The 72,089-nt window shown below is 35.7% G+C and overlaps 2 protein-coding genes across 6 annotated transcripts in view; both read right to left on the bottom strand.

The window, feature by feature from the left end:
• The window catches only part of LOC131048041 (large ribosomal subunit protein bL27c), a 20,265-nt gene extending 18,738 nt beyond the window's left edge, over positions 1-1,527 (bottom strand). The window contains exon 1 of one of the 3 annotated variants that reach the window (XM_057981881.2): positions 1,370-1,527. Coding sequence is in view for 1 of the 3 variants with exons in the window: in XM_057981880.2 (XP_057837863.2) it covers positions 127-297 (171 nt within the window). In the remaining 2 variants the exon portion in view is untranslated. The other 2 variants (XM_057981882.2, XM_057981880.2) reach the window with 2 other exon arrangements.
• Positions 1,528-28,399: 26,872 nt separating this feature from the next.
• LOC131048039 (uncharacterized) lies at positions 28,400-63,695 on the bottom strand. Of its 3 annotated transcripts, XM_059207100.1 has the most exons (13): positions 63,491-63,695; positions 61,691-61,742; positions 59,940-59,991; positions 56,263-56,371; positions 54,343-54,720; positions 54,181-54,242; positions 51,153-51,215; positions 49,740-49,905; positions 48,973-49,160; positions 48,757-48,888; positions 43,310-43,539; positions 42,767-43,118; positions 28,400-29,246 (listed from the first exon to the last, which is right to left on the bottom strand). In XM_059207100.1, the coding sequence occupies exons 9-13, from the start codon at positions 49,119-49,121 to the stop codon at positions 29,108-29,110; spliced, it is 1,002 nt and encodes a 333-aa protein (XP_059063083.1). In that variant the 5' UTR covers positions 49,122-49,160; positions 49,740-49,905; positions 51,153-51,215; positions 54,181-54,242; positions 54,343-54,720; positions 56,263-56,371; positions 59,940-59,991; positions 61,691-61,742; positions 63,491-63,695; the 3' UTR covers positions 28,400-29,107. The 3 variants fall into 3 exon arrangements, with proteins under 3 accessions (XP_059063083.1, XP_057837862.2, XP_059063082.1); XM_057981879.2 differs by lacking the exon at positions 49,740-49,905; XM_059207099.1 differs by lacking the exon at positions 49,740-49,905 and having other exon boundaries at positions 56,263-56,361.
• Positions 63,696-72,089: the final 8,394 nt, after the last annotated feature.

Genomic DNA, 72,089 nt, shown 5'->3' with positions numbered 1-72,089 from the left:
TGGAGAAAAAAGATATGGATGATTGGAGACCAAAAGAGACAAATGCCAAACTATGCAATATTTTTGCATAAAAAACTTAAAAGAATTCAATCCATTCTTTTGAGAGAAGTTTAAGGATAGACCTACCGGACAATCATGTCTAGAATTGCTTGTAAAAGGATGTTGAATCATTCCAAATTGATGCAAAGGCAGAGATAGTAGCTCCATTTGTTTGTGGGAAGATGATCTCTCAAATGTAGCACCCCTGTTTTTGTTGAAGTTACATAGACACATGGCTTCAGAAAAGAATGTAGTCATATCAAAAGCATATTGGTACCTCTTTGTACCGATGAGTTCTAACCATGTAACCAACCATGTGAGAGAAAGTACCCATCTGGAAAACCAGGCTGTTTGTTACTTATTCAACACAAATCTTTTAAAAATTTAGTCGTTTCGTGTCACTCAATCCCTTGCCTTGTGATGTTTGGTCTAGGACCAGTCTAATGGCACAAAACTTGGACAAATATGCTGCACAATGTATAAGGTTTATGAAGAAGAATGCGATAAGTCTTAGCATATGATGATAGCTCGATCTCTACTATTCAATCAATGTGAAAATAGCTTTGGCAACCATTATCAGAAGTAGGTGGTATCCATTCAATAATAGATAATTCTGTGAGGAAATCTATCACAAAAATAACCTCAACACCAAGGAAAACAAAATAAAAGTATAATTCATTTAACAATTCAAAATATCTCTCTGTGAAGAAAAGAATAGGGATTTAAAAAATAGATTTTACAATAATATCATATATAGGAAATAGCCATAGATAAAACACAGAACCAATTTAACAGAAAACAACAGAACTGTTGTCGAATGAAATAGAACACAACAAAAATGATCCAGCCGAGTACGAATTCCCAAAAGAAAGTCACCGAAACCATGGCAAGTGACTTACCTCAAGATTCTGCACAAATTGTTTTGTGCTATCAACAATGCCGATGGAAAAAAAATGGGCAGAGTTTGCAGGACAAATGTCACGAAACCCTACCCAAACAGATTTTTTTTTTAAATGAGAACCAAAACTACTCTCCCTATAGTTGCTGGTTATTCACAGTAAGCGAACAGTAGATTTATAATATCCGGCTTTTAGAGCTACTAGATTCATGAGGTCGAGACAAGATTTTTGCAGCCTTTTAAACGAAAACATTGGTTGCAAGTTAAAATTTGTTTTCAGCAGGGGCGAGGAATGTTTCATCTATCGAAATTTGTTGTTCCCCGAAATGAGACAACTTTCGGGGTGAATGCTCCTTCAAAGAAAAAAAAATGTAGCCTATCGGCTAACAACTCTATCAGGCAAAACAGAGCGAACAAAAACTACCAACTCACCTGAAAGCACTTTCTGCGAATCGAACCCTTGAACGGTTAAAAATCCATGAGCTTTTGAAAAGCTACCGTATTTGGAGTAGAATTCGGAATCAAAGCAATCGTATCCTCTTGTTTGGATAAGAATAAGATTTAAAGATTCACATTTTTTTATTTTGTGAAAAAAAAAAATGATCTTTCATAAAGGGAGAAAATTAAATAAAAAATGAATCACAATCACCCTTGGCAACAAAAGCTTCGACAAGTAATTATTCAACGATTTCATATTTTAGGAGAGGGGCCGGGCTAACTTTGGGTCCAAGTCGACTGCTAGGGAAGAGCATCAATTTTCGTTTTTAAAAATCATTCATTTCTTTGTTTATCTAATTTTCTAATAATTAAAATTAAAAAATGATAATTAAATGTTCATTAATTAATTTCCCATCTATCAATAGCTGTCTATTTTACTTTCAGTAGTTAGAATTGTTAGACTTTAATTGGAGTTGTGCAACTTTATTGGTACCCATAGCGCACATGTGCATAAGTATTGGTCATTTTTTAAGTGGTTGTAGTATATGATTATTTGGGCATCTTTGGCTAGGTATCGAGTGACACTTTGAAATGACCACTTTTTTATCCTTGTGCATATAACAGATCCCACGGCATGCGTTGTTACTACCCAAAAACCAAAACAATAGTTATAAGTAATCAAGTTGCATACAAAGTCAACCAAAATCATCGAAACTTTGATATACCGTTTAGGATCTGTGGATGCACAAAGTTAGCTATAACTGCTACTAGTACGCTTCCTCTATGTGGATTGAAATTAAAAATCAAAATTCTTGTAGTTCAGCAATTTCATTCTAGATGTCTAAGGGATTGGGTTTAATTGGTTAAAATGTTAGGTTTTTATTATGGAGACCTAAGTTCAATTCCCTATAGGGACATCTAAAGTGGAAGTCTAAGTTGTGACAGTCTTGGTCTTCCATAATTGGCTTCTAATATGGAGGTTAAATAAAAAGTGGATTTCTAAGAAGCAACTCTCGGTCTTTCATAAATGATCTCTAATGTGTTCGCTTGTAAGCAGCTTGTATTGGTCACATGTTGATGCTCATATGAGCAAGATAATTGTAATCAATATTTAATTCAAAAAAATCGTTATGGATCAAAAAAATTAAGTTTGATGTATATCAACCAATCTGTTATGTGTACATTAATGACGGGTGGAGCGGATAAAAATTCTACCCGCTTGGATGGGTGATCAACTATGAGTTAGGACAACCCACAATCCATGTATGGCTTGAGTGATACATCTTTGCCATGTCGTGTGGTGAAAGGCCAATTTGCCACCACTCTCATCAACTTTCTAACATTTAACACACATCATCTCTTCTTTCCCTCCCAGCCAACCACGTTATCTATGCGTCCCTGCCCATTTACTTGCATGGGAAGGCACCAAACTTTCCAAGCATTTGAGCATTCAATGTTTCAAAACCTTACTTTTATTGTTCATCGCCCCATTACCAAGACATTTCTTCTTCATTGTTTGTTTCAATAGGCAACAAAAGATGTTATGACTAGGCTCTATATTCGCTAAGTCTTTCACAAGAGGAATGGCCACCAATGTTGAGTTCTTGCTCATTGCTACTCTTCCACACCATTATAATAGCTAAGGTAAGCATGGACCAATGTAATAGTCAACAATGCTTCCTAATATACATTGTTATTCCTCTATTTTCTAATTGACTTGGTTGAATGCTTCCTAGTTTCAATATTTCTAAGTTTCCTAGAATAATGGAATGGTCACCTATGTTGCATGATCATTACTCTTGCATGCCATCGTGGAGTGTTGTTTGACCCGAGTGAAGATTTTTATCCTCACTAAAGCAATGAACCATCACAACTCTATTTTGGGTGCTTCTTTCATTAATGGTTTTCTAATTTTTTGTTTGTTTGTGCTCTTTATTCACTAAGTTGAAAGTTCTATGGTTTTATGGATGCATCTTTCAATAATAATTTTCTAGTTTTATGGGTGCTTCTTTCAATAATGGTTTTCTAGTTTTTGTTTTCTGTACTATTTAGTTGAGCATGTGAGGTTTTTTGTTTCTTTAACTTTGTATATAAAATATTTAAAATGTTGAAAACATAAAAAGTGTTGTTTGAAGGTGTTTATGAACACGGGCCTATTTTGTGTTTTGTAACACATTTATTCTTTATAGGAATTATAATCTTTTGTTAGAGCATCATTATGGGTTAGATATTTTAAGCTATAAATAAAAATTTAAAGTTCTATGAATTTGTTATGGAAATAGGTTATCAATAGTTTTATTGTTTGCCAATAATATTGTCAAGTTGGTTCATTGTTTATTGCAATATGTCAATGTTATTATGACTAATAATGTTGAAGATGCTTCTTTGGACCCCTTGATAGGTTTAGGGCTTGCATGCATTTGTTCATGCGATTATTAATAGGGTTTAAGTGTTATTCATTTGTTTATTTTACTTTGCATTATGTCTAATATGTCAAAATACTTAAGAATGGTTTTTGTAAAGGTTTGAAATATATTGCTACATGAACTATGAATCATGAGTAGACCAACTTTCCATTTAATGATTGTTAATAACCATATGGAGTGACCACATCACAACTTGTCAAATTTGTTGAGGTTGTTTACAAAACCAAAAAGACATATTTAACTATTTTTTTCTACAACATAAATTATTGCAAATTCATGCATGTCCTAGTAAAATAAGATATTAATGTTATTTTTATAGATAATAATAAATATAAGCTAAATAAGTCATGTTAGTAATTGCTTTTAGGTTAATTGTTGTAAAATTTGTCGTAAGAAATAAATAGGTTTCTTTGTGAATCAATGGGCTTACAAGCCAATATATGTAATCATCTTAAATTTTCAAAATGGTTGAATGATTAATGTGTGTGATCCTTCAAATCTAACTTCCTCTAGTTTTTAATAGCAATAACACTTTAGCATCTAAGTGTAGGAAGTGTAAGCATTTACCACTAGGAAACTAGTAATGTAATATATGTTGGCATTATGTGAACCGGTATGAGGACATAATAACATTGTATGTTGTCATTGATGTCAATATGCTGAAGAGGTGAGAACTGGCATATGTGAGAACCGGTATAACACTATGAACCGACATTTGTGCCAAAGTGAAGTGGTATGTTTGTTCAAAGTGAACTGGCATATGGTTATGGGAACCGGCACATGGAAGCATTGTATGACTACCGGTTGGTAGTCTCAACTTCAGGGTTTCCGGTTTAAATGCTTCAAGCCTGTGTGGCTCAATTGGTGACTGTGTGCGATGAGTTAGCATGGTAACGAAGAACATATCGTGTTGCCACGTAAGCCTTGTGCGCGTGAAGGATCTTGCATGAAGGAGATTGTTCCTATCTACCTCGGGAATGTGTGAAGTCTATAAAACGGTGATAACGTGTGATGGGTTATCAGCCGCTATGAAATCGGTGGAAAATGGACGATGGAGAATGTCTTGAGATTGGATCAAGAACTGTTGCATTTAATGCAGTGTGCTCAACGGTCAGGATTGAACCATTTGAATTCCTTAACCTAACAAGTTTAGGGTTTAGGGTTTATGCTACCGACTTATTTATTTTCCTATAAGGTCGATGTTGTGTCTCTTTCTGAGGTTGTTGGCAAAAGTTGTGTGTGTGTATCCAAGAGAAGGGATACGTGATTCTTGCCAGACCAAAAGGAGAGAATAGATACCTGTAAAGTGTAAGTGTAGAAGGTGAAGAGGAGCTTAAGCGGATTTGCATTGGCATTGAGTGTTGTTACCAGATCATTGTAATACCTGTTGATCTCTAACCACTTCAACAGTTGAGAAATCTCTTAACAGGGTAGCTTTAATAGGCTTGTTGTAAATCCTTTAACATGGTGACTCAAAGCCATTGAGTTCTTGAAATCCTCTAACAAGGTAACCTTTAACAGGGTTTAACCCTTAACCGGGTATTCTAGCCATCCCTTAACCAGGTGATCCCTAACAGGATCGGTTCCTAATAGAACCTATTGTATCAGTCTTTAACCGGACAAGGCTCCTAACAGAGCAGACTTCTAAAGAGTTCAAAAACAAGCTTGTGGGTATTCATCCCCACCGTGGTTTTTCCCTATTGGATTTCCACGTGAAAAATATGTGTGTCATGTGTGATGTCTTCATCATGTGATGCTTTGTTGTTTTATGTCAAGCGGTGAATCATGTTGATCTAGTTGCTCATATGTATATCTTTGATGGTAGATTACTTGTTCATGTATTAGGGTGAAATGGAAATGAAGTGTTAGAGTATATGAGAAGATAGGTATTAACCGATTTATGCTTGTCTTAGTCATTCTGGGTTTTTGTCGGTTGTATTCTGTTTTAGGACCTGTGCTACTGTTTGTCTGTCTATGCACAGTGTCTGCAGACAAACCAGTTCAAGAGTGTGTTTTTGTCTATACTGATTCACACCCCCCTCTCAGTACCGGTTGGGTACTACTCGTTCATCATTATGTTATCAAGATCTTCCAAGCTACAAATTATGCTTAAGAATCAACTGTGGACTTATATAGGGACAAACTCAATTTGTACCATTTACATGCTTCCATAGTACACCTACTCATTTCAAGAGTGTGTAGTGTAGACCACACGTGAAATTTTCTTCATTTGATTGGTCATTTATTCTCGTTGAAAACAAAACAACATTGTAGAACAAATGCAACCTTCCTCTTACTCATTTGAGAATACATTTTTGTAAAAGAAAGAAAAGGAAACTCAAAGAGCATTAAAAAAAGTAACAAAAAATTATATATATTTCTGATAGCAAATATATTAAGGCACTTCCAAGGTTAAGTGTTAGAAATATGCTTTACCTAAAGGTTTACATGCATTTAAGGTTTTCCTTTTTCATCACCCTCTCCTTATCTCATTTTCTCTACACTTCAAGTTACTCCTCATATCCAAGTGCATTTTGAAGAATGGCAAGAATCTATGTTATAACCAAATGTTAGCAATGTTGTGGTGTTTTTGGTGTAAACTTTTAATCACTCTATCTTTAGACCCTTGTCATTTTTTACCATTATAATTACTCCAAACATTTTATTGTTTGGAGATTTGAGACATATGAATGTATGTTGCCTTCTCTAAAGGCCACCTTAATATAGATTATTTCAATGTGGCAGTTTATGTGTAATATTTTTACAATTTGTATAGACGTATATGTTTGATTCCTAGTCAAGTTAATATAAGTCTTACTGCTGGATCATTTATATTACCATCAAGCAATTATCTTTTTAGTTTGTTAAGTATGATTAGCCCATTTTGATAAGAAATTGTCTTCCTCACTATGGAGATTATATTAAATCAATGTTATCTTCTTGTTCTTTTGAAGCAAGTAGTTCATAAAGAATGTAGAATAATTATATTTCTTGCATGCATATCTATAACAGTTTTCTATCAATAAATATTATTGTTTGCTACAACATTCTAGCTTGTTTTATGTTTTATCATTCTCTAAGATATCAAAATATTGATTTTTTTATTATTATTCCTACATGATATTATTCTCTTTACAAATCAACAAATCTTTGAATTAAATATATACTCATCAATTTAGTTTTGAAACTTTCAATATTAGGAGCTATAGCGGAGAGCTTTCAAGCATCTTCATGGAATTTCAGAAGAGTATGACTAAACTATCAACTTTGAAGCCAAAACCCACATAACTAGTAATCACAACAAAGCTTAAGTATTGCATTGTTGGTGCAAGGCAACAATAACAATCTAGATAATATTGATTAAGTTTTCTCTTTCAATTATATAAAGTTGTGATTGCAAATTATGTAAGGTTCTTTCAAGATCAAAACTAGTCTTCCAATAGCCCTAAACAACAACAAACAAATCAATGTAGAACAATTATGTACCATAGTTATTGGGGAGCATCTCCTATTGGTTTAGTACATGACAAGCTAAAATTTTCTAAGGAATTCTAATTATTGACATGGTCATCAACAATTTTATAAATGAAACCATAGTTTATAATGGATGTACAATAATTATAAATTTCTAAGGTCACATATCATATCAATTAAACAATAATTTTTAGCAACCATAGTTGATTACAATTCTTGCTAAAAAAATCATCGAATTCATCTAAAACCTCTTACTATTAATCAATTTAAAAAATATATTTTTTACTTGTATAATTCATGTCACATGCATTACTCTCACTTTCTTCAACTATGGTTGCAAACATTGTTTTGGTTTTCATCCTCTAAAAAAAATTACGTCATCATAATAATTAAATTGAATCTTGCACTCTACTAATGATAGCCTAACTAATAAGGTCTTAAACTAAGTGCATATATGCAATTTTTAGTTACATTATAAATGCATATTTGTTCTATATGTTGTAAATGTTTTTCTCTAACTGCATACATGTAAATGCCTATTTGTTTTATAAGATGTAATTGTAGCAGCATAATTTTGTGATAATTGTGTAGCATTCTCACACTCATAAATATCATTTTAGCTCACCACAAAATCCACATTTCTTCTTCTTCTCTCCCCAACATTTTGTGGCATAATGACCAACCTTCGTGTAATTAAATCAAGAGGCATGATATCCTCTTCTATTATTCCTTCCTCTTCCTCCTCCTCCTCTATAATTAGATTGTCCATTATACCCCAAATATTCTTGTTGTTGATTTTTATGCATTGTACACACCTATGGGATATCTCTTAATGGTGGTTGGTGGCATTTGGCATCATTTCTCTCATCAATGCTACAATTATTACTACAACCTTTGTTACAATGATTTCATCCATTCCAACCAACAGGTTTATAGTCCAAAAAGTCTTCAATTAAATGAGATCCCATTCTTTGCATATGGCATAATAAATTGAATTAGGCCTTCTAATTTTAGCTCTTGATTCTAAGGCAATGATGTTCCTTTCTTCTTGGGCATTTGGGCAATCATTCTAGATGTGACCTTCTATGTAGCAATCGGTACACCAAATTTCCTTCGGCTTTGCGGGCTCTTTCGCTAGGATTTCTTGTTGGATTGATAATTTTTTAACTATTAATTAATTTATTCCTTCTTCAACCTCCTCCGAGGTTGTGCTTCCATTGGGTAAAACATTATTATTAAATTAGTACATGTCAAAAACTTTTCCATCTAGTCCAACTCTAATATATCTTTTTGTAGTTTGAAAATGAACCATTCTAGCAATGGCTCCTCCAACTCCTGGTAGACTTCATTGTATATGTTTTCATAAGCCCTTAGTGACTCATTCTCTCATTGTACTAGATTTCTCAACTTACTAACACTCGCAAGGGGGATTTCTAGAGTAGAAAAGTTTATTAAAAAAAAATTCTCCACTTCATCCTAGGTGCTCTTATCTTGTGGATAGTGCTCATATACCGGTTCGATTCCACCTTTCTGAAAGATGCTACAAAGTCTTCTTCTTCTTAAATATGCTACAAAGATGCTACAAAATCTTCTTCTTTTCCAACTCTCTCCTAGAATGATTCCAATAGGAATACATGCTCTAATGATTTTGTAGTGTCTTCACCAAATATCGGGATCTTAATTAAAGCCTTGTTTTTGCTTGGTTTTTTGTTTTTGTTTTGCTTAGTTATGGTGAGCTTGGTTTTGAATCCTTCTTAACATTGATCCAGGGTTTATATCTCACCCCTTTTCTCTTTCTAATTTGGTATCATATTTGCCCAATATCTCGCTTCCACAATATATCTTGCTCTACTTTTTCTTCTTACTCTACATCTTTCTTCTCTTTTGCTCTTGTTTGTAGTATCTCTACTACCAAAATTATTCTCCTTTCATGTGGCACTAGGATGGCTCCTAGTCTAGGGGTTGTGAATCTTCCAAACAACATTTCAATCTTTGATTTGTTATGATATGATTCTTCACCCAACTTTGAAGTAACCTATTTTTCTTTCCTTTCTTAATTTACTTATGTTTTTATTAATTACTATCTCTAAATAATCCTCACTTAGGTATAAGACCTTGTCTAGAGTTTGTAAAAAATCTTTAAATATGTCATCCAACTTAATTGTGATATTAACTAAATCAAATTTTTGTTAAGGTTTTCTAGAAGGTTGCGGTAGGGTAGGAACCTTTATGCTACTACTTGCCCCTATCAACAATCTTTTGGATTCTTGATTATTAATATTTTTTTCAAAGTTGTTTGATAACCTTCTGATTCTTTTTAGTAGTAGGCTCTTCTTCTCCAAGGTTTTCTCCTTCTTCTTTTTACTTTCTTTTCCTCTCTTTTCGGCAACACCCACAACAATGCACTTAGCAACATCTCCACTGATACGCTCCAATATCCATTTTGTTGTCATTTCCATCCTTCTTCGGTGGCTTTCTTCTCTTTCCATTACATGACTTTGTCTTCTCTCCTCTCCATTTGAGCTTTGCATTGAACTTTTTCTTTCTAGGTCAATTTTCTCTTTGATCTCTCTTGAATTTATCTTGTCTCCTTTGTCCATGGGTGTTTTTGTTTTGGAATTGCATTAGTCCTTTATTATTCCCCATGGTAATTATCCAGTATAGTTTTTTAGTAGTCACATCTCTTCATGGGTTTCTTCCATACCCCTTCCCCCTTTCTATTTCCTATCCCATTAGTGCCTAACCCCCTCCCATAGCATATAGATGTGAAGAGGAAAGATTTGTAGCTTATCATATATTATTCATTACCTTCTTTCCTTCTTGATACAGTGTAAGAATTTGAATTTGAATTTTTTTTAGTTAAACCTTGACAAGACCTTGTTGATTGTAACTAGGGTTATATGGGTTCGGATTGCCTTAAGGCAACATCCGAACCCCCTTTAGGACCAAGCCCTATCCTAGGGTAACGTGACCCTATCTTATGCACAATCCAATACCACACTATACAAAATACACACCATTTAATTATTGGCGCCAAAAACCCAAGGAGGCCGACTTGCATTTCAAGGAGTAAAAGATGGATATAAATAAGTGACAATTTGCAAGTCAATATACATTCATTCATTTTTCATATATGCGAATGAGAAAACAAGCTCTGCTCATTAAGTGCGAATTAATAAGGAAGAAGGCGAATTTATCCAAACTTATGTGAATTTGTGCAAGATGACCTAGGTGGTGTTGTGCAACTTGAAGGACATAGAAAGAGCATATCTGCTACACAATTAGATCAGATCTGATAGAAGAGCTAAGTATTGTAATTGTGCATTTTAAGAGGAGAATATACAATCTGACCTGTGGGTCTTTCGTGCTGGGTTTTTCCTCATTAGAGGTTTTCCCAGGGTATGCTTGTTGTCTACTGTTTTTCTGATTTATGTTGGCTTATTAAATACTGCAAATCTGATTACAAACTAGGGCATAATTAATTATCTAAATCTGATTAACATACCTAAGGTTTAAAATCTACATGGTATCAGAGCTAAGGTGTCATTAACTTCTGATTTTAGCAAATCAATTGTTGCATATAGCTGTTGGTTGTTTTCAGATTAAAGATGTCAGGTTTGAAGGCTGAAGATAGGCTTGAGGGAGCCATTGACTTTGCTGGTTGGAAAGTTCGTATTTTGTTGATCCTTGAAGAAAATGACCTACTGAAATTTGTAGAAGAAGAAAGGTTGTCTCCTCCAGAAGATGTTGAAGAGCTGAAACTGTTCAAGAAAGATTCCCTCAAGGCTAGAAGGATCATAATTGAGTCCATCAAGAATCATCTTGTCACTGTTATATCAAAGTTTGCATCTGCCAGAGAAATGATCAAACACTTGGAAGGGATGTATGAAGTCAACAATCTCAGCAGGGCTCTTGCCCTAAGACAGTAACTTCTACACATGAAAATGAAAGAAGAAGACTCAATCATAGCCTACTTCATGAAGATCAATGAACTAAAGGACAAGCTAAGCACTCTTGATTGCCAAATCTCAGATAAAGACCTTGTTATGATTGCATTAAATGGTCTACCTGATGAATGGGAACCATTCATTCATAGCATTGGTGGAAGAGCCGATCGTCCCAACTTTGAGCGTCTTTAATCTGATTGTATCGAAGAGGAATCTCAAATTGAGGTAAGAGGAAAACTCAAGAACTCTCCCAAAGATAATCATGTTCTCTTATCTAAATCTAGGAAAGGTGGTCATTGGAAGAAAGAGAAGAGAAGAAAAGATTTTAGATCCTCCTCCTATGATACAAGGAAAAAGTCAAGAGATTCCTCTCACATTCATTGCTTCAGATGTGACAAGTATGGTCACTATGCCAGAGATTGTCAGAATGACCCAAAGGAAAGGGAAGCCAACTTAAATGAAGTTGCCGAACAAAGTGAAGAGTACCTTCTTATCTCTACTCTTTTCAGCAATGTTCCTATGGACAGCAATACGTGGATACTTGACAGTGGTGCCTCCAGACACATCTCAGGATTTCGTGAGCATCTCTCAGATCTGATTGAAAAAGACACCAATCTTCATGTAGTAATCGATGATGATGCTCGTTACTCGGTAAAAGGTTCTAGCACTACCTCTTTAAAACTAGATTCTGGTATTTCCTTACAACTCTGCGATATTCTCTTTGTACCTAGTATTAAAAGAAATCTTATTTCCATTTCGGCTTTAGAAGATAAGGGTTTGCAAATAGCATTTTCTGAAGGGAAAGTACTTGCTTGGCCTAAGAAATCTAACTTCAAATCTGCTCGTATTATTGGAAATAGATGTGATAGTTTATATAAGCTTGCAGCTAATCCAATTCAATCTCTCATTCATGAGACCCCTGAATCATGCGAGCTATGGCATAGAAGATTGGGTCATCTTCACTTTCAAACTCTTCCCACTCTCGGTAAAATGGTCAAAGGTATGCCTAAACTCAGTTTATCTCATGATAATGCTTGTAAAGGTTGTGCAATGGGTAAGAATGTAAAGAATCCCTTTCATAAAAGCGATAGTAGGGCTAAAGAAAGGTTAGAGCTTATTCATTCAGATTTATGTGGTCCTATGTCAGTAGCATCTCCTAGCGGTTTCCTATATTATGTTATCTTCATAGATGATTTCTCTAGGAAAACATGGATCTATTTTCTTAAAACTAAAGAGTCTGAAGAAGTCCTAAACAGATTTAAAGAATTCAAAGCCTTAGTTGAAAATACTAAAAGAAATCGAATTAAATGTTTGAGGTCTGACAATGGAGGTGAATACACCTCAGGTAGTTTCTATGACTTTTGTGTTAAAGCAGGAATTAAGAGGGAGTTATGTGTTCCCTACAACCCTCAACAAAATGGAGTTGCTGAAAGAAAGAACAGGACCATTGTTGAAGCTACAAGGGCCATGATACATGATCAGGACTTGCAACCTTTTCTATGGGCAGAAGCATCCAAAACCGCAGTTTATATTCAGAATAGATGTCCTCATCGAGTCCTAAAGGATGTGACACCTGAAGAAGCCTTTTCGGGAATCAAACCAGACATCAATTGCCTAAGGATATTTGGAAGCCCTGTGTATGTTCATGTGCCTAAAGAAAAATGAACCAAGCTGGATCCATCTGGAAAGAAAGGCATCCTAGTAGGATACAACGAATCTTCCAAAGCCTTTAGGATCTACATTTCAGGTCAAAAGCATGCTGAGGTAAGTAGAGATGTAACTTTTGAAGAAGATATTGCTTTCAAAATATCGAAAGGTTCATTAACCAACAATAATGATATGGTGATGGAAAAACAAGATTCAATTGTTGATGCTAACCCTGAGTTACAGGAGGAGTCTACTGATCTTTCAGATCAGGAAGTTCAGAATGACTCATCAGAACCCATGCAATCTACCCATATACCTCAGGATATTGTGGTCTACAAGAAGAGACCTCTTTGGGTTAGAAATACGATTCAAGATGCTGAAGGGTTTGCTGCTCCCAGAGGAACCTTCAGAAATAGCAAGAGTTTCCAAAATCACGCCAACTACATTTCTGTGATGTGCAATATAATTGAGTCTGAACCCCACAATATCGGAGAAGCTATGTCCCATCATGCTTGGAAATTAGCCATGGATGAAGAGTATGGGTCTATCATCAAGAATGATGTATGGGACATTGTACCCAGACCCAAAGGTAAGTCTGTCATTTCCTCTAAATGGTTGTTTAAAATTAAACATAATGTTGATGGTAGTATTGAAAAATATAAAGCTAGGTTTGTAGCACGTGTTTTTTCTCAAAAGGAAGGAATAGATTATGAAGAAACCTTTGCCCCTGTTGCTAGATATACCTCTATTAGATCTATAATAGCTATTGTTGCAGCCAAAGGTTGGGAGCTGCATCAAATGGACGTTAAGACAACCTTCCTTAATGGTGTCATTGAGGAGGAAGTCTATATTGAGCAACCAGAAGGTTATGTAATCCATAAAAGAGATTCTCATGTTTGCAAGTTGAAGAAAGCCTTATATAGGCTCAAACAGGCTCCTCGCGCTTGGTATGAAAGAATTGATAAGTACTTACTAAGTTTAGGGTTTTCCAAGAATGATGTTGATGCTAACATTTACTTGAAATTTTATAATGATGAGATGCTTATTTTAGTTTTGTATGTAGATGATTTATTTCTTACGGGTGAAAATAAATTAATCATGAGATGTAAAAAGGAATTAGCCTCAGAATTTGAAATGAAGGATTTAGGTCTAATGCATTACTTCCTAGGGTTAGAAGTATGGCAAAGAGCTAATGAAATCTTTCTAAATCAGGGAAAATACACTATTGATATTTTGAAAAGATTTAGAATGATAGATTGTAAACCTATGCGTACTCCTATGGAATCTAACTTAAAGAAGTCAAGTGTTTCTGCAGCTAACTCTGATTTTGCAGATCCCTCTAAGTACAAGCAGTTGATTGGCTCCCTGATGTACCTAGTCAATACTAAGCCAGATATCTGTTATGCTGTGAATGCTCTCAGTCAGTTCATGAGCTCACCTAAATAGGTTCACCTGGTTGCTGCCAAGCAAATTCTAAGATACCTACGTGGCACGATTGGTTATGGGCTGCAGTATTCACTTAATACTCCAATCCTCTTGAAAGGCTACTCAGATTCAGATTGGGCAGGAAAGTGTCAAGGATAGGAAAAGCACTTCAGGCATCTACTTCAACTTGGGCTCCGCAGTGATCTCTTGGGCATGCAGAAAGCAATCTTCGGTAGCTTTAAGCACTGCAGAAGCTGAGTACATTGTTGCATCTGTTGCATCCAGAGAAGTAGTGTGGCTCCGTAAGCTCCTTGTTGGATTATTTGGTCAAGCCAATGATCCTACCACCATTCATTGTGATAATCAAGCTGTATAAAGATGTCAGTAAATCTTGTATTTCATGATCGATCCAAACATGTGGAAACACACTATCATTACATTCGAGATATGGTGCAGAGAGGCACCATTCATCTAAAGTACATTAGCACAGATGAACAGATTGCTGACATCCTCACCAAACCTTTATCCAGAGTGAAGTTCGAGTACTTCAGAGATAGAGTTTGTGTCATGGAAAACGGAACCCTGATTGAGAGGGAGCTTCAATCTCAGTGACTATTTGTAGCACTTTGAATCATTCCTTTCTTGTGTGCAAGAATGAATTACATCCAATCTATGCTTGTGTGCTAGATGGATAATTATAATAATGTAAAGACCCGCTGGTGTATTACACTTTCTATGCTTGTGTGGTAGAACCATCCTATGCTTGTGTGTTAGGTGGAAGATGTAATTCTATGCTTGTGTGTTAGATCCATTCTATGCTTGTGTGCTTGATAGAACTTAAAGGTTCAGATTATGTATTCTCGTCCTCCCTAGTTAAGAGGGAGTGTTGATTGTAACTAGGGTTATATGGGTTTGGATTACCTTAAGGCAACATCTGAACCCCCTTTAGGACCGGGCCCTATCCTAGGGTAACGTGACCCTATCTTATGCACAATCCAATACCACGCTATGCAAAATACACACCATTTAATTATTGGCGCCAAAAACCCAAGGAGGCCGACTTGCATTTCAAGGAGTAAAAGATGGATATAAATAAGTGACAATTTGCAAGTCAATATACATTCATTCATTTTTCATATATGCGAATGAGAAAACAAGCTCTACTCATCAAGTGCGAATTAATAAGGAAGAAGGCGAATTTATCCAGACTTATGCGAATTTGTGCAAGATGACCTAGGTGGTGTTGTGCAACTTGAAGGACATAGAAAGAGCAGATCTGCTACACAATTAGATTAGATTTGATAGAAGAGCTAAGTATTGTAATTGTGCATTTTAAGAGGAGAATATGCAATCTGACCTGTGGGTCTTTCATGCTGGGTTTTTCCCCATTAGAGGTTTTCCCAGGGTATGCTTGTTGTCTACTGTTTTTCTGATTTATGTTGGCTTATTAAATACTGCAAATCTGATTACAAACTAGGGCATAATTAATTATCTAAATCTGATTAACATACCTAAGGTTTAAAATCTACAGACCTGACTATAGTCCCAAAAATGGAACTAATGTTAGAAAAATGTTTGATGGACATAGATCAAAATTATGAGCCCTAATGATCTCTTAGTGTTGTATTTTTAATAACCTAAACTCAATCATATTGAGTGTATAAGGAATTATATCTAGAATGGAGGTTAGTTGTAAATTGAAATAAAAGCATATGCAAGATAATAGATCAAAACTCAAAAGAATTTGTATTCATTATATTCACTTGATAGATATTACATATCCTTATAACTTTATATATTCATATTCCTTATATCTCCTTACTAGTCATCTATTACTATGCATCATGTTACTGGTGTATGCATCTCACAATCTACTTATATCTATTATAGGAGATGTGACCCTTAGATAGTATCCCTAACCTACTTCCTCTGCTCCAAAGCTTAGTTTTCATGGATGTCATGCGATAAGATGTGGCAAGTTCTCCAAATCTATTCTTGCATCTATTTCCTACCAATAGGGCCCACTATCAAACCTGACTTTACGATCATATATTTTGATAGCTTACAACCCATGCAATTTGACTTGTATAGAAATATCCAAGATGAAAGGGTTACTACAAAGTGCAGAGCATGGTTCGAGACCAATAGGACATGATGACTACTAAGGCCAAGAGATCCCATTCCTATAGTTGATGCACAAAGCCCATAGATGAAAGGCCAGTGGTAGATCAGTTAGATGAGGTTGAAGATGAGGCCACACTATTGTGATAGAGGATGTCATTGTGGAGGAGATCTAAGATGAGCAAGGCCAAGTCAAGAAATTGTCACTAGTTCATTTAGTGAAGAGGCAAGACTACGGATAGAAGGCGTAGGTTCAAGGTTAGGAGCATGTAGGATGGGGACAAGAACCTGAGGATCAACCTGTGGCTAGTTGAGGTGGATGAGGCAGTGGAAGGTGATGAGGCTAAGTAGTCTAAGGGTCGAAATTGTGCGGCCATAGAGATTCAACCAGTCATTGCTCCCTTAGAGACAGATGTTGTATTAACAAAGAGGGAATAGGTATGTGGAGATTTGGCAACGGCTCAAGCACAAGAAATTATCCTACAAACTACAATGGATCAACCGATGGCTAATAGGTAGCCTTTAAGGTTGAGTTAGTTATTAGAGTACAAAGGGTCGATCAAGCATACATCAGGGTGACAAGCACAATGCAAGTCCCAATGGAGGGCATGACAATGGAGATGGTTTAGTCAACACAAGAAAACTAATATTATAGAGATCTTTATGAGGGCATTGTCGAAGCATAGGACAACCAACTTCACCATTATCAGATAAATCAAGTCTAGATCTAATAGATTAGGCAATGAGGGACTTGAGGGACCCATGAGGACTATGATGCAATGCAATGGATCATTATGATGTATGCAATGTCATGTATTATGATGTATGCTTATGATTATGACGTGACTATGTATTATGATGTATGGTTATGATTATGATGTGATTATGATTATGACGTGACTATGATGTATTATGATGTAAGCTACAAATTTGTCCTCTTCACATCTATGCTATGGGAGGGGATTAGGCACCAATGGGATGGGAAATAGAAAGGGGGAAGGGGTATGCAAGAAACCCATGAAGAGATGTGACTACTAAAAACTATACTGGATAATTACCATGGGGAATAATAAAGGACTAATTTAATCCCAAAACAAAAACACCCATGGACAAAGGAGACAAGAAATTCAAGAGAGATCAAAGAGAAAATTGACCTAGAAAGAAAAAGTTCAATGCAAAGCTCAAATGAAGAGGAGAGAAGACAAAGACATGTAATGGAAAGAGAAGAAAGTCACCAAAGGAGGATGTAAATGGCAACAAAATGGATATTGGAGCGTCACAACATCTATCGCCAATTCGAATAGATGTTCTTGAACATTTCAAAGATAAAAACCCAATCCATAACCGAAATCTTTGGAAAATTCCATCCAACCTATCAAATGACTAGAAAACATAAATGAAAAGGAAGTAGAATCTCAAATTGGATCAAGTCACTCAATCTCGGATTACCCTCGTGTGTTCAATTCAATTCATTATGGCTCATAAGATCATTGAGACCCTCATAATCCCCCATGGCCAGCTACATAGATATCTCAACTCCAAAAGCACCCTGGACATTGTCTCGCTCTCAATCAAGCGTCCATAGCCTCGACGAGGTTATTGTTGTAATTCCCACAAACATTGCTCCACTGCCAGCCAGGCATACATAGCCCTAATGGAGATATTCACAAATTCCCTAAGCCAATGACTTTGACATTTTCTTTTCATTTCATTTTCTTTTATTTTGATATTGCTTTCCTTTTCACACATTTTACAATTGGTCGCAAGCAATGAATCTCATAATGGGTTTTAGAATTACAGTGGCATTGAAGCAAGATTTAAGATTTTTCACCAGCCACGACTTTTTCTAAGGAAATCTCCATGACCTAAAGCAATTGATTAAACGTGTAAAAATATAGTAATAACAAGATATCAATGTCAAGACACAATAAGTGATTCCCCTCCAAGTAAAGTACAAATCGTAACAAAATGATAAAGTCGAGAAAGAACAACCTCGGATTCAAAAACACTTCATAAAAAGTTATCCAAGAAATGGACCGAACATGACTAAGTACGGACGCTTGAGTGGGCTTAAGATAATGCATTTCTCACAAATGGGATCCCTCAAAGGAAACCCAAACTGAACAAGAACAAAAAATTTGAACGAACAATACACACAAAACCTAAATACATACAACTCCTCACATGATTTCAAAGGATGTGCAAGAGCAACATGGCATTAGTCAAGGTTCGAAGCCTTGCAAATTCATCTTCAAGTTTAGTAAAGTATTCTTTCATAATACAAATCTCAAACTCAAGCAAAACTTCAGGAAAGATTAACAACTGGGGCAACTCATCTGAAACCATGATCAATCCACAAACAAGTTCTTCCTAAATTTTCATAATCAAATTCATAGCTTTCAAATTCAGGAATAAGGAAAGAGGCAACCTAGCAGTCTTTGTGTGTGGGTAGGAATTCTTGTGTATCGTCTACTATTTCATGAGGAGATTGGAGTTGGTGATGTATCATCCCACTTGCATCTGGAACATGCAACTCAGAATTCCAATCCTCACTGGGCTCATTGTAAAAACTAGATTCAAACTAAGATTTTAAAAAAAGATTTATTTCAACCATCGGTTCCTTTTGAATTGTCATCAGTGGCATTAGCACTAACCCAGATTGCTCTTCTTCTATCATGGCAATTTGCTTATTAGTCGGTACTTCATACATTTCAATTTCTTTCAACAGTTCCTCTTGGATTTTGAATAGTGAGTCAAGCATCAATTTGAATTGCCCCTCATACTCTGTTTCCATCTAGGTGGCCCATAGACTATCAAATATTCCTTTTTTCCTCAAATTGCTTATCATTTCCTCCATCTTAGCCATACATGCACAAACCTCCTCATCTGAGACTATTCCTTCTCAAAGTGTATTGGAAACACTTTCCTCTTCATGTTTTCTTCCCTGGATGGATGAACTTTGGAAATGTCTCATATCATCTCCACTTTGAGCTAAGTTCTCCCTTTCTGGTTCTTGATTATCTTCAATAACTTGCAATTTTCTTTATTCATTCACTTCCATATGCTGACAATCACCTTAGGTGGTTCTCCTTGCTTGGATGTATTCTATTGCCTCTTTGATCTTTGCTCCAACGACCTCTCGTCCTAATGTGATGTAGTAACAACCTTCATCCACTTGAATGCTTGATTCAATTTTACTATCTTCTAATTTTCTTCCTTCACAACCTGATGATATTGCAATGCTTTGTTCTTTTGATGCGGGACTAAGATGCTTGTTCCAGATGCATTTCCTTGGCAATTCTAATAATCTGAACTGACATCTAGCCTGGTTGATGGGCTCTTCACATATTGGACAAGTGAATTACAAGTGAGGTGCATTGTGAATTCGACACAAGCGGAGAAGCAAGATTCCTTCGAGTCGTATATTACCAATCTCAATCTGACTCTAAATCCTCAAATTGAATCTTAAGAAAGGATCATTTCCATTGACCTTATTGTCAGGCTTTATACACAATTTTGGTTATGAACATCCCAAAAAAAGATTTTTCCTTGTAAGACCAAATCTATCCTCAACAAGAATGTTAGGCAGTGTATCTCATCATGCTTGGTGGTTTCATGAATCTGGCACCTCCTAGGTAAGGCAAATTGAGACAAATTCCTGGGGTGCGGTTGTGCATTCAAATCTTTCTGAATCTAAGTGATGCCCACAAGGAGAATGTCTTGATAATAAGAAATATGAAACAGTCACCCATCCATTGAGAAATCTTCTTTTTGATTTTCTGATTTTCACTTTTTTTTTTTGGATTTTGGATTTTTTTATTTTTTAAATTTTTTCATTTATGAGAGATCTAACATATCTTTGATTTGACACTTGAAAGCTCATATCGGTTATAGCTTTTTAAATTTCTCCGCTTGATGATTCTAATTTCAATAAATTCTTATTGAGAAATGAACAATTTGAAGTTCATGCACTCCTAGCGCCAATTATGTTGACAGGTGTTTTGTGACCACACCAACATAGAATAAAGTTTTCAACAATCACTTTATGCTCACTTGAGCAAAGACCCGTCGTACACTAAGATTGTGAAAATCATAGAGGCAACTCCAAGGTTCCTTCAGCAAGCTTCCAACTTTATGTTGGATATGAGCTCGTTTGGCTTGATGTGATATGCTAGTAACACAAAGGGACTTACGCTTGAATCGTTCTTCACTTCGTCTGCAATGATGCCTAGAACTTATTCATTAGATATTGCAATCTCGTGATGCTTCTGCTCCGAATGAACTGAATTGGAATGAACTGAAATTAAAGGGGGGAATGGTTAAAAGGATCTAAATCTACACTTAAGGATAATGATATCAATGGATAGTGCTCTAATAGACGAATTCCAAATAAACCAAGTTCTGCTTCACCAAGATCAACAACAACTCCACAAGAATTGGTGCAATCTTCCAAGGGTTATGCAAAGAATTTTCATATCATAATATACACCATCATAATTAACAATGCATATTCAATGTTTGAAGTTAAGCATCCATATAAAAGACTCAAGCTAACTTTACACTGCAACTTATAATCAATAAGATGCAAAAAGTATTGAGCTGTGGAAAGTGATCAAACACCATTACATTCTCCACTAAAATCAAAGCAATTTATCTAATAATTGAAAAATTGGAAGAACACCATGCAACAAGTTAAAATAAACATGAATCCACAATATCTTCAATGAAATCAAATTTTATTTCTTCGAGTCTTACAACAATGTCTTCTCCTTCTCCTACTCTACTTCTACTATATGGAGCAAGAGCTCTTCACTTCTAATGAGCTAACTATCTAATGAATTACAAATGAGAAGGGAAGGCATTTTATAGAGATCCTCCCACAAATGAATGACCAAGATTGATTTGAAATCAAGCACCAAGATTATACAATGCAAACCCTAATTATGGTTTGACAAAAAATGACCTATGTGGCACAAGTAGTGGGCCTATCAATTAATAAGGTATTGCACCCATCATGTATTTAATGGCTCATCACTCCAAATAAGGCGCCCACTATGCATTAAATAGCCCATTGCCCAAAATAGGGCACCCACTATCCCTTTCATTGGTGGCCAATGCAATGAATCTGGTCATGACGATTGGGAGACATTTGATTGGCCGAAGAGGGTGGCAAGACACCAACTCAACATGTTGGACACCATGTGGACCCAGTAACTCATCACAAAGAATATTCCATTTTGACTGATTCAGATGGAGTATATTCCTAAAATGCATCATCTAGACCAAGGTTCTAAGTTTGATCACCTCTTCTGAAATTATCCTTGATCATTTTCTTCTTTCCACGTACTTGGGTTCGAGAATTCACCTTCTTGGAATATCTTTCCTTGTTAACAACTGTCATTCCTTGAGTCCTTTCCTTTTGACTTTTGATTTTCATTTTTTAGAGGAAATTCTTCCTTCTACATTTGCACTTGAACTTTAATCATTGAGGTCTTAAACTTCATATCAAAGACATTACCTTAAGCATTAAATTTCATGCCTCGTGTCATTTCTCCACCTAGGCGCATATGAGACAAGTGGAAGGAATTTTCAATGCCTTGAAAAAAATTCATGATCTTTTCTTTTCTTTCCTCGAGGTAGGCACATTCTTAAGGTGAAGGAAGAATTCTTAGTTCTTGGGTGCCAACTCCTTTCTGGTGGAGGAATTCTTCTGACTTGGGCGATTTCAGCACGTGTTGTATCATATTTCATGCCTTTATTTCGTTCACTTCCATGGTCTCATGCAAACCTGGGTGTATTCCTTATGTGAAGAAAGAAATTTTTATGCTTAGCCATTTTTTTTTCATTTTCTTGTCCTGCTTGGGAGTTCGAAGGAAGAAATCTCAAACACTTAGCCAATTTTACATGATTTCCAAGAATTCTACCCTTAGCCAATTTTGCACGATTTCCAAGAATTATGCCCTAAAGGAAGGAATTTTGGTCATGAGGAAAAATTCATCCTTCTCTTGGATTTTGCGACCTACTAGCCTAGCTGGGCACATCTAGGGGGTGAAGGAGCAATTTCCTCCTACAGGGAAAATCCTTGCCTTGGGATTTGCACCCAAGGAGGGAGGATGGGTGCATTCTAGGGTCATGGAGAAATTTTCAAAGTTTTGGAAAATTCCTCCACTTCATGACGATTACACCCACTCTTCTGGGTCTTTTGCATTTCAAGCGAGATGAACGATTTTGGAATTTTGAAAGATTCCTCCTTTTCTTGGGAAATGCACCCAAGATAGATTTCTTCTTGCATTGTCCTTTTCGAAGAGGATTTCCAAACTTAGCCATGATTTGATCACTTGCTTGTTATTCAACTTTTCCGAATTTAGAACTAGATATTCATGAACATTTTGCCATCAATGCATTGTCAATTGCCAGAGATAGATCTTCCAAAAATAAACTTCTAAAAACGGCAAGTTCTTCCAAACACCAAATTAGAGCAACTTGGGACATAGTGACACTTACTAAAAATAGACAATGCTAAAAATATTACGTTTGTTTAAACACAAAATGAGGCCAATCTGAGCCATAGTGAAACTTATTAAAAATAGTAAGTCCATAGAATTCGCTCAAATTTCATTGGTGGCTTGTTTGAAGGGTTCTCATTTCAATACTTAGCTCAGATTTCAGAAAACTCTAGGCTACTAACTCCATTTCTAAGCCTAAAGGATTAAAACCCTAAAATAGACAATACAAACTTCCAGACTTAGCCAAATTTTTGGCTATTTCTTCATATCAGTTCTCAACGTTATCTTGACACTTAGCCAAATATCCATTACTCCATTCCTCTGCATGTGCATTCTTTGTTCTATCACTACAATCTCTTCCTTGGTGTCAACGATGTCCTATTCTCAGCATCCAAAGTCTTGCTCACCACAATATGCCTGAAAAAGACAAAGAAACATTGTGAAGTACAAGAATCAATCAAGTTCATTGTTACCAAAATGCAAAGTTCAAAGGATAAACCAATAAGCACAATGCATTTCTCAATACATCAAAACCCTAATTCTTGACTTGATGACAATATTAAGACTGCATCCTATCTAGGCTGAATATCCCTTAAGAATCCATTCCTTGCTTAGGCATTTCATCACCTTCAAAGATCAAAATCCAGAGCAACAAGACCTTATAACTCATTCCTTAGGGTTGGGAGACGACATAGACTACAAAAAAATTGGTTTATTTAGCAAAAAAGAGGGGTCCCATTTGCAATGGGGTGGTGTTTGAAAATGTCCCAACAGGTACCAAGGCTTTTGGTGCACTATTTTGCAATACTGTTTTGACCAAAAATTGCATTGCAGCCACATATTTTAGCTTGAAAATGTGAAAGGTTTTTATTGTATTTCTCAATTCCAACAGGTAAATGCCAATGATACAAGAGAGCTCAATCATGATCATTTGCCTTGTTCTTTCTACTGCCAATGATCAACTTCTCAAAGATGGCATACCAATCTTGTATTTCTACAATGTCTTCATTTGAATAACTTCGTGAATGAAGTATTATATAGCCTCAGTATCATTCTTCCTTGAAACAGACAATTAAAAACAATGGTTGACACTATAAATGGGTGTGTTTTGACCTAAGATCAACATTGTTATGCAACTAAAAATACATGAGATTTTGAAATAAACAATTATATATTGCTTTTCTTGATCACTATGAGCATTTTCATTCTCTCTTCTCTATGCCATATTTCTTCCATTAACATCATCCACAAGATATGTGATAGTTGGTAAGAGAGCCTAGTTGTGTCAAGCAAGATCCACTCTCTCCACCAATATACACTTCAATGATTTCTTCTATATTTCTTACATTAACAACATATCATAGTCCATAGGATTCATGATGGTAAGAGAGACAGTTGTTTCTAGCAAGAACAGTTTTGAACCCTACAATAACAAAAGCAGGGCTTGCATGCAGCTACAGGATATGAGGTGGAGTGTCAACCTATGCAGACCCCCACCAAGTATAGTGAGGAACCGGAAACACTGTCTGCAATGTTCAAGGGAAAAAACCACAAAAAATGAGTATGTATTAAGAAAACAACATAATGTTAAAAGAAATCACATCAACAGTCAATTATTATATAACTATCAAGAAGATCAATACATTTCAATAGTTATCACCTGGGTTGCAAGGAAACGTACCCTAGACCCTTGGAGACCCGAACCGGATACTGGTTCGCATATCCCGTGTGGGAGTCGCAATTGGATGCGTTTCTAGTTACAAGAGACGCGGGCGGAAATCGGCAAGGCGTCTCCCGACATCTCCAGGCCAAAAATAATAAATAAATCAAAAAACGCGAAAAAAAAACTAAAAAATAACCTTAAAAGTCACGTGTCATAACACATACGACAGCCAAAAAGTCAAAAAAAACATAGAACACATTTCGTTGATTTGCAGCGTCGGGCAAACATATTTCGTCGATTTGCAGCCACGGTTTAGTGTTTACCGCAAAAAACAACAGGTTTTTTCATTTTGCCTTCCATTTCGGCGTTAAAATATTCAATTTTTTACCCTTTTTTGTGGGTTTCATCTGCATTTTTGGCATTTTGCTAAGTTTCGTCGATTTTATATTTTTCATAGTATAGGCTAAAAATTTTCGAATTTTATTTTTCTGGTTTCATAGTCTGTGTTTTTGCCATTTTTAAACTTTATATTTTTATTTTATAATATAATATATTTAATATATAATCTGATTCTGCTAACTCGCCTATTTAACTTTATATTTTTATTTTATAATATAATATATTTAACATTTGTTATTTATTATTAAATTATTAATATATTATTAATTATATCAATTACATTTATATTTATAATATTAATAATTAAATTATTAAATTATTAATGTATTATATACTATGAATGTGAGTGTATCTGTATCAAACATTCACAGTTAATATTATTAATTTATTAACTATGAATGTTCAATCTTAATATACTGTGAGTGCAATTTTGTTTTCAATTTTAGTGAATGTGAATGTAAATCACCATTGGATGCAGTATATTTTTCATTTTTTATTTTCAAGTATATACTGTGAATGCAATTTTGTTTTCATTTTTTAGTGCAATAATAATATTTTTCATTCTTTATTTTCGAGTATATGAAGTATGAACATTGAGCAGTAAAAAAAAAAAATTATAATCATATTATTCTTTTGTTTTAATTTTAAACTTTAATTTTCTATTCAGATTGAGCATTCAAAATGTCGGGTGGAGGAAGACAAGAGTTGTAGCCACTATGGAAGTATGTTGATCGTGTTTCGGGGCCTAAAGGATCACGTGGAACAGCCACTATCAAATGCAAACTTTGTAATTTGGGATGGAAAGGTACCTACACGAGGGTGAAGGCTCATTTCCTCCACTTGCCATGTAATGGTGTTGAAGGTTGTCCAAATGAGTGTAAAAGATATGATGCTGTGAGAGAACAGGAAAGGGATGATGGGAAAGTTGTTATGCGAAGCTCTCATGCTTCAACAACAAGGGCAGCTACTACAACTTACAATCATGATATAGAGTCAGAGGTGGATGTGACTTCTAGAGGTTTAGCAACTGAACCGGCTCCCAAAAGACCACACATTGGCAGCGCAAACCCCATTGGAAGATTGTTTGATGTGCAAGGACGAGAAGCAGTTGATGCAGCCATTGGACGATTCTTTTATGCAAATGGAATATCATTCAATGTGGCTCACTCTCCATTCTATGAAGAGATGGTTCGTGCCATCAATAATGCACCAACAGGCTATAAATCACCTAGATATGAGAAGCTTCGCACTACTCTTGTTGATAAAGAAAAAAGTCGATTAGAGGAACAAACTGCACCATTGAAAAGAGTGTGGGCTCAAGGAGGATGTAGTATTGCGATGGATGGGTGGACAAATGCTAAGAATCGTCCACTATTTAATATCATGGTAACATGTAGCAAAGGGCCTTATTTTTTGAAGGCAATAGATTGTTCAGGGGAAGAAAAAAATGCAGAATTTCTTCATAACCAGCTATGTGATAGCATTGAGGAGGTGGGGGCATCACATGTAGTCCAAGTTGTTACTGATGCTGCCCCTGTTTGTAAAGCAGTAGGCATGTTGGTGCAAAAGAGGTACAAGCAGATATTTTGGACACCATGTTGTGTGCATTCATTAAATAATGCTCTCAAGGATACTGGCAAGTTCCAATGGATTTCAGATCTCATAGAGAAGGGCAGAAAGATACAAATGTTCATATGTAACCATCACCACACACAAGCCATTTATCGTAAATTTGCCAAGGTGGAACTTCTCAAACCTGCTGACACGTTTTGCTTCTTACTTCATTCTTCTTGACCGCCTTTGTGAAGTCAAAGGAGCTTTGTGTTCCACGGTTGTTAGTGGTGCATGGGCAGCTTAGAAACAATCTACAGCAGATATTGCAGTTGAGGTGAGAGCTATGGTCCTTGATGAGCATTTTTGGGCTGATGTTAAGTTTGTTGTGGACTTTATTAAGCCCATATGTGAGGTGATCAAATTTGTAGATTCAGATAAGGCATGTTTGGGAGAGGTTTATGAAGCAATAGATTCCATGTGTGAAAGAGTAAAGAAGATAACTGATGCAAAAGATATTTCTCTATATCCTTTGATAGAAGAAAAGTTACATGGAAGGTGAAACAAACTTAACACACCTCTTCATTGTGTTGCCTATGCCCTTAATCCTAAATGGTATGATATAGAAGTGACCAAAAAGAGAGCTCCACATCAAGATAGAGAGGTAATGAAAGGCTTTTGGGCTGCGGTTAAAAAGATTTATGGCCGAGGTGAGGAAGCTTCAGTTATGAGGACTCGATGGAATAAGTTTTCACGTGGGCAAGGTGATTTTGCTTCTGTGGAAGCTATATATGATATGAAAGTAAAGAAAGACCCTATAGAGTGGTGGTGGAATCATGGAAGTGAAGCCCCTGAATTGCAATCATTTGCAATACGATTACTCTCACAAGTGGCTAGCTCTTCATCTTGTGAGAGAAATTGGAGCACTTATGGGTTCATTCATTCATTGAAGAGGAACCGATTAGTATCAAAGAAAGCAGAGACCCTGGTGTACATTCATAGCTCACTTCGTCTTCTCTCTCGTGTAGATCCTGGATACAATGAGGGTCCTTCGGCAAAATGGGATCAAATTTCACCTGATGGAGACGTTGCAGCCATTGTAGATGAAGTGGTTGAAGCAGATGGACTAGCTGATTTACCCCCTGTTATTCTACCATCAGAGGAACCCGAATTCGAGAGTGATGACTATTTGGAGAGCCTCATAGCTGATGACCTTGATATGGATGATCATGGCGAAGAAGAGTAGATTATAAATATAAAATTTCTGATTTTTGCTTTTAGTTTTTGGTTTGCGTATCAGCTTGTTGTTTATCAAGCTATCTTCAATATGTAATCAGTATCACTAATCAGTTTGAAACTATGACACAATGATTGTATGGCATTCTAATCCTAAACTTCATAGTTAATACTTAATACTTAATGTTATTTCTTGTTTTGAAAGTCCAATGTCATCAGATTTTCAGATTTTCTATAAATTATTAAATTATATTAAAAAAAAAAAATTGGCATCTCCAAGTACCCACGTCTACTATTTTGAAAAAATAGCCGTACCAATACCAGTACCAGTACCCGACGTCTCCAAGAACCCCCGTACCCATGCAACCTTGGTTATCACTCACGCATAGATTTTTCAGGATTCCATTAATTTCCAACCTTCATTCTATTTTAACAAGTCATATTTAAAACTTAATCTTAGAATTAAGTTATTAACTTTATATCTAGTGGCCATATGACTTGGATTCAAAGCAAGGATCATTACAATAATACTTCACTGCAAAAAAATGCAAGGAAAATACAAATACAGTAAACAATGAATTTTCAGGAGGGATAAATGAGCATGCATCGAAATGGATATGAACAAACTCTTTGAAAAAGTACTGCATTTTGCAAAAACATCTATAGTTGCCACATTATTCATCAAATCCTCAGATGAAAGTCTTTTGACCAAATTGGCCAAATCATTTTACAAGCTATAAGAGTTCATTAAAAAATTCTCACATTGCATACTGTTTAACAGACTTACACATACCCCTAAACTCCAAAATCAACTAACGTAAAGCATAGCTATTTCATAAAATAATGACACCTTCATGATCAGGTATCACAAAAATATTGAAACATTTTCAGACGATTAGGTATCACTACCCATCTCTTAATCTAGGCAATTTTGTCCTTGCTTTTGTGTAAGGCAGGGCCAAGGAAGTTAAATAGAAATAACACTTAAAATTTTGATTTACAGATACCTCTAAACAATTTAAATTGGGCTGCTGTTTTTGATATAGTAAGCAGCAAAACAAGGGTGCAGACCCTCAAATACAGAAAACCCCAAGGCAGCATTAGCAGGCTATTAACAGCACATTAAAAGCGCCGTAGTCCAGATAAGATATCAAAAACATAAACTAAACTTAGAGCAACTTAGCTGCTGTTAATAAGATGGATAACTAAAAAAAATATTAGTTTTGTTAGTGTAGATTGCAAAACAACTTTTGATCGGTGATGAGAGACTTATTTAAGAAGAAAAGGGCAAAACAAAAACATATCATTGAAATACAAATAAATACCATACACATATTTCATGGCAAAACTGGTAAATTTACACTACAAAAGGAAAAAAAGCTGATGCGCCCACATTCATTAGAAGCAAATTTGAGAGGAGTCCCTTTACATAGGGATTGAAGAGCCTGAACTTCAGCTTTATTTGGTGGACAATCCCTGCAGCAAAGACAATGTAACCTTAGCCAATGAAATATCTCTTTTAAGATTCTACTGTGAGAAGGAAATCCTATCATGGTAGCTTCTCAAGTTAGAACACCCAAAAGAAAATAGATGAATACAAATACATTACTTGTATCATGTTTAAACCAAGCAGAAATTCCATTTTCATTCTAATGAGAAACAGTCCTCCATTCAGATAATGGTTTTACTTCAGATATAACAATATTAATTTACTTCATAAAGATGCAAAATAGACAGGGAAATGGATACGAACTTTGAAGTTTGAAAAAAAAGGCTAACTCTCCCATATTTTCGTGTCACCATTCTTTTCCTTACCTCCTCATTGGACTAAGAATGTGCCAGATCCTTGCAGAAAGAACCAAAGTTAAAGTTAAATTATATTAGAAGTACATGCTTTTGAGACCAGCAACTGATACTCTAAGAGTATGAGACCATTCTTGTGGAAATTTCCAAGAGAATTGTATTTCTATTACCCTTATATATTGTTCAAAAGGCATAAATACCCTATCCACCTCCAGATTTGAACATGTGCTTCCTCTATAGAGCAAACATGCCTTCACCATCAAGCCCACTTGAGCCACACATCTATGGTCATGGAAATACTACAGGAACCATACTAATATTTAAACAATTGTCACCAGATGGAACCACCGCAATAATTCACAGCATTGCTTGTTTGTTGTGGTTTTTTTACCTGTTAGTTAAATTTGCAGGATAAGAACTAATGGGTTTTAAAGGCATTTTCAAGTAAGGGCACTCTGCAGCAACGTTAGGGCAATCGATCAATCAAAATTTTCAAATCTTTTCACATGTCATTAGCAACTTTTTGCGTTTCCTACATTCATATATCTTTTTTTAAATTACTACACTTGGAAAATCAATATCACTTAGAAATTTCCCTGATCAAGAACAATATATAAAAAAGAGATGGGTAAAATTGCAGACTAAATTTAGGTTGAACTGCATTCACTACTGCCTCAAGTTGATACAGGAGTCCCATAATTTACAAAAGATTCATCATCTGGATCCTTTTTAATTTGTCAAAATATAACATTGCAATATTCAGTTTGATTGCTCAGCTATAATGGGCAGCTTCAGTATATATCTATTCTTAGAAATTGTTAGCTTGAGATTGACAGTTGCTCTCACAAAGAATAGTGCATCTGTCAATTATGGAATATAATATATGAAACCATCACCAAACAATTACTCAATCAAGATGCTCAGACTCCTATAAAATACAAAACAGAAATCAACATTTATTCAGATGCTTGAGAATCCTTTAAACAGTCTCGGATTTTTAGGTGCCTATTAATAACCCATTTCAGGAAAGGATTCTATCAATTTGTAATTTTGGTAGACTACCATCTCTAGAAGCATTATTCCCATCTTCCAGTCCACAGAAGATATAATCCACAAAAGCCCAAGCAATATCACCAAAATTGGCAGTATCAAATCTACCCAGCTGTCCCCAGTGATACAGGAGATTGCCTCATTCGAAATAGCCAGCAGTAGCTCTCAGAAATGTTGAATGTAATGAAAAAAGATGTCCCCTTAGAAAAGTAGAGAACTGCAGTTGAGCATTTCTGGCCATCCCAATTTCTGGTTTTTCAAGGGGATGTCCCTATTTACAGCTCTGATGGTGGGGACAGGAGTTGTGGCTTTTAGATATGGTGGCTGTTGCTGCTGCTACTGCTGATATGGTGGTCCAGTGATAGAGATTGGTGGGCCCATCATGATGGGGCTGGGCCATCTTCCCCTGCCATTCCAATAAAGTTCGCTTTCAAAGATTGCATCTTTTTTGTTCACTTGGGTTTGCCAACCTGGGTCATGTAACTCACGTAGTTGGTCAATCTTGTTAATCATATCAGCCATGTTTTTTTGTGATGCAAATTAATTGTTATATAAAATTGTAGGTGATATTATTTGTTATGCTTTTGGCCTTTAACTACATGCCATGGCTGTGGCCCATGGGGGTGCTTATTTTAACTTGCAAGCTTCATGCCCTTTCCTGTTTTATAGTTCATCCAATTGTGAGCGCAATTGGAGCTTGTTTGAGGCCATCCACAGGAAGAAGCAGAGCAAGTTAGCTCAAAGATGCCTCAATGACCTTGTCTTTGTGCAATATAATCTTTGGTTGCGCACAAGGTAGAGGAAGCACCAGCTGGTCCAATTGATTTGGATGATATAGATCCTTATAGCGATTGGACATCGCAAGAGCAGCCTCCATTGTTTACCAAGGATGACATCTATGATTTGGAGAGGTAGACTATGGAGGAGGGGGGTGGATTTCGATTCACACTGGATGACATTGAGCAAGATGAGGATGATGAGGAATCATTGTCAGTGTCAGGAGCAGCTATAAGCAGAGCTACAACCAGGATGGAGTTCGAGCCACAGCAAGTCATGTCGAGCAAGGAGGCACAGCCACAGCAGACTCCTAGAACTAGACCCTCTAGTTCTACCTCTCCCCCAGTTTTTACTAGAGCTGAGAAGAGGAAGATGTAATTGTATTGATGTATTTACTTTTAGTTTTTACAAAAACCATTTACTATTTTGCTTTCAGCCATCAGCATTCCTCATGAGGATGCAATTTTGTACCCAGTTTGCATTTAAATCAATTAAATATATCTAGACTCAGCTTGTTTCTTTTGTGTACTCATTTATTGACTCATTGGATGCATCTCCTCGTTGAATTTTGCAAAAAAAATACATTTCTAATTAAATTTAAGTAATTTTTTAAGTTCCTGAGTTTTTGCCAAGTTTTCACCGAGTTTGCTTTTGGGCCTTGGTGAGTTTTTGGTTTTGGTGAGTAGTTCAACTATGCAACCAACTACCTCTTGCATAGATAGATTTCTAACTTTGGATTCTTCCTTGAAAGGTTGCTACATGCTTGAAGATGTCCTGTCAATAGGCCCTTCAAATATTACTCTCTTCCTCCTCTCGCAAAAAGATCCACTCTTTGTTGGACTCCTCCAATATTATGACAACCTTAAGAACTTATTATTGAGGCACAATATGTTGCTTTTAATTATAGGTAAAAGTGTTTCAAATCTCATTTTCTTTGTCTCCCTTGGTGCTTTGTAATCTATCAAACATATATAACTTATTTTTCCTTCCAAGTCATATGGAAGCAGCTCGTCTTATTTACTTCTACCTCCTTTTGTCAAAGTCATACACCAAATATGGACCCTTCATAGAGCCTAAGAAGCTAGTGCTCTAATACCAATTTGATATTTAACTGGTCATTCTGAGAAGGAGTTTAATTGATGATACATGATTCTTATTTTCTCAAATTATCGTAGACTCGGCTGGATAATTTTCCTAATGGAGATCTAAACATTAAATACAACAAAATAAAATATTGAGCAAATCAAAGATCAAGTATTCAAACAACAAACCATTTAGGCAAAGAAACCCTCATCGTAAGGTACTCCATTGAGAAAATTGTTTTTCATTATGCATTGTGCTGGAATTAAATTTGCTATGGAATAAAATTGCAACATAAACTTAAAATCATTCTTCTGCATACAATGTTTTGATTCTCTGTCAGGACTGCTACAGAAGATTCCAATGTATTGAACTGTTTAGTTCTAAACGTATTTTTGAATCCTCATTTCTATATCAAATATATATTTACTTTAATCTTCGTCTATTCCAGAAATGCTTCTTTCAACTAACAAATCATCTACATGGTTATCAGAAATTTTTTGTTGCACAAAATTCATTTCCCTTGTAAAAATATTACTGGATAGGTGACTCGAGCTTTAACATGGAGAAAAACTTTTAGACTGACCTTATGATATCCATGCTTGTATCCGTATCAGGTATACCATAAATCAATACAAAGCCCTTCTAAGACATTTCTTGCAACTATGTCCACTTCAATCTGGAAGCTTTCTGAACGCTCAAAATTCTAAAAGACCTGAGGACTCTCTCAATCAAACAAGTCCACAAACAACAATTTTGTGTTTGGTTCTGTTGTGACGTTTTCACACATCGCCTCATTGCAAATGGGGACCCCCTACATTTTAGGCCCTCTCGGTCTTTTGGTTTTGGTTTTTGGGTCTTTTCGCAACAATCTCGTCAGTGCTCCAAGTCTGCAAGTGAGTCGGTCCAATTTGATCTAGTCTGCTTTTCGTTTGAGCAATTTTGGCTAAGTCTAGGGCTTGTTTCAACAATTTTAGGGTTTATCCTTTCAGTCCTATATTTTAGGGGTTTCTTTTAGGGTTTTTGAAAAATTGAATGTAGAAGTGGCATCAGGGCCTTTTAAAGAACTAGCACGTGAAATTTGAGCGAATTCTGAGCAACTTTCTATTTTTAGAAAGTTCCTATTTTTTAAGGATTTCACTGCCTCCTGGAATGGCTTCATTTCATTGAAAATCAAACTTACTATTTTTAGTAATTTCCATTTTTAGAAAGTGTCCATGCATCCTGTTTTACTCTTAACACTGGCAATTTGAAAAAGTTTCTATTTTTGGAAAGTCTACTTGTGGCAAGTCCTTGTAGGCTGACACTAAAGACCACATGCACGATCATTTCTAAATCCAGAAAATCAAAGAGCAAGCAGAGTGATCAAAATTTGTCTGTGTGGATTTCAGTCCGAGAATGGAAAGCTTGAAAATCACTTCAAAATCCATGTGCCATGGAATTCATGAAATTACATAAAATCCAAGACCAGGTCAAAATTCCACCCAAGGAGTTAGGAGGGCGCCAAAATCCATGTGCCATGGAATTCATGAAATTACATAAAATCCAAGACCAAGTCAAAATTCCGCCCAAGGAGTCAAGAGGGCGCACCAAAATCCATGTGCCATGTAATTCATGAAATTACGTAAAATCCAAGACCAGGTCAAAATTCTGCCTAAGGAGTCAGAAGGGCGCCAAAATCCATGTGCCATGGAATTCATGAAATTGCGTAAAATCCAAGACCAAGTGAATTCCATGCCCAAGAGTGGAAATTTTCCAAGGCAAAGGGAAATTTGAAGGTTAGGAATGGAATGAAAAAGCAGGAAATCCCCTCACAAAATTTTTAGACAAATCCATTTTTAGACACCAAAAATCGTCCAAATTTCAAATTTATTGCAGATTTGGAATCGTGAGAGAATTCTCTCTCGCCAAGACCCGAGTCCTAAATTTTGGGAAAATTCCTAAAAATTAGGAAATGTGAAAAAAAGGTCAAAAACCTCCCTACAGACATGATATATTCAAAGAGCACAAAAATTCCTTCCTTCAGGACAGAATTCTTGGAAAAGTTGAAAATTTGGCTAAGCGTTGGAAATTCCTTCCTTCAAGACAGAATTCCAAGAAAGGTGAAAATTTGGCGCTGTGATGGAAATTCCCTCCTTCATGACAAAATTCTAGGAAACGTGAAAAATTGACTTTCCTTCCTTCACAACAAAATTCTAGGAAAGGTGAAAAATTGACAAGTTCAAGACAGAATTCTTGGAAAAGGTGAAAATTTGGCGCTGTGTTGGAAACATAGTTGAACTACTCGCCACTCGGCAAAACTCGCCAAAGCCTGAAAAAAAAACTCTGCGAAACTCGACAACTTAAAAACATGCTTAAATTTAATTAAAAATGCATTTTTTTTGCAAAATTTAATGAGAAGATACATCCAATGAGTCAATAAATGAGAACACAAAAGAAACAAGCTGAGTCTAGATATATTTAAATGCAAAGTGAGTACAAATCGCATCCTCGTGAGCAATGTTGATGGCTGGAAGCAAAATAGTAAATAGGTTTTGTAGAACTAAAAGTAAATAAATCAATACAATTGCATCTTCCTCTTCCCAACTCTAGTAAAAACTAAGGGAGAGGTGGAACTAGAGGGTCTAGTCCTAGAAGTCTATTGTGGGCGTGATTGTGCACCTCACTCAGTATGATTGGCTCAAGGTGTGGCTCATCCTCCATCCTAGATGTAGCTCTGTCTCTAGATGCACCAAGCACTAGCAATGACTCCTCATCCTCCTCATCCTCCTTAATGTCATCCCGTGTGAAATCAAATCTACCCCCCTCCTCCATAGCCTACCTCTCCAAATCATTGATGTCATCCTCTATAAACAGTGGAGGCTACTCCTATGATACCCACTCACTGTAAGGATCTATATCATCCAGATAAATTGGACCAACTGGTGCTTCCTCCCCCTTCCTTATGCACAACCGAAGATTATATTGCACAAAGACAAGGTCATTGAGGCGTTTTTGAGCTAACTTGCTCCGCTTCTTCGTGTCGATGGCCTCAAACAAGCTCCAATTGCACTCACAATTGGATGAACTACAAGGTTGACATAAGCTTTTGAGGGCAAATTTTTTGAGATTTGGGTTATTTCCACCCCGACTTTGCCACCAAGCATCTGCAAATTAAAATTAGGTTGAGTGTAGCACCCCTCACCGAGCTCTGAGGGTGAGAAAGAGAGGGGTAGATTGATAGGTCTAGATCTTGGAAGAGAGAGGAGAGAGTGAGATGGAAAGTGGTAGAGAGGGGGATAGAGGAAGAGTGACAGGGAGATAGATAGATGGGTCTAACATTCGGGGCAGATAAAGTGAGTGAGATAGAGAGAGCGAGAGAATGTTGATAGGAGCATACTGATTACTGAAATTTGACTGTCTGAAAAATTAAAAGATATTCTAAAACCTAGAATTTGCATTATAACTCCTAGAGATCTGAAACCACTTTCAAAAATTGACAAAGTGTTGGAAATTCCTTCCTTCATGACTGAATTCTTGGAAAACGTGAAAATTTGGCGCTGTGTTGGAAATTCCTTCCTTTGGGACAGAATTCCAAGCAAGGAAGAAATGACACCCAAGGATGAATTGAAGATAAAATTTCTAAGGCAACGAAGGAATAAAGGATGAATTGAACAAAAAAATTTCCCTCAAGAAAAATTTTGAAAAATCCACTTTCAAGCATCAAAAACCATCCAAATTTCAAAATGATGATAGATTTGGATTCCTTAGATAATATTCTCTCTCCTAGACCCTATGATGCAGCCATAACTGGTAAACCCTCAAAAGAGAACTAACTGGCTTATGTAACAAGAGTAACACAACGAAAGCAACAAGAAAACATAGCAAGATTACAAAAACAGATCATATTATTGTCTTAGAACCTCCAGCAACCAACTGGTTATCATCATACAATCATCATAGAACACCCGGTAGTCAACCGGTTACAAGCAGGCTACAAGCCAGATACAATCTATCTGGGACTCTCAGAATCAACCGGATCACTAATCACGAATCTCAATCCTTAATCTGATATATGTTTCCTCCTCCCTTACAAATGATTACATAATACCCTATATATACCCTCTGGAACATATCCGGGTCGGCCACAAAAGATTACATTTACCAATGCAGGAAAATGAAACGTGAAACTAGGTCAGCCCTAAGAATGAAAGAAATTTTTTTGGAAAATAACAACCAAGAAGTGCGGATCAGCAGAAAGGTCGACCACACGCCAAAGAACATCAAACAAGACCCCAAATAGATCCACGCACCAAGAAACCGCTCTGGAAATGAAGGAAGACCAACCGGTAAGCACAACAACTGTCCTGGAACCCAGAAACAGTCAACCGGGAGTGATAACTAGCCGGAAAAGAATCCAAATGGACTGAAAATCTGGAATTAAGCACATGAACCAACCTGGAAACCAAAAATAGGATCTGCAATGAAAATCAAGCAACTACCAACACCTACAGGTAGGAACACAGAAAACTGCACATTGAACTGAACAAAAACTAAACTGAAAGGAAATATTTTTTGGTTGATGCAAGATTGCTCATAGACCGAGGATGCTCCTGCATCAGACACCCCAGGTAGAAAGAGATGTTCTATGAGAGGCAACTCATGAACATCGAAAAGAATTTGGGATAAAGACCCCATGCTCATTTCTTTAGCTCCTTTGGGACCTCAACCGAATTCTCTAACCTCTGACTCCCTTTGTTTCTCTCCTTTGTTTCAGGTCTGCACATTGTCTCTGCTTACTACTCTCTTTCTTTTGCAACTCTGATTTGTTTCTACCACAAGACTTCATCCGATTTGTCACCATAAGCTTTCTGTCATCCGGTTTTGTCTATCCATTAGGCTTATCTATCAGATCCTTCTGTAGACTCATGCCATCTTCCAGTATAACCTCTGCAACTGGTTTCTCAGTATTGCAACTTTTCTCAAGACTCAGATTCTTCACCTCCTCTTTCTCCTTCAAAGAAATCAATGTGAACTTTTGCCCATCTTTCTCAATAGTGATTAGGTTTCTTCTACAGTCATAAATAGCTCCTCTATCAAACTGCCAAGGTCTTCCCAACAAAACATGACAAGCACCTATAGATACAACATCACACAAGACCTCATCCCTAAAAGGCCCAATATTAAAATTCACCAAACACTGTTCCTTTACTTCTAACTTTTGATCATCTTGTAACCAACTTACCTTGTAAGGACAAGGAAGCTCAAGCCTCTTCAACCCAAGCTTCACTACCATTTCTTCAGATACCAAATTATCAGTACTCCCACTATCCACAATAACCTTGCAATGCTTACCACTTGATTTGCACACAGTCAAGAAAAGACTCTTTCTCTAAGTAGATCTGGTATCTTCACTGCTCTGCTCCATCATGACTCTTTTGAATATAAGGGATTCTCCTTGCTCCGGTGTACAGTCAATTCCGATAACTTCACCTTCCGGTTCCTCATTTGCCACAAAACTTCTTGCCATTCCTTGCTTACATTCATAAAATCTATGTCCGGTTTCTCCACACTTGAAACATTTACCGGGAAATTCTCTGCTCGTACTGCCACTGCTTTTCCTCTATGTTTAATGTTCCGGTTCTTTACTACACTTAGGTTTTGATTCTTCTTCAACATTCTGCTTCTTTGTACTCATCTGCCCCTTGAATCTCTCCTTCCCTCTAGGGTTATTCGGTTGTCTTCTTCTCACCTTCTCCTCAACCTTCAAAGCATACCGGTAAGCTTCTTCAACTGTGGAAACCCTCAACATACTCATCTCATCCTGAATATTAAATGCAAGTCCATTTATGTACCTCGCCACCTTCTCTCTATCCATCTCTCTATGTCCAGATCTAATCATCACCTTGTAGAATTCCTCAGTATACTCTTTCACTGTCATGTTTCTCTGTTTCAGGTTCTGCAACTTCTTGAACAATTCCAACTCATAGTCTCCTGGTATGAACTTGGCCTTCAATCTTGCAACCATTTTGTCTCCACGGGGTGATCATCATTTCACCATTCTCCACTCTGTCTTTTTGCGATTCTCTTTCAACTTAGTTTGTGCCAAACGGACTCTCTGCGGGTCCTAAACATCCTCAAACTCAAAGTAATCCTCCAACTCTCCAATCCAATCAATCAGATCCCCCGGGTTCAGCATTCCGAAGAAGTTTGAAACTTCCACTTTATGAACTTTACTCGCTTGCGCCATTGCTCTCAGGAATCTTTCCTCTCTTCTGTCTTCCGGTCCTTCAGCCTCTTCCACTTCAATCTCTTCACCGGCTTCTTCATATTCATCTTCAGATTCAGGGTTCCTCTACAAACTAGCCAATGTGTTCCGGATTTCGTTGAAGTCGTCCATCATCTGCTCTACCCTCCAGGGGTTCGTCCTTCTAGGTGGCATCTCCTCTTCCACTCCGATGAACTGCCTCAACTCAGCGATCTGACTACCGGTTTCAATTGCCTCTCACTCAGCGATCTATTGAACACACACGCAGCCTGCCTCCAATTGGCGATCTGTCCACCCAAAGGAATGCCTCAAGGTTCGCAAACAACTCTTCCACCAACCGGTTCATAACCAACTCTGATACCAATTGATGCAGCCATAACTGGTAAACCCTCAAAAGAGAACTGATCGGCTTATGCAGCAAGAGTAACACAACGAAAGCAACAAGAAAACATAGCAAGATTACAGAAACAGATCATATTATTGTCTTAGAACCTCCGGCAACCAACCGGTTATCATCATACAATCATCATAGAACATCCGGTAGTCAACCGGTTACATGCAGGCTACAAGCCAGATACAATCCATCCGAGACTCTCAGAATCAACCGGATCACTAATCACGAATATCAATCCTTAATCTGATTTCTACTTCCTCCTCCCTTACAAATGATTACATAATACCCCCATATACCCTCTGAAACATCCTGGTTGGCCAAAAAAGATTACATTTACCAATGCAGGAAAATGAAACGTGTGACTAGGTTGACGCTAAGAATGAACCAAGAAGTACCGATCAGCAGGAAGGTCAGCCACACGCCAAAGAACATCGGACAAAACCCCAAATAGATCCACACGCCAAGAAACCGCTCAGGAAATGAAGGAAGACCAACCGGTAAGCACAAGAACTGTCTAGGAACCCAGGAACAGTCAACCAGGAGCAATAACTAGCTAGAAAATCTGGAATTAAGCACATGAACCAGCCTGGAAACTGAAAATAGGATCTGCAATGAAAATCAAGCAACTACTAGCAAGAACACAAAAAACTGAACACTGAACTGAACAAGAACTAAGCTGAAAGGAAATATTTTTTGGTTGATGCAAGATTTCTCATAGACCGAGGATGCTCCTGTAAATGTTTTCAATTTTCTATTCAATGAGCAAGATATATAATGTTATTGTATTTTTCATGTAATTGTCAATTCACTATATAATAAATCTGATTATTATATTCTATGTTGCAGGTGGAGAGAGAGCATTAATAATTCTGATAACATTATACATCTTGCTCATTGAATAGAAAATTGAAAACATTTACATGGTATCAGAGCCAGGTCCAAGCTAGGAGCCCCAAGCACACGAGAGGTGTGGCTTAAGGGGGGGTGTTGGTGTTGGAAATAAGCCACACCTGGACCGACGATGGACTGGTCCAAGAGAATCCAATAGCTCAGTGGTAGAGCACTCCAGTAGCGTATGGAAGGTCCTAGGTCAAGTCCTAGCTGGTCCATGTCTCAACAGCTCCGGCATCACCCTAGAACCCTAATTTGAAATTTTTTCTAAAAAATAGAGATGTTGAAAATTGATGAAATATCTCCTTTGGAATAGTAGGAAAAATTAAAAACTTCAAGAAAATTCTCCCCGGATAAAGTTTTCTCTTTCCAGGGATTTTCTCTCTTCAGAGGTGTCTCGCCAAGTGGCGGCTGGGTCAACGCATGTTGAATTTATGGAGCATATTTTGCATGTAGCCGCTAGATTTATGACTTTACAGCAGATTTCTTCTTGCATGCAACCGTCGCATGAAGGCATAGCATTGCTGGAATATTTGACCATGGTGGCGGCTAATTCATTGCATGGCAGCCATCGTACTTAATGCAGTGGTGGAGGATCTTTTGCATGTAATTGTCGTATTCAAGAGATAATGGAGCATTTATTACACATTGGGCGAATTAGATCAAGGTGGTGCATTTAATGCACAAATGGACACCAATTTTGGCAGAATTTCAATTAATTGTATGTGGGCTTAATGGGTATTAATTGTTGATTCCCACCTTGTTGCACCTTGAGTGGAGAATCCTTTAGGGTGAAACCCTAATTAGGGTTTGCATGTAACCAAGGCATCAAGCCTATATAAAGGGGTGACCCCCCTCATTTGTACAGAGTAGGGAAATTTGTATGAAATTGTTGCGATAAGTTTTTGAGATAACAATAGTGAAACATTGTTCTATGATGGTATCCACTTAAGTTATTTTTTCAAAACTGGCATAGTTTCACCTTCCTCACTTAGAGTAGAATTTTATTTTCTCAGTTGTTAGATAAAGTGCTTTGATTTCAATGGAGAATGTAATGGTGTTTGATGAATTTCCATGGTTCATACTTTTTGCATCTTGTTGATTGTAAGTTGCAGTGTAAAGTTAGCCTGAACCCCCAAATTTATGCTAAGTTCGATTGTGAATAGTCCTTTGGAATGAGAGTGTTGGGTATTCGAATGCACTTTCTCAATGTGAAAATCCTTCAACATCCTCAAAAGATTGCACCGGTTCTTACGGAGTTGTAGTTAAACTTGGCGAAACAGAGCTTGGTTTATTTGGAATTTGTCCACCAGAGCACTAGCCATTGATATCATTGCCCATAGGAGTAGATTTAGATCCTTCTAAACCCTTTCCCCTTTATTTTCAGTTCATTTTAGTTAGTTCGAAGCATAAGCATCACAAAATAGCTATATCCGATGACAGAGTTCCAGCCACGGCAAAGAAATGAAAGAACGATCCAAACATAAGGCCCCTTGGATTACCAGCAATCACATCAGCCGACTGAGTCACGTCCGTAGCATAAAGGAACCTTGGAGTCGATTGTTTGAACTTCTTGCAATCTTAGCATGCAATCGTACTTTGATCAAGAGAGAGTGAAGTGACTGTTAGGCAACATTTTTTTGTGTTAGACGATGTCATAAAAAACACTTCAAGAAGTTCTTAACAGACTTTCTCAAAAGTTTCCAAATCTGGTGGGCACATGACTACATCTTTGTGCTACACCATCATTTTGATAAAACAGTCGATATTCATTAGGGGTCCATTATTCAAACATGAAGCCTTACAATCTACTTCAAATAGCCTTACAATCTACTTCAAATCCATTATTCCAACTCAACAATTTGTTGCATTAGCAATTTATGTTTGCTTGACCCATCATGCTCTCACAATAAAAAGTTTTAGAACTTATCTCTCTTTACCATACAAAACAGTTCAACACGCATGCCAATCTCTAATAAGGATTGGGCTTAGTCATTTAGCCATTAAAAATTATGAACAATGTGAACACGTCACCTTGATACATATGCATGGCTATAGCTTATGTTAAGGAGTGACCCTTGGTCCTTTTTAATTTATATACTCTTTGCTTCTTGTCTCCCTAGGAAATGGGATAACTAAAATACAAAACCTCCCTTTCACACTTATTCTCCACTCTGGTTGACCATCAACTTCAAAAGAACTGTAGTGCAACCAATGCAAAATATATTTTGCTCTACATATTAAGAACTTCTCAACTGTGGATGTGCGACCTGCTCATACCATGTCACATCCATTTATGGTCCTCAATGGACACAGAAATTTCTCTGACCCATTTTGGAACAGAAGATTAAGAATTCCAAATAACAAGAAAGCTGATGTACAAGAAATTAGAATAAGAAAATGTTGTACAGCATCCTTACAATATTGATATTTCATATGCCAGGACGAATTTGTTTGACGAATATACACAGGGTTGGCATTCCCCAACAAACAGTCAAAGAGAAAACCAATGCTTGTATCATAAGTCTTCCTTGTATTTGTTGCTTCATAGATATGTACTTGTCACACACACACACACACACACAGACCTTGCAATGCACAGTATGAAATCAGGAGGGCCAGGAGCAGATTTTTTTGAACTTTGTATTCAGTTATATACATCAAATACTAAATTACTTTGTTGCTTCATAGATATGTACTTGTCACACAGAAACAGATACAGAGAGACACACAGAGAGAGAGAGAGAGAGATACCTTGTAATGCACAGTATGAAATCAGGAGAGCCAGGAGCAGATTTTTTGAACTTTGTATTCGGATTATATACATCAAATACTAAATTTAGTCCTTTTCCATGATCCCCTGAATCGATTGAATACCTACAGATGCTAAGGTTCTGCAAGGCTTTCTCAAGGGAAGCAACTTCCACCTTGCAGCTATCCTGGTTGAGAGAGGTAGTCTCAAGTCCGTCACTGCAGCATTCGACATCTTTCAAAAGCATTTTTTCATTTTCCCTAGTAGTTATGATAAAGTTGCTCTGGAAGCAATGCTTGTCTTCATTAGATATGTCTGTATTACCAATATCTCTTCCACACTCATTAAATAGACCTGCATTGAGGAAAAATATATCATTTACACATTTATTGAAGAGATGGCTTCTCATAGCTTCATGTAACTACAAATTTCACACTACAGAAACTATGAACAAATAAAATCTTTAAGCAACCTACCCTTAAATGATAAATCATTTACTGATTTTATCCCATTGAAATCTACTTATCAAATACATCTAATCTCACCTTCAGAAGTGTCAAGACTGCAAGCTGTTGGCTTAGATTTATTGACCTTAAATGTCCAAGGAATGTCATGTCGGCCTACAATGTATCCAAGACCCCTCAAATGACAGTATGCCTGATAATACTCCCAGCTACATCCATACTTTCCATCCATGAGTAAACTGTAAACATCTTCCATAGAAAGGCTTAAATCTCCATCTAGCAAAAGTAAAGCCCCGCGTTCAACCATGTATCTGCTCCAATAAAATACATTAGCATAAAATCAATCCATTAATTTTGATGTTTCCACCTCCTTTTAGTACAGCACAAGTTGAATTTGAAACCAATCAAATGCATATTTTTATAATGATTATAAATATGACTCAATTTTTTAAAATGATATACTACAGACAAATGAACTGACGAGTTTCTTCCTATGATTGAGAGATTTAGCTTCAGATGCAAAAGCTGATCCATGATCCCTCTCGATACTAATTAGCATGAAAGGACACCAAAATAATATAACAATATGTGCAGTAAAGATAATAATTCCATGCTGTCAATAAAACAAACAACATGATATGACTAATAAACAAGCTCAGGCATGCATAATGGAAACATGCTTGTTGCATCTTTTACAGGTTAAATTGTTACAAGACGGGAAGAGGAGCATCCTTTACCTCAAATATAAGAAGATTGATGTGTGATTATCAACAATTTCCTTATAATGTTTTAGAATATCCTCGGAATACAACTTTTAATTTTTAAAGTACATGGAACAAAATAGGAAACCATCCACAGCAGATAACATTCATAGAGTACCATCGTGGATTCAACAACCACACACTATGTTAAAAATGTTAATATGTATGACTGGGAAAAAATGTGATCAGCCTTCAAGTGAATTCTGGAGTGCAGAAAATAATGTAACCAACAAGAATACCTCCATTAGTCATTATTGTACTCATTAGTTCCTTCGCTCCTAATCTATGTAGAACACAATTCTACTACTGAGAGGGGGGAGGGGGGAGGGGGTGAATCAGTAGTAGATATAAACTTTTGATCCTTAACAATTTAAACCTTTAATAAGCTTTATGAAAATTCAATCTGAAAACTGAAACCAGAAAGAGATGCAGCCACACCATAAAGACAATGCACGAGATTTACGTGGAAACCCAGGATGGGAAAAACCACAGTGAGAAACGCTGCTAGGATCTACTGTCCTAATCCAGCCTCACGAATAATTCAATTACAATGTTTTAAGGGCACCAACCCTAAGGAATCACCCAATCCCTTACTAAAGAACACCAACTCTTACTATCACAAACTCTTCAATCTGAGCACCAACTCAGCATCCTTGGGGCACCGACCACAGGATGTTACAAGACAAGTTTTTACAAAATTTGAATCTGCAACTTCAAACTTCACAAAATGATGTACAATTATAAATTACTTCAAACTGAATTACTTAAACTTTCAGATATTTTGATCTGAATTACAAAACATAAACAACTTCAACCTTCCGATAAATCTGCCTTCTACAAGTTCTGTTCACAATTGCTTAATAAAATTTCATCAAACAAGACATTACATGTACGGTTGCTGTTTACAATCTGAATCGATCAATGCAATCTGAACCGGTCAATACAATCTGAAATAATCAATGCAATCTGAACCAATCAATACATTGTTATAATAACTCTATACCTCAATCTTCTTCTAAGGTTTGAGAACTTCCAGCACCTTGCACTCGTTCAGGTTTTCCTCAAGGATATACATCAACAGATTCACTTCATTTAATTCTCAGAAACTTGATCATAAATTCTTGTTCAAAATTATACCATTCTAATTCATAATTCTCTGCAATTTTATTATTGACTTCTCTTTAATTTGTTCTCAGCATTCATATCCTTCACCATCATAAAAAAGCCACGAACCATATGCATATATAAATACAACTTGATAACTGTTCACAACAGTTAACAGTTGCAGCCAGTTATAACTGATTGGATTGGCAGTTGATAATTAGTTTATAACTTCCTCCAAACTTCCTTAACCAAAACAGTATTCCTTCTCATCGATGACAACAAACATTGTCATTAAAAAACAAAATAAGTCAAATCTATTATAATCTTCACCTCTATAACTGCTTTGATGTTTAGAAATCTTGTTAATGCTTAACCCATTCAATGAAACACTTAGATCAAACTATTTTGTCAACCGAACTCGGTGCTTAATATATTTGAAGTTTGTGTAACATTAATGAGGATACAATCCAAGATAGAAAACATAATAATCACGTAAAATCTACAGTCCAAGATAGAAGACATAATGAGAACGTGAAGCCTACAGTCTGAAATAGAAGACATAATGGTATCATGAAATCTGATCTTCATGCCTAATCTGAAACCACAGTGAATGTTTTTGTTTGTTGACAACTTGACACATTAACACATTTCCTGTTTATTGTTTCTGGCCGATTCAAGGACAACACAAACAATTTCAGAACAAAATCTGTAACAACCACATGATGTGATACTATTTTTGGAGATAGGTCTGTAACATCCAATCGATTGCAATTTTCAGTAACAATCTTAGGGTTTCAGAGTCTCTTGACATCAATGACAAATATACAGACTTCTAACAATCTACTGTAGACACCTTGTCCCAAAATGGCCTTGAGCAATGATCTCATGATAAATATTTCCAGCCCTCTGTGAAACACTCACAAATCTACTTCTGTTAAACTGAAATGAATTATACTGCACTCATTCAGCACTCAAATGTACACTCTTTACCTGCTCTCTCTATCTCTTGTTCCAGTGGTGTGCCCTACATCTCTTTCAGAGAATAAGATAAGTTTCTAGGCTTTACAAACACCCATTTCAGTGGAGCACCAAGGCTAGAGAAAAAAATCTAAAGCAGAAAAACATGTTACTCTAAAAAAAGAAGAACAGTTTCTCTCATGAATTAGAACCCAATCTAACTATGAGAAAAGCAAACAACGTGCTCCTAAAAACTGAAGAGACCTGTGCCGAGCTCGAATATAAGAAAAGCTAAAAAATAGAACTAAGTGCACCCTGCTGAAGAAGAACAGCTAACAAGCAACAGTTATAGAAAAACTAACACTCCCTCTTTGCAAGGAAGGTGCTCTTCATCAAACTCAGTCTCTCCCTCAATATCTCAAACTTCCCTTTTGCCAAATATCTCCAACTTGCAAATATGAGGGAACATTCTTAAAACCACCACTTGCTCCTTAACTTTGTCTCTGAGAAAATGACATCAAAATGGCTACATGTTTGGAGCAATCACGAAGCATTGGATTCTCAAAGAGCTTCATGTAGCTCTGATTGTCATGGTAGACAATTGTCAGCTCCAACATCTAATCAGAAGTTTTTGCTATCAACTTGTGAGGCTAGAAAGCCTCACAATTAGCAAAAGAAGCTGCCCTGTACTCTGCATTTGCTGAGCTCGATGCCACTGTTGCCTACTTACTGCTGAACTAGAATATCTACCTAAAGCCAAGTTGAAACAAAACCATGAAGTGCTTTTTCTAGCACTACTATCACCAACCTAATCTGAATCCACAAAGCCAGGCGACATCAACTCTCAATCTTAAACATACTTCAACCGATAAGGAATCATACCCTTCAAGTACCAGGGCACATACTTTGCAACCGTCTAGTAAATCTGTCTTATCTCAGCCATGAACTGACCCAATGCATTCATTGCAAGCAAATATCAAGTCAGGTATTCACCAAATACATGAGAGAAAATATCATCCGCCTAAACACTGCAATCTACTGTCAACTAGATTTGGAACCATTGGAGTAGGCAGGGGATTACAGAACATCACCTGAAATATCTCTAGAATCTCTGTTATGTACTTCCCTTGACCAAGGAAGATCTCATGTTTGACCTACCATACCACAAGACCAAGAATAAAATGCAAAAGCCTGATGTCGTTCATATCAAACTCTAAGGTCAACACATCCTCCAACTATGCAATGAACTTCGCATTACTACCTATAAAGATCATGTAAACCACCTAAAGGACTAAACTAAAAGATCAGAATTATCAAACAGCTAGTAAGAATTAGGATCTGCAACAGTTTTGGTGAAGCAAGAAGTATTGATCAATTAGTGAGTACCAAGCACACAATGCTTACTCCAACCCATGAAGGACCTTCTTCAACACATGCGTCTCTCATCCATGCACCTCAAACCCTTGTGTTGACTGATAGATACTTCTTCATCTATCTTTCCATTTAGAAACTGTGCCTTAAACTCCAATTGATATAAAGACCAGCTGAAATCAGCATTTTTCACCAAACCTTCACTTTTTGACACCTATAGCAGCTAAACCATTAAAAATTTGGAGATGATGCAAACTACTGATTTATAAGATTTCGTGTGTGGATTCTAACTTTTTTTATAAATTGGAAATATATTGTGAATCTTTTTACATAACTTATTTTTTTATAGTAAACAACATATTTAAAAAGTGATGTTTATGTCATAATGCATACCTTTTTTTATATAAAGGATAAAATTTTAATTTTTAAAATATATATTTTTCACATCAATTTTTAGTTGCATATATTTTTTCATAATTTTTAGTTGCATATATTTTTTTAATTATTTTTTTTTGTCAAGGTAATTAAGATTTGGATAGGGGTGTATCTCATAACGCATAACTTAGTGTGCATTATATAAACTTCTTTTTTTGTTGAAATGAAGACATCAATATTTAGATGAGATATTTTTAGAAAAAAAAATTCTCTATTTTCCTATTTTTTCATGTGTGAAACAAGGACCTTAATATTTGGTGATTTAAGACTAGAGAGGTTCAATCCAAAAGGGTTTTATCCAAGGGGGTTTAATCTAACCATCTTCAATTAAATTCCTTTAAATGGAACCTCTCAAGGCTTAAATCATTTATATTCACTAAAAAAATAATGTTATTTCAAGCAAACATCAGGATGTTCGAAAAGTGGGACATTGTATTGTGGGATCACCCCACACAAGCTATCCAATTTTGGTTTAATAATTCCATCGAGGGCATCCAAAAACATTTTATTCTTCATGTCCACTCAAATGTTCACTAATGGGGAAATCAAATGGGAGAATTTGAATTCACCATTTTACTTGTTCAACAGTCACGGTATACTCAAATCACCTGCAACTTGTAATCAAGCCATTCAAATTCTTGACCAAACTATCATCCAAATCAATTTTTTGTTTATGTTGTTATCCACTGTTAATATCCAAAATTGCAGAATGTGCAATGCATTTTAAATTATGCTTAAACAAATGGATACCCCTACATGATAGACATCAAAAAACACAGAATTGCAGAATGCTAAAGGAAAAAAATCCATCATCTTGTATGTTTTTCAACTGAAAACAATCTTTTTCCAATTTAAATAATATTTGAAGTTCTACAAGTCAAAAAAGGATTAGAGACTCACATAATCTCTTCTATGTGGCAAAGGATCTTATCTCCTCGAACAATTCCAGTAGTCGACCACATTCTTCCCTTCTTAATAATAACCTCTGCCATACCTAGGTTGTTATCCCAGCGTGCCACAGAGACATCCTTTCTGCAAACCACAGTGATGATCAAGTTCCGTTGCAATTTAAAGTGAGCATCCCTGGGGAATTTAGATGAGATGAAATATGCATACCTAAATTGTAGCTTAGGAATGACCTCTGAAAAGTAAAGAGACTCAACTTCTTCGTCAAGGTTTTCTTCTGCATCAAACTCTGAGTCTGACAATTCAGCAGAAACCCCCCAATGAATGTCTGATGCAAGGCAACAAGAGCTCTTTCCCATGATAAAGATAGCGACCAAGGATGTCAAAGTTACATATTCCTGACAGAGTGAAAATGAATTTAGTAATTAAACATTCTACACATTAATTTCAAAAATCAAAACATTATTGTAACTATTTTTTTAGAATGGGCCCTATAGTGCGGTTGACATAAATACATTTTAGTTTAATGATTAACCAAGGTAATGTATACTGATAAACTCTCAAAAAAAGCCGTCAAATTTTAAATTAATATTCTCAAAGCTCAAAGTGTTTATTTTAAATGATATGCTGAAACTGAAAAGTGCCCTCTTTTCAGAATCCCATTTCACATCTCAAAGCTCAACGCATTTATTTTTGAAGTTGCGTCAAATAGAAAAATAAAAATACATAGCCTCCTGTAAAAACCCCTAATAGCTTAATTCCAAAATTTTCCTTCTATCCTTGCCTTAAGAGATTTAAACACGCAGTTTTGCTTGTAGGAATATTATGATTCCCAAATCCAGAATTATAAGCAGCTTAGCTTTCAAGAAGAAGTTATGAAGTAACAGAACCATGAAATCTCAGAATGAATGTAATTTCTTCTGTTTCATAATGCTCAAAAAATTCACAAAACAAAATCCTGATGAAACCGATTGCACCTTATTGACGGTGGCTGATAGATGCCAGAATGGAAACAATACAAGAGTTAATGTCTGCGTTGCGAGGGGCAAGACATTAACATATCCACAGATTTATTCCAGAATGCAGAGTCTTCGATATCTTCTCCCAGTGACTTCAAGAGCGGACCACAGGCAGAAATTTGCACTGCTCCAGATGAAGGCAACATAGAATGACTATCGTGACAGGAGAATATTGGGCTTCCCGTTCAGAGATATATTAAGAAAAGAAAAACACGCGAACAAACTCAGCAACATCCGAATCATAGGGGAGAGTCCATATCATAAACTCATCAAAGTTGGAGTTGAAGAAGGGCGGCCTATATATTTGTTTCATGTGGCTCTTCCTATATCTATAGATGGATTCGTTAGCAGCATAAACAAGAGCTCTGATGGAGCTAGAGTCCCTGCCTTGTGCAAGTAATGGGAGCAAAGAAGTATTCCAGTAGAGAATGGAAAATAGAGAATGGGACATAAAGGCATTGCAACAGATAATGGAACATAAGTGCTAACGTATTTTTTTTACGAGTATAGAAAACATGATTACAAAATGGAGTAAGCGCCTGTCTTTTTGTAGTGTAAAGAAAGTGCTAATTACAAAATCAATAACTTGGTTTTTAATAATAAGTTTCAATATGTATGAACACTGCTGAATACCAATATTATTGGTTTCGATAGACAAGAAAATGCATCACAAAAAATATTTTGTCAAATGGTACAATCAAGATCTAAAATAGAGAGTTCTTGACACAATCAATGTGCAGAAAAGACTACTAATAATTGAGATACGATTTATAAAGCAATTCACTAATTTAAACATTTTCATGACCCAAATACAGTAAATGTCAAATGGACAAATCCCGATATATTGGTTACATTTGTAAAATCTTAACACTCAGAAATAAAGCTAGATATTGAAACCCTATAACATTAGTAAATGCATTGTAAATGTTATAACTCTTGAAACCCTATAACATTAGCAAATGCATTGTAAATCTTATAACTCTTGGATCTAAATTCCAATTAACACTATCAAATTATTGAAATAAATTAAAAAAGCAGGCTAATACAATGAATATGCACAGTCAAAAATAATATTCAGTAGTGTAATTACATTTCAATTACATTATACACAAACATGATAAACATTAAAAAAACTGAGTTAAAAATTTGAAGTTGTAAAGGTTTTTCTATTAATATATCATAAATGGTAGTTTGAAAAGTACTGTATCCAATACTATGCCTATTCTACATAGAGCTAAAGATTTGACAAGATTTACATTTACAAAAACTGAGCATGGTATCGAATGTTTGTAGTAAAAGTTAATTAAATAATGATTTACAAAACAAGATAGGCATTGCTTTGAATATTATAGGTAGGTCTGTGAATAGTACTTTGAGCTGTGGAGTAGTTGAAGCAAGGAGCTTTTGATTGTTTTCAACTTGTTGTCTGAGAACCTGCAAAATTAACAAAATTAAAATGTTAATTATAAAAGTTGGAGAGCAGCTGAAATGTGCAAATGTAGACTCTTGAACCATTTTATCAAATTTAGGAATGTAGGTAACAATATGGAACAGAAAATCAGTAGCATCATTCTAGTTGCAGCTGCAGGTATCATAAGAAAGGTTTCATAATCGAAGAATATTTTCTAAAATGTATATTAATCAAAGTTGTTGAAGCTAGCTGAGTTTACACAGAAAGATTGCACCTACAATTTATGTTAATGCCTCAGATCTTGCCTTTTAAATCATGGTGCTGGAAAATTTGCAACAGGTGCAATCAAATGATTCAAACAAAGAAAATAAAAAGGCATTTACTAGTTTCAATCTGTAAAGTTGATTAACAATTCAGTCCAGATGATTGTACATAACGCTCAGCAATCATTTCTAACAGTGTTATTTTTAATATATAAATGTTTCACCAAATTTTAATGGTAGAGTTGAAGAATTTCATTTATAGGCACACAGAACTCTAAATGTAACAAAAAAATTTTAAAATGTCTACCAATTGAGTTACTTGTCATAAGTTTGATCTGGTGAAGTTCTAAATATAACTAAAATTTGGAGTGTACAGCAACAGATCTGTCAAGATGTATTGACCAATATTTATCAATATCAAGAAATTTAGGGAAAAAGAAATTAAAGAAAAAAAGCATAGGATAGGTAATGATACAATGATTAAATTGATACATGCTTCATCTGTACAAAATGAAGTTATCAGAATTCATTTCGTAATGATGGCTATTAGCAGTGATATGTTTCAAAAAAAATCTACGGGCATATAAGAAACATAATGAAGGAGGATGGACCTCAGAGTGTTGGTGGTGTGTATGCGATCTGAAAAGGCACAAGCCAGTGCGACAGACTTGGCAAGTAATCTTAATGAGATGCCATTTCCTAATGCATAAAAATAAAATAAAATTGTGGCACAACAATACCGTGAAAGCGATACAAAAATGAGGGAGCTCAAAGTTATAAAATGCAGCAAAGGTATATGACCAGTTAATGCAGCATTAGTGTATGTGGATGGCAAAAGAACTCACAGTAATTCATTCTCCTTCCTAAGAGGGCACTTACTGATGAAAAAGGGATGTACTTCTGTGATGCAGTCCAACCTGGATAGAGAAGCTTGGCTCAAAGAAATAATTCACCAATTAATGATCTAAAGGTAAGAAAATCAAATGAAGAGCCAGACCAACTAAAGACAAATGACCATACATGCAAAATCAAGACTTGACTAAAATGATTGTTGAATTCTTTTTCAGATGTATTAATAACATAATGCTTTACCTACAAAGAAATTCGACCAACTCAAATTTAACTTTGATAATACGGTACTAAACTTGTAACTAAGTGTCAAGACATTATATAGTTAGCTAATAGGCTATGGTTTATAATGGAACTACATTGTAGGTCATGTGGAAGGTCATAGCAAAGGTAGTCGAATTCATTTTACACCTGCCATTTGAATTTAATTGAGAACTTCAAAGTCTTCTAATCAAATTCGTTAAACAATAATTCTGCATTTTTTTCCTATTATCATGAACAGAAAAGTAATGGTCAATGCAAAGACCCTAGACTAAATTTATTTAACACCTTTTCAAATGTAGGTGCTACTACATGAGAATGTATGATATATGGGATTACTCTAGCTCGATGTAGAAAGAAACTATTGTGATTGTTGGTCTGGATCAGGAAATATCCCTTTTGAAGGCCCATATGTTTGCTACGTTAAGATAAAACTATCCTTGTTCATGCAATGCCATGATTGGAAGAAATGCACAAAAAGCTTTCAAGCAAATCAACCAGCAAGTGTAAATCTAAACCCCACAAATTTTGCCAACTAAAGTTCCCAAAAACGGAGGCAAGTTTATGGGCTAGAGACTTCAATAGTTAGAGTAAAGTTTGCATCACCTATCGAACTCTAACTCTTAACATCTAAAATAATTTAAGGAGTTTCTAAAGGCTAAATGGTAGACTGTGTGCATATTTTACCTTGGATGTAGAGTTCTGAAAATGTGTGGTGGTCAGCTTAAAATTTTATGTTACAACAAACTATTGTTACAACTTTCACGTGACTGATCAAGTGTAAACCACTTCATAAGTTATTCAGCAACACTTTTTTTCAAAGTTAATAAATTGTTTATGAATGTTTCAGATTATAACTGTGATAATTTTTTTAGACGACATTAGATTTCTATTAAGAGAATTTTTAGCAAGGTATTAGCTAGGTGATATTGATAGCAAAAAATCAACAACTAGTTATTATTTTTATATGGAATAAGGCTCATTCAGTCAGGGAAACAAGAGATAACTAATTCTTGCTTTGTCTAGCATATAGACTGAATATATGGCAACAACAAAGCAAGTAGTTTGGCTAAGGAAGTTGCTTAAAGATTTGAGATATGAGCACTAACACCCCACTATCATATACTATGATAATTAAAGTTGTGTAGCTCTAACAAGAAATCCTAAATTCCATGTGTTAACAAAATATATAGATTCCAGCACCACTTTGTTGTTTCTTTTTGAGAAAAGTTAAACTGCAGAAGTGGAGCTAAAGTTTACAGGCACCAAAAGCATGTATGCTGACATGTTCACCAAATGTCTTTTAAAGTTCAAACATGAATCGTGTTAAGAGACTGGAATTGTGACAAACCTAAAACTATAACTAGCTGCCATTGCTTAATATCTAGACTAGTAGAGAATCGGCCAATAGGTGCTAAATTAGTCGTATTTTGTTTATTCCTGTTCCAGTCAAAACAAGTAAATTTTGCCGTTCAAAATTCATTTAAATCTGTACTGTCGGACAGTAAATGGTGAATAAGATGAACTGGAGATATTGAAGGTTCACACATTTGAAATGATGGACAGGACAGTTAACAGCAAGAAGAGAAATTGTGTTTGGCAAAGGTAGTGTTACCTTAAGAGTACTGTGTAGTGGACCAAAATTTTCTTGGAAATCGTGGACTTCTTTTATACACTCTGCAACATGCACAAAACAATGAATTCAATGTCAGTATTGGTTATGAATAATCATGTTTGTAAATTGTAAGTATATAAAAGAGTGGTTTTAAGAAATTACGCTGCTGGCCTCCTTTGCAATAGCAATGATGGAATTGTCCATGGCGAGTGTGAATGTTCCTTGGATGTCAAACTTCCGCATCAGGTAGACTAGTCTAGAAGTGTCTTCCTTATAATGTTCAAATGGTATCTTTGTAAGTTCAGGAAAGTTATCTTGCAAAAGTTTGCTGTGTAAGTTGCAGTCAATATTTGCATCTTCAGTCTCAATTGTGCATTGCAAGAAGTGCTGGTATGAAAAATTTGTCGTTGATGTACATGCTGTGCAGTGGGCTCTGTTGTTGGTAGAAATGTGAGCCGTAGAGACTATGTGATGGCATATGTTGAAAAGTGGTTGAAATGGTGGTAGATAGACATTTTTTGTCCTCAAGATTCCAGCAACCTGCCATTGGAAAAAAACATTTTAGTAAACTTGTTAAATGCTTGATGAATTTAGTGAATCATAATAATTGTATTTTTTTAGTGTTGAGTATGTTGGTTCCCTGCGTATTTGATGAAGCAAGTGTTTGCAGAGAAGATTTGGAGAATTCGTCATTTAATTCATCAATGAAGGTGGACAAACTCGATTTTATGTTAGTTGCTCCTCTACTGCCATTGCGGATGACATTTTTAAGTAGAAGAAACTTTGCTTTTGTTGTAGTGAGGAGTTTTTCCGAGGTTGCATAGGAATTGGTATGGATTTATGGAACTGTCAGCTGCAAAAGACAGTAATATGTTAGTGAGCATGCTCAATTAATTGTAGGATGTATATGAATTAGACTGTGCTATCAAAAACTGGATTACAGTAGCTGTATCGGATGGTAATTCTCCATCTTTAACACCGTTGCCGTACAAAGATAGGCATTTGTGAGATTCTAAAACAGAACAGAACAGGTTAACAACAGGGGATTTAAGAGATTTATAGTGAAAGTTAAATAAAAATGAGAAGATTCATAAATTTTGGAGTAAAAGCTCAAAAAAATGAGGGATTTTCTGTAAAACCCAAACATAATGAGAAATTAAAGGATTTTAAGTAGAAGCCGAAAAAAATGAGATATATCGGACAAAACTGGAAATAGAAATTGAACAGCAAGCTACAACTATAATACCATATTAAGCAGATAAATAAAGCAAAAGATTAAAAAATAAAACTTTGGAGATAGATATAAAAACAATTACCCTGGCCAATTTTGTTATGGATCTGGAAATACCGCGACCTCTGTTAGTGATAAAGACGAAATCCCAGTTTTGTGTTGGGCAGGAGAGGCGAAATCCCAGTTTTGTCTTGTGTACGAGAATCACCGAGACTAAACGATGATGAAAATAAGATATTGAAAGCAGGACAAAGTCAAGGAAAACACAAAGAAAGTGGCGAGAGTTTGGAGACGGGAATGGGATCCCTGGATTTTATGTTTTGCAGCTTTCCCTGTTTCTCAGGAACCAATGATTTTGCTAAAAAGGTATAATCATAGAGAATAAATGAAGATGTTTGGAATACACTGATGTATTAAATTTTTCTCTGGTCCGTCCTGTATCATTGGGTTCCCTCCGCAAGGTTATAACTATTAATGTAGTTTGGCTGGCAAAGTGAAGTCTGAGAACTTTTCACTAAAGCTAAGTGGAGCAGAGCCTACAAGAGCGAACAAGAGTTGGTAAAAGACATTACCAATTCAAAATGCTCGTTTTACTGCATCTAAAATGCCAAAATAAGAGGAATTGTTACGGGTGTCATTCCATTAAAATTCAGGAAATAAGTACCAAATTAAACAAAAGGTATTTATTTACGAATTCTATTGATGCCGTTAGCAGAAATAGAGTTTGTAAAAAAATTTGTGAAATTTAACAAGAACAAACAAGAAAAGGTAGTATTTGTAAATAAGGCAGAGTAATAGGGTTTCCAAATACTACAGGAACATTTGAAAACTGGGAATAGCAAGAGTAATACCTTTCTACCAATTGAAAGCTGGGAATAGCAATGATAACGCCTTATTGCCTTTGGCCTACCGAGTCCCGTAAAGCATCACAGCGAATATCTGATAGCAAACTGTATGTCGCTGATAGCAAATTGTATAAGTATACCAACAAAAAAACCTTAGCCCAATGCAAGAAGTATGCAGAAGCAGCAAGATCAAGGCATGTACACCACCAAATGCCATAACATTAAACTGCCTGACCAAATTATGAATGCCAGCTGCAGTCATTAAACAAGAGCTGTGATATACAGCTAGAGTCCCTGCCTTATGCTAAATCTGGTGAGGGAAAGGTAGAGATTGTGGGCCCCAGGAGAAAATGAAATATGGGAAATGAAGAAATATCAGTACTATGCTGTAAAATCATGGTTGAATTGAGATTGCTCAAACTTTCTCATGATTTAGAGCTTAACATCCAGATTATTCAACTCCGTATTTTTTGTGTTTAGGTGGATTAAGATTGATGGGTTAAACTGAAGGCATCAAAATAAGAAAAACTGTATGAATACGAGAAGAAAAGATTTTTAATTCTCTTACTGAAATCTATCTTTATATAGGTCTTTGAGGCATAAATAAATAAATAGGCATAGCACAAAATGCTATCGACTTTAGTTGTAGTGATGTGTCACAGAAAGCTACAGACATGTATCAGTGGACAACAAAAAAAATCATATCCAAATATAAAGTTACTTTAAGCATGTAAAAAATTATAAAAATAAATAATACTACATATGAAAAGTATTGACTTTTCTCATTTTACTGCTTGCAGGAATCTTTGTTAAAAAAAATACATATATAATATGATTCTAAAAACAATTTACAACTGATATTTGGTGCAAAAATGATAACTGGTTGTAGTGTTCTAAGAACTAGTTTTCAAAACTAGCATAAAGTGGCAGTTTGGAAAGTATGGTGTCTAATACCATGCGGGTTCTGAATGCAACTGAATAGTGCAAAAGATTTGGATTGACAAAAACTAAGCATAATATCAAAAGTTTGTTGTTAAAAACAGTTAACTAGTTATTTACAAAACAAAAATAAGATAGATGTTGCTTTGAATATTATAGGTATGTGAATAGTATTTCGAGCCGTCTAGTAGTTGAAGCAAGCGGCTTTTGATTGTTTTCAACTTCTCTTTTGTGAAATTGCGAAATTAAGCAAATTAAAATGTTAATTAAGAAGTTTGACAGTAGTTGAAATATGAAAACGTACACTTTTGTGAATCGGGTTTTTAGATATGCAAGGCAATAACTTGCAAAGATTATAATATAGAGCTATCAACGAACATTCTGAAAAAAAATCATTTATTCTTGAATAAAAAGGTTTGATCTTCAACAATTGCTCGCATGTCTTAATATATTTTCTAATAAAAAGAAACAAAAACTTTTATTTTGATCCAAAATATAGACTAAATATTACCGAAACTATTTTTTTTTGTATTTCAGCTCCTCAACTCCTTACTACAACAATATTGTTTTCATCCAATATTTTTGATTGTACATTCTAAGAAGCCTTCCAATTGCAATTTTGTATTATAATAAGCTAATGGATATTATTTATCATCACTTAGCTAGTATTGCATTTATTTCTTAAACACAAATGACTGGAAAACTTTTTCAATTACTTATGTAGTGCATGCAGTATTTTGTCAAACCCCAATGACTTGAATCTATTTTCAATCTCTTCTGTAAGGTTCAAATTCTGGCCCACTGCTCAACTTTTCCAGGAAAGCATTGTCTGAAATAGTATATCTGCATGGAATTTAAATGTAGGTGGACAAGTAGAAACTCTTGCTTTTATGCAAATATGAACAAATAGAAAATCCTAACAAGTAAACAAATTAAAGTTTATTTATGTGCAATGGGCAATGGGCAATGTGATCTACCAGTAAGAGGTGGCATGTCAACAGTCATATACAGTACATCAATGTGGCTGAAGGCTAAGTGAAGTAGTGTGCCATGAGATTGTAAGAGTGGTGGTCTGGTGGAACGGTAGACTTCTCCTTTGCAATGTCTATTGTTTCAACCATTTGTTTGTTGGCTATGTCTTGTTTTGGCTTATCTTTATTACGTATTGCAACTTTGTGACATCGCAATGAGCGAGCGGTTTTCAAGTTTGAGCTAGGTAAAGATGTAGTTCTTTGGGCTGCTGAGCTTGTCATAGGCGAAGTAACTGTATTGTTTGTTGCAACATTCTATGAACCAATTTAATTTCGTTGACCATAATCACTTGGTTCAGAAGTCGGTGCATCTGGTAACAAGTCTAGGTTTCATTGAAGTGTTAGAGGTAGTGTAGATGCAGATGCAGCTGCATTAACTTGTATCAAAATAGGTTGCCTTGTATGCATATTAGCTATTAGTTGATGTTTTTGTAAAGTGGTTCATAATGACAATGACGTGAGTTGTGTTGAAAGCAAATCAAGTTTATATTTTTTTTTGTTATGTGCAATTGCACTATACGTTATCTTTGGGTTGTTCAATTGCTTGCCATACGTATATAGTTGCATGAAATATGTGCGAAAGCTATAACAAACAAAATTCAGAACCTTCAAGTTTGCTTTCTGCATATGGTATTCCAATCTTAGAAATGAGTGATTGCAATTGCAATAGACAATTGTTCTTTGCTATAGTAGGTTTCTCATACATGTCAACACATGCCAATGCAAATTTGTTTTGCACTTTCAATGCATTGGCTAAATATTGGGCCATATACAATCGTAAAGCAATTGCATCAAATCATTCTTCAGTTAGTAAAGCAATAATAGCAAACATGCTTTCACCACATGGAGTAACAGATGTAGCAAGTCAACAAAGTCCAAGTGTATCAAATGCATTTGCAACTGTACTCCAAACATTGTTGTATTCGTAACATGCAATAGACAATCGTGATTACATGCTTTGAAGACAATTGTATGTGCTTATCCTTGAAAAGATAGGTTCATAATATCCAGTAGTTGGATTTGTATCATGGAAAAGAATTAATATTGTAGGATGACGTGCATCTCTATTGAAATGCAAATATGTTTTTTTGCATGTCAGAGACCAAATGAATATGGGTATATTTAACCAGCGTGCTAACCATTGCACACAAAATATGTCACCCCAAAGTCCAACTTCACCGTTGGCATTGATTTTTGTTGTTGAAAGTCTCATTCCACATAGATATATATTTTTATCATGTATATTATGCAAATCATAAAATATTGTTGGATGTAATTCATGTTCAAAAGAGCTCAATGCTGCAGGACAACCATTGTGAAGACAATGTAAGAAATGATCTATAAGACCATTACGTAGTTCATTAGGTGTATATTTACAATGGAGCAAACCATGGACTGTGTCAAATGAGCAATCACCAACTATGTAGTTGAATGAGTCAGTTCGTAAACAATTTACCTTGTCTAGAGCCTCATCAATTGATATCATAAGTGGTTGGTCATGTGATTTGTATGTTTCTACTATAATAGGGTTTTCTGATGTATTTTGTTTGTTTGAACTAGTGTTTATAACCATTTTACTCGATTACTTACTTAGACTAAGAAGATTTTTATCTATAGTGGTGCCCACTTAGAAATATCGAATATAGACAAAGAGGAAAGCAGTTTATGTTTGAAGAACTGAACAAGGAGCAACTTTAAGAATTCAATACAGACCTTGAGCAGCAAGCATGTCGAAGCTAGAAGATTGTCCCGTGCAAAAGATACTCTGCAAGACAAAACCACAATCACATTGTCAATCCGTATCAAAATCAGAATTTTTGAAAACAAAAACAAGAGTGTTTCTAAAAAGCATTTATTTGCCAAACTTTCAGTTCTATGGAGGAACATATAGCTATGACAAGTTGTTGTGCTGATTCATTTGGCTAACTATGAACTTTTCAAATAATACCATAAGATTTCAATAATCTCATAAATCAATACCATTTGATTTCATTTCAAAAGCAATAGATATATCGCAATAACTAGACTATATTATAGGCATGAACATCAATAATGCTTACTGCTTAGATTTCATTTGTTCCCCTAAATGTTAAGGATTTTTTACACTAACTTTCAAAGCATAGTTGCTAAGATTAAAAATATGAGCAATAGGTTGTAGACATGAACATTGCATTTATCTTTAAAATCTAAATCAATGATGCAGTTTTTAAACAGTACCATAAGACTTGAATAATCTCATAAATCAATACCACATGGTTTCATTTCAAAAATAATAGAAAAATCACAATAACTTCTTTTCTATTAAAATTTTTGGTTTTTGGTTAAACTAGTAATAGCAATGGAATGTAGACCATCAAATAGGTACTTTAAATATGTCCCATGAATTTCTCTAAACGGTTGCTGGTCCTATAATAATTAAGAATAGTTACTAGGGAAATCTAGCATGAGAATGTGCACATAGCTGCAAAGAACATTTATACAGGGATCTCATAGATATAAAAAGTATAAGTAATAAGCTGCAATTTTTTGGGACAACATTTATATACAAATGCCATAGAAATAAAAAAGTATAACTAATAAATGTATACTACCAACACGTACAACTAGTCAGTGTTCTATTGTGTATGGAACCTTAAGGTGATTTCGATGCTTACAAAGGAGGAAAACCATATTTTCCTATAAATCTAATTTGGGATACATGGTCTAACAACTATGTAATATCTTATCTTTTATTTGGAAAAGAACATTGAAATTATGCTAATGCTCTTGATTGAATGAAATCATTCAATTGGTGAAAATCGTAGCAAAAGGTAAAAGATAAATAAGAAATTGTTTCTTATCTAAACCAATTAACTTGGCAAAGAAAGCAACATGACATGAAATGAACTAGAGTACACTACAAGATGAGCTATCTGAAGCCTACAATTGTTTTCAAGCATCTTTAAATGTTGAAGAGCTTCACATTAATATTAAACTATCTTTGAGAGAGCAAACCATTGTGTATTGTTATTGTCTTCAAACAACTTTAAATGTTGAAGAGCTTCACATTAATATTGAACTATCTTTGAGGGAGAAAACTATTGTGTACTGTTATTGATACCTCAGAAGTGTCACATCACCTATCAAATTAGCATGGAAAACTACATCTCTCTAACTTATCAACACTTGTAGAAGCAAAGATATGACCTTAAGGTAATTTCAAAAGACATAGAGAAATTTACTATTATTCAGATATCACTTTAAAAACTGTATCTATTTCTTTATTAAAATTAAAAGAATTACACTACACTTGTTCAACAATCTCTCTCTTACATAATACAAGAACTCTAAGATTTACAAATGAATAAACTCCATCTCAGTGAATTATTACCTAGGCTAGATGAAAAAAACCAAAGCCTAATATTTTGGTCATATATGTTTGAAGAACAAATCAAAAGAAACAACTTTAAGAAATAGTTACTTACCTTGAGCAGTAAGCATGTGAAATTTGTAAGACTGTGTTGTGCAAATGATACCCTGCAAGACAAAAACACATTTATATTGTCAATTCATATCATAATATTATCCTTTACTAAGAATGGAAAAATTCACAATGCTTGAAATAAAAAGAAGAAAAGCTGAGTTTGGGAATCCATTTTTCTCTATTGGGTGTTTCTTACCTAACCCACTTGTCTAATAATAAAGAAAAAAAAAATAACACAACTTCAAGGAAAGTGAACCCCAGTTTCCCTATATTCTGCTAAAATTTATATGCCCCCGAATCCTTTCAAAAAGCGTTGCATAATAAAACTATTAAAATACTGAATATCCCTATCAAACTCCATGAATGGTAAAGCCAGATGTATGCTCACTCAAGTTTTAGCCAACTGGAAAAAGAAGAAGGTTCAGGAATCCACTTTACTCCATTGTGAATTTTTTATCATACCCACTTGCAAAATAATTACACAACTTCAATCTAAATGAGCCCTAGTGTCCTTGTATTCTACTTAAATTTATAAATTTATAATCCTATGATTCCATTCAACAAGGATAGCTATTATCCCTATCAAATTCACACGGGTTTCATTTAAAGAATACTTCATTCAATATTCGATACAAGACCTCAAATTCAATTAGAAATGCAAAATGTCAGTACAAAATGAATTTGAAAAATAAACAGGGAATGCATAGGATAGGCCTAGTGCACCTGTAGGCAATGTAAGAAGGCTACAGGCCATGCTGATACTGTAATACTATTATGCAAACGGAAAAAATGGAGCATGCCCAGGTTTTGTAACTGCCATGAAATGCAATGGTTGTAATATACACACAAATTTTGTCTGAGTTATTTGTTGCAACTGCACAAACAGCCTTGAAGGTGAAACCCCTACCAGTTGCAGGGAAATAAGAATGGAATTGGTATTATGCAGATTTCTATCTACATTTGCAAAAAAGAGTCCCGAGCTTTAGCCTATTAAGTGCACACCAATGGAAGGGTCAAATTGAATAGGATTATAGAAATTTCCCTACAAATATTTGATAGGCGAATGGTTGACTTGGTGGAGGATGGTTTGCCCCTCGAAATTGTTTGTTGGGATCAAAGAGTAGTTGATGGATAACAAGACCAGCCTGTAGTGGTGTGCAGACTTAAAAAATTCCTCTTAATCGCGGCTTTCAAAATTCATAAAGATCCCTAATGCAATGGACATCAAAACTGTCCAATCTGATGTTGATTTGCTGGATAAAAAAATTCATATGCATTGCATTACAGAAACGAATCAAATTCCTGCCATTGTTGTGGCGAATTTTGTGGACAACGGAATATTAAAAAAAACACATTTCCCCGCTTCTGCTTCGTTTCAAGCGAGAAATCTATGATTTTGTAAGGAGAATTTTTCTCAACACAAGGACGACATTCAGGACAACGTGTCTGTGCAGAAGGATATCAGTAGCCTTAGCCTATGCATTGGCCATAGAGCCAAAAGTCTTGAAAATGAAAATGAAGCTAAATGAAAATTCTTCAAATTAAGTCATAGTAAACAAAGCTCCTGCCAAAAAAGTCTGGATACTGTTCTCTAAAACCCCTGTCAGTGAACAAATAAATGAATGAAAGTCTCAGGCAATAATCAGCGATTCTAGAAAATACCCACATTAGTAATAACAATGAGGTTGAGCAATAAAAAAATAGGGGTTTTAATTAAAAAACAAATAATGAAATTTTTTACTAACAAAAACAGAGAAATAATGGTAGCTTTCTGCAACTAAGAATTGCTGACAAATCATACCTGGATTTATGCAGTCTTCTTAGGAAACTTTTCGCAAACAAAAATGTTCTGCTTCCTTAAATCTTTCACCCTTGCCAAATGAGAATGCAACAAAATTGTAGAAGCAATGAACGCACTGTGTAGGTTTTTTTAACGAATGACACAAATATTAAAACTGCCACGAATGCCAACTGGAGTCATTAAAAAACCTGTACAAATGCCTGTCTTCGCAAGTTACAAAATCATAAATATTTTTGAGAAAGAAAAATATAATAAACCCCACCAAAAAATCAAACATCCAATCATAAGTTAAAAAATTAATAAATTTCAAAACAGTTTAATAGAAACAAAAATGAAACTTTATAATAAGCTTAAATTTTTTACCTTGTACGATTATCAAAACATGCTAATGCCTTTTTTTTGGGAAGTTGAGAACATTAGTTCCCTCTTAAGGCAGGGACTGACAACATGTTCCTTGGTCAAAACATTATAAAAATCTCTTTTAATTTTCTATTATTATTATTATTAATTAATAATTGATTGATAATTTATTTTTTTTAATAAAAAAGAATTTAAATTCCGTGAAAATTTCAACTGCCAATCAAAAAATAGCAAAAGTAAAAAATAAATATCATTTTAATAAAGCAACAATGTAAAACTTTAGATTATATATTTTCACGCGATTTTGGCAAGCTATTAATAGCAAATGATGCACATGAAAACATTAGTCTCATGCCTTATAAGACAGGGACTAATAAAGGATGTGCAAGGGAAGGGAAATAAGGGCGCCCAACGCCTACCTTTCCCTTGTCTTTGCTACTTATTCCCAACTATTGACTCCTCCTAAATTAGGTAGTTGTGCATCCTAATTTCACATTTTTCAAAAAATTTAGTAGAAATTTCAAATCACTCCTAATGTCTTTTCGGCAGCTTACTTGACAAGTCTTTTTCTTATAACTAAGGTTTCGGGGCCACATCATCAAACATGATGCCACATCAGCATGTTTTTTGTCAAGGTGTCCAAAACAGCCCCAAAAAAAATAAAATCAATAGGCCTGCAAAAAGGGCCCCAATACTTGTTCAGCTAACGTGGCATCACATGATTGGTTGTTTTTTACAACAAATGATATATTTCATTCAATTATTGGTACTCATCATAGCAATAACAACTCTAAAGTCAGAACTATTGGTGTGATGTTGTACAAAAAATGGACATTAAATCAACAAGTATGGGGGTATTAAATCAACAACTTCTATCACAAGAATTGAAACACGCTCAACTATTGGGTCCTTTCCCCTATTGTGCAAGAGAAATGAATGAATGAATGTTGACTCACAAGTAGCTAGCAGAGTAAAGCATGCAAATTTTAAAATATTGTACTTACTAACCTTCTTTTTCTTTGCATACTGGATCTTTTATTGTTCAAAGAGGTTATCCAAGGTGTTTATCTTTAGCTCTCAATATAATATCATTCTATCTCTACCACTTCTTGTGTGCAATATCTACATCTTCTATTTGCCCACTCCTCTTTAGGTATTATCCATTTTTTATTTCACATCTAAATTGGTTGTTGGTTCTTATCTCAACAATTAACATTTTTGCTTTCCATTTTATTTCCATATCTATATAGTTCTTTTGCATATAATTGTGTGGGATTGAAATGTTTGATATGGTATTCCTCTTTTCTCTCGCTAAGGGTCACGCCATATAAAATCATATAGAAGTTAACATGCAATTGGACATGTGTACCAAAGATACATTTATTTATTTAATTTACAATATTTGTATATTTTTCAATGAAAATACTCATTATTCAACACATGAAAGTGGCCTTGGTGGCATATGTCACTTAATGTTGCACTTTAATTTAATTTTAATTCCAAACTTAGAATGAGAGGCCATAAAAAGAGGATTCGAAAAATATTTAAAAACAAAATAATTTAGTTTAAACTTCAAACCCTACCATGCACTTTACAAGACTTTCTCTGAAATGGTTGAAAGTCGTTGTCACCTACATAATCTTGTATGGATTTTAACTATTGTCGTGGCTAACCACCATTACCTAATGATATTATGAGACCCTAAAACAATTATTTTAAAAATTAAAATTAGAAAAACAAGAAACTATATGATTTGTTGGGTTCTTTGAAGGTATTTAAAAAACAAGACAAACCAATATCAATCTCTCTATAGTTGTGATTGGATTGAAAACTATATCTTAGAATATTGCATATGATTTCATCCCTTCTAATTTCCAAGTAGATTTGATATTGATCGTTTTAGCTATAGATTTGATACAATTTTTTATAGTTCTAAGATTTGATGTTGAGTGATAATCTTATTACTATTTTTGACATAAGCATGATGCTAAAAATAAAAGAAATTGTTTAATTATTTGTTTATTTCATATACATAAATTTATTTTCATGCATGTATATACATAATCATTTTAATTTAAATCCAAATAAAAAATATAGTTTTTTATATGAATTTATTATTACATCAAACTTTAAGCGCTATCAATTTCAAAATAAGATCATTATGAAAATCGATTGTAAATCAAATAATTAACTAATTCACATTGATAAATAGTGTACTATTAATTTTAGTATTGTTGATAATAAAATACATATTTTAATATTGTCCTATTAATAAATTTATTTCTGTGTATGGTGAAAAATGGATAACAATAATAACAATATTGAAAGGCTAAATGAATTCAACCACCAAACCCTAGCCTAACAATCAACAAAGATCCACCATAACATATGAAGATTACCTAAGACAATGCAAATCAAATGAAATCACAAAGATTATACCATCACATGTCCAATAGGGTTTTGATCTCCATTCTTCCTATCTCCATTGATCTTGCTTGATATATTTGCTCTCAGATTTTATGTGCACAAGAGCTCAACAAAGAACGGAATGTGGTTGTAAGTAGGATCGTAGTGTAGTCAATTGATCAAGTCATTAGCTCATTAGATCATTAGGTCATTAGAATGCTTGATTAGAATGATTGATTAGAATGCATAGAACGATTAGCCTGAATGATTAGGGTTTGATAATGAAGGAAGCATCTCCTTATATAGAAGACACAATATGAAATGGAGGGATAAGATTGAGAGGTGTAAAAGGAGGTCGACTAGGATTAGAGGGTAGGTAAAAGAAATAATAAAATAATGAGAGGGGTAGGTAGTGTATGAATTAAGAGATGAATGACATGTGTCATAGGTAGAAAAGGTTAATGAATTAATTAAATAAATAAAGATTTATTTAATTAATGGAAGAAGTGGGATCAATTAAATAAATAAAATATTTATTTAATTTAAGAAAAGGATAATTTAAATAAATAAATGTATTTATTTAAATGAGAAATAAGGCTAGAAGAGGATAAATGAATTAATTAAATAAATAAAGATTTATTTAATTAATAGAAGAATTAAGGTTAGACAATTAAATAAATAAAATATTTATTTAATTAGACATGACAATTTTAGGTGTCTACATTTTGCCCCTCTTTGAGACAATGCGGCTTGTCGCGTTGTTTCAAAGAAGATAAGATGAACTGATACAAAGTTGCCCCAGAATGGGAATGATATGCCCCCTCGAAAGATTGGATGAAAATGCCTGAAAAGATTGCAGACAATCTCTCGATAAGAAAGACAAGATAGAATGGATTGATCGGATAAAGTGACAAAGTCACAGGATAATGAAGACTGACTCGGGAAATGAATGCGAGGGCTAGGGTAGGCTATAAGATAGACCACGGGGGAAAATACATCCTCATTGTCATCTACACATCCATGAGAGAACATTGCAGAGCGAAAATAGAGCAGGAGCAGTCAGCAGCGATGGCTTTCATGCATAGATTCGATCATGTTCGTCGATTTCAGAGGCCAGCAGAGGCAGGAGAGCCGGTGAGTACCACCAAACCTCCTCGTACTTTGACGCATTTAATTTTGTCATTAATGCATGTCAAATAGGGTATTAAATGCGCTTAGACTAGGGTCCAAAAAGTGTCAAAAAATGTCCAAGCGCGTCTGTGCAGAGCATAGGCACGTCTGTGTCAAGAAGGCATGTCTGTGTTTTTCAGGCGTGTCTATGCAGTTTTTGAGCGCGTTTATGTCATGTAAGCGCGTTTGCGTTTGAAAAGTGCAAGTTTGGTCTTCTAGGTCAAATCGGCAGTTCTGTGATAAACATATGCTGTCGATTGGATAAGCTGCTGAGACGATACACTCAAGCAGATCCTCTAGGAAGACTAGGATAGATCAAGGCACTTTGTGATGAACAGTGAGTACCAAGATAGAGTACTTTGTGATGAACAGGGAGTACTGAAATATGAGCAGCACTTTGTGATGAACAGGGAGTGCAAATGTGAGTAACACTTTGTGATGAACAGGGAGTGCAAATGTGAGTAACACTTTGTGATGAACAGGGAGTGTCACACACGTAGTACTTTGTGATGAACAGGGAGTACCACTAGGATAAATAGCAACACTTTGTGATGAACAGTGAATGTCACTAGGATAGATAGCAATATGCATTTAGATAGCGAGTAGCATTTTGTGATAAACAGTGAATGCCACTATAACTGACATGATTGAGTTGTTTGACTGCAGGAGTATTTGTCGATGCTAGAGTCACGGGAGAGATTCCCGTCGACGCAGAGGTTGCGACCTGAGTTGTCGCTCGAGGACAGAGCTGCTATCGAGGAGATGGGTTTGAGACATGCGTTGTATGTGTCTGAGTTTCAGGCAAACATGGGTTTGCTGACTGCACTGGCTGAGAGATGGCACTCTGAGACGTGCACGTTTCATCTGCCGATGGGTGAGATGACAGTCACCCTAGAGGATGTATATAGGATTATGCGGATACCGATTGATGGGGAGCTGATTCCGTACGATCGAGACGAAGACAGGGATGCCCTTAGATGAGTGTTCTAGGATCCAAGATTGGAGATGAGGGTGGGACACGTGGCATGGGATACCATGACATGGATAGGATTAGCACTACCAATAGTGTTGGCATGAGTGATCAGTGAGTTCCTTTGTATCAGTTTTGTACCATTTTGTATAATGATGTAGACACCTGCGGGTGATTGTAGCCATATGATTTTGACATCATTGTATCATGACACTTTATATATATATGAGATGATTCATCTTTGCGGCAGCTATATGCATGTGTACCTATGTGATGAGATGTTCTTATGTGATGCTTATGATATGGATGCAAATATGTATATGATGCAATGCAATATTTATTTTGTTCTTTTATGTTTTATATATGTATGCATGATGCAAATGTGAATGTAAGTAATGCAGATGAATATGATAATGTAAATTGTGCTAACAGGTGTTGTGTGCAGGATGTGATGCAATTGTGATATCTATATGTATGTATGAAATACTTATATGTGGTAATGCAGGTGCAACTACATGAAATGCAAATGTTTTTGGTGTGTCATTATACTCAGTCATGTGATAGCAGGCTACGTGGACTCGAGAAGGACGATGGAAGTCAATCAAGAAAGGGGGATGGAAGACAGAAGATATGAAAGTGAAAGAGCTTCTTGTGCGTTATCATCATTGAGCTTTATTATGGCAAGTAGGTTATGACAATCGAGGCATATGTTCGACCCAGAAAGTCATTGTACCTGTTTGCATGGAGATAAGACAGTCACAAACAAGGAATGCCCCAATTCACACTAGATGCACAGTGTCCTCATATCCTTGGACAAGTCATAGCATTACTAAGAGACAATCCACAGACAACAAAATACAAATAGGTGACGATACCCCATCCTCACCTTTCTAGTCAAAGACATCCTGGAGATAGAATCTCTAGTCAGAGACATCCCGGAAAAGCTAAAAGACATGTCACCAAAAAAGATGAAATCAAAAGAAAACCAAGACTCGACACCAACACCCACTGTAGTCCTCAAGTTTAGTGTCTCTTGTCACTTGTATAAGTCTTATTTGATTGTGGTCACAATGTTTACTTTCACAGAAAGGATAGATAGCACTGAACCATAATGTTGTCTGAGTCTGTTGAAATATTTGATTTGTTGAAGCCCATTGTTGCTGCTGTGTCTCATCTGAAACTGACTGAATCCATGAAACTGATACTTTATTGCGGAGAAGATGAAACTTTATTGCGGATCCGTGATGCAAATGTTGCTTTATTGTGGATTGTGCGCGGATAGACTGAAGGAAGCTGGAAGAAACTTTACTCCTTGAAACATGTGATGTTCTCTGTTCCACACCCATCACTAGACGTAGGATTTTGCCTTAGCCACAGATAGGATCTGATTTATTATGGATGGAAAGGGAGGCAAAAAGGGAGGTTTATTATGAATGGCTAACCAATCTTGGGTAGATCAATAACAAGCCATGATGGGAATGGGTAAGTTTATTATGAACGAATAGGTTGTGAGTATGTGCAAAGTGAAATGATGAAGAGAATCCTGAAGGAGGGAGAAGCAATGTCTCTACACATGGCGCTGGTGACCCATTTTTCACCATGGTACTTGCCCAAGGTGCCACCGAAGTGGTTTTCACCGTTGGACGAAATTATTTCTCTTTATTTTTTTCAATTTTTCAATGTTTTTTGTGTCACAAGGCGCCTGTTTGTCAGGTTTTCACCAAGTAACGATTTTTTTGTTTTATGATTTTTTTGTTTTTTTGATTTTTTTTTGTATTTTTGAATTAGGATACTCTGAAGAGCTATGTGTAGAACCTGCGAAGGTGCATGCTGTTGATAGGATCCTCCAAAGGTTCACCTTCTGTAGTTGAGAGTTGATATGCCCCAGATCCATATGCTGCTGTGATGATGTAAGGACCAAGCCAGTTTGGTTCGAACTTGCCCTTCTTCTCTCTGTCTTGCTGATTCTTGGGGTTTTCTCTGAGAACCAAGTCACCTACCTCAAATGTGCGAGGCTTGACCTTGTGGTTGTAGTTGCGACTCATTCGTTGTTGGTAAGCCTTGAGATGATTAAAAGCAGTTTGTCTCCGTTCATCCAGCAGTTCTAGTTCTTGTAAGCGAGAGACCCTATAGTCTTCATCAGCGATGATGTTTTGCAAAGAGACCCGTAAAGAAGGTAACTCGACCTCAATAGGCAAGATGGCTTCAGAACCGTAGACTAGTGAATAGGGTGTAGCTCCTGTAGGTGTGCGGACACTTGTGCGGTAGGCCCAAAGTGCAGGATTGAGTTGGATATGCCAATTACGGCCAGCATCGTCGACTGTCTTCTTGAGGATTTTAAGAATTGTTTTATTAGACGCCTCAGCTTGGCCATTACCTTGGGGGTAATATGGTGTGGAGAAACGATGGGAAATATGAAAGCGGTCACAAAGTTCACGAACATCCTGATTTTTGAAGGGACGCCCGTTATCAGTAATAATGGAAACAAGAATACCATATCGACATATGATATAGTTAAGGATGAAGGTAGCAATCTGTTTTCCAGTGACTTGTGTGAGAGGTACGACTTCAATCCATTTTGTGAAGTACTTTGTGGTTGTGATAATGAATTTATGACCATTGGAAGAAGGAGGGTGAATCTTGCCTATGAGATCGAGTCCCCACTGACAAAAGGGCCAAGGAGACACAAGTGGTTGTAATTCTTGTGCTGGTGCATGTATGAGGTCTCCATGAATTTGACATTGCTTACATTTCTTGACAAACTGATATGAGTCCTTTTCCATATTGGGCCAGTAATATCCAGTCCTAATGAGTTTCTTGGCCAAGGTAGGACCACTAGCATGTGGACCACATATCCCTTCATGCACTTCACGTAACGCAATCTGAGCTTCGTCGCTTTCTAAACATCTAAGAAGAGTGTCATCTAGACCTCGTCGGTATAGGATATCAGCTAAAATGACATATCGAGAGGATTGGCGAATGAAGGTGCGACGTTGGTTATTTGATAGATCGGGAGGTAAAGTATTGTCATTTAGGTATGTGAAAATGGAACCATATAACTAGGATTCGGGACCAACAACACATATCATTTCAGTAGGAGTAATCTCATATGAAGGAACCAAAAGGTTATCCACCAAGAACTCATAGCAGGTCTCATTTTGAGGTAGATCAATCAGTGAGGCAATTGTAGCCATGGCATCTGTGGCACGATTCTGCTCTCTTGGTATCTGCTCAAAATCTATCTTTGTGAACTGTTGTTTCAAATCATCCACCATTTGCTTGTAAGGCAGTAATTTTTCATCTTTTGTTTGGTAATCATCAGTTGCTTGATGGATGACAAGTTGGGAATCCCCAAAAACACGAAGTTCCTGGATCTTCCACTAAACTATAATTCGTAATCCTGTTGTTAATGCCTCATATTCCGCTATATTGTTAGTGCAAGGAAATGATAAGCGGTATGATTTTGGTATAGAATCGCCTTGAGGAGTTATAAAGAGAATACCAGCTCCTGCCCCATGCTGTGTGTATGAGCCGTCAAAATACAGTTGCCATGGCTTTGCATATGATATTGTTAAAATGGATTCATCTGGAAATTCTGAATTTAGAGGAACATCATCAATCATGGGGGCATCTGCTAATTGATCCGCGATGGCTTGTCCTTTTATTGCTTTTCTGTCCACATACTCGATGTCG

This window comes from Cryptomeria japonica, chromosome 6 (assembly GCF_030272615.1).
Source record: "Cryptomeria japonica chromosome 6, Sugi_1.0, whole genome shotgun sequence".
In the NCBI taxonomy this organism is placed as follows: domain Eukaryota; kingdom Viridiplantae; phylum Streptophyta; class Pinopsida; order Cupressales; family Cupressaceae; genus Cryptomeria; species Cryptomeria japonica.
Note: the sequence above shows the minus strand (reverse complement) of the source record. Positions and strands in the feature narration are given on the sequence as shown.

Bases quoted from the DNA above. Each gene is read 5' to 3' on its own strand.
- LOC131048039 (XM_059207100.1), bottom strand. From the start codon at position 49,121: ATGGGAAAGAGCTCTTGTTGCCTTGCATCAGACATTCATTGGGGGGTT. The intron at 48,889-48,972 runs GTATGCATATTT...TGTGGTTTGCAG, and splicing joins ATTCCTAAGCTACAATTTAG to AAAGGATGTCTCTGTGGCAC. The intron at 43,119-43,309 runs GTGAGATTAGAT...TCCTCAATGCAG, and splicing joins CAGTCTTGACACTTCTGAAG to GTCTATTTAATGAGTGTGGA.